This window comes from Ziziphus jujuba, chromosome 5 (genome assembly GCF_031755915.1).
Source record: "Ziziphus jujuba cultivar Dongzao chromosome 5, ASM3175591v1".
In the NCBI taxonomy this organism is placed as follows: Eukaryota; Viridiplantae; Streptophyta; class Magnoliopsida; order Rosales; family Rhamnaceae; genus Ziziphus; species Ziziphus jujuba.
Window position 1 is genome coordinate 18457311 of NC_083383.1, and position 72089 is coordinate 18529399.

The 72089-nt window shown below is 32.6% G+C and overlaps 2 protein-coding genes across 4 annotated transcripts; one reads left to right on the top strand and one right to left on the bottom strand.

Annotated features, from left to right (window-relative positions):
- Positions 1–25585: 25585 nt before the first annotated feature.
- On the bottom strand, positions 25586–29679 carry LOC107421256 (probable protein phosphatase 2C 22). 3 transcript variants are annotated; one of them, XM_048475992.2, is made up of 6 exons: positions 28879–29018; positions 28412–28530; positions 28238–28276; positions 27834–28040; positions 26789–27000; positions 25586–26368 (listed from the first exon to the last, which is right to left on the bottom strand). In XM_048475992.2, the coding sequence occupies exons 4-6, from the start codon at positions 28038–28040 to the stop codon at positions 25804–25806; spliced, it is 984 nt and encodes a 327-aa protein (XP_048331949.1). In that variant the 5' UTR covers positions 28238–28276; positions 28412–28530; positions 28879–29018; the 3' UTR covers positions 25586–25803. The 3 variants fall into 3 exon arrangements, with proteins under 3 accessions (XP_048331949.1, XP_015885945.1, XP_015885943.1); XM_016030459.4 differs by lacking the exon at positions 28412–28530 and having other exon boundaries at positions 28879–29019; XM_016030457.4 differs by lacking the exons at positions 28238–28276; positions 28412–28530 and having other exon boundaries at positions 28879–29679.
- Positions 29680–37541: 7862 nt separating this feature from the next.
- On the top strand, positions 37542–38348 carry LOC107421258 (protein CHLOROPLAST VESICULATION). The gene is made up of 2 exons (XM_016030462.4): positions 37542–37699; positions 37890–38348. Exons 1-2 carry the CDS (start codon positions 37611–37613, stop codon positions 38260–38262), a joined length of 462 nt encoding a protein of 153 aa, XP_015885948.1. The 5' UTR covers positions 37542–37610; the 3' UTR covers positions 38263–38348.
- Positions 38349–72089: the final 33741 nt, after the last annotated feature.

Sequence of the window (72089 nt, forward strand, 5' to 3'; positions counted from 1 at the left end):
ATAAATTGGAAGACTAGACAATGGCTATAGCATTACTATTTGAACATAAAAGATATCAAAGGAAAAAAAAAATAAAAAAGGAAATTAGAGACCTTAAAAATGAAGTATTGAATAATGAACTTTGCCTTTTAGTGCATTTAATACTAAATTTGCCAAATTTATTCATATATATTGTCCAAAAGTACAACAAAATTGAATAAAATAGATCCTAAACGAACATATTAAATTTTTATGTTTGATTTTACGAAATTTATACACACACACACACACACACACATATATATATATATATACGTATGACATTGCTGGAGAAAGTATCGATGCTTTCTTATAGAACATGGAATTGCAAGAGGAAGCATTATAGAACATACCTAAAATAGTTTTAGATGGAATAAACAAAATGGGAACGTTAGTGTAAAAATGCATTTATGCATGTGTTTTTTTAAGTGAAACGGTGGGTTTCACTAAAAGTAAAACATTCATCTTCAACATTAGCCCATCCTACTTGAAATCCCAAAGAGCTTGCAAGTGGAACCTAATACGAACCTAGGTCGACTTGCTCCTAAACCCGTATTATATTAACCCGGATCATAATTAAGTTCATGTTCTAATAATCATCTTAACCCCTAATCAACTTGTGATTAGAAATCTTGGTATATGATAAAGACACCACAACAAGTGATAGATGTCCTATTGATAAGTCAAACTAAAACACTTGATTTTTATTAAGTGTTTAAGTATTCAAAGAGAACAAAGAGAATTCTTTCTTATAAATATTTTTCTGTATGAATAATGTACTATATGTTCATTGAGAAATAAGCCTTAAATAGGTTTGAAAACACAAAAATAAAACCCTAGACAAGTAGGTCAAAAACTGGCCACCATAGTGGTGTCCTTAGTGTGGCTGAATTCTACCTCCTTTCCTATTCTAATTTGGATTAATTAATTAATTTATTTTGAATTAGAAATTAATTAATTTACAATCAAAATAATAAAATTCTAACTTTTATAATGTAATTTATCCAGCAAATAAACAAACAAAAACCAAAATAAAAGATAGTTTCCTAAAACAAAAGGTCAAACTCAAATTAGAAAACTAGTTGACAAAGCTATCTTTATCTAATCTCTAGCTAGTTTAGGCTCCAAATCAGCTCCCATATGCCATTTAGTATTCCTAATAGGTTTAATAATGATTCCCATGCGTTTCCCCTTGATTAGAATAAGTCAAACTTGATTGAACAACAAAAGAAGTCAAAGTCAGCATCTAAATTGATGATTTTAAGCGCTTATGAAGCTTCATGCTCACGTGCCTCATTTGAATGGTTTAGCTTCGGTTTTGACATGATTCCATGGCCTCTTGGTGATATCAATTGAGTTCATGAAGTGTTGGATCCATTCTTTGCTGCCCGAGATCCAAAAATGTACCAAAATTGCTTACCGGGTCCATTTCCGCCTTCATAACTTGGATATATAAGACGGGCTTTGGTTCTTCGGATAATGTCATGCCCTCTTAAGATTGAATCACTCCTTGGATGATGCTAACCAGATTATCTTTGAATTTTGTAGCTTTTGCCTTAGTGATTGGTCCCGCCTTTATTTGTATAGGATCAGCATCGCAGCGGGTAGTCAGTTGTACAGGTATGGATTGATTCTCATCATTCCACTCCACTTGAAAAGGATTTGCCCACAAATCAAAGTCTTCACCTGCAGTAAATGGAGATGAATCAGCAACATTAAAGGTGGCACTCATATTATACTCACCCGGTAAATTAGGTTTATAAGCATTCTCATTGATCCTCTCCAATACTTGAAACAGTCCATCCCCATGAGGCATAAGCTTTGACTTCTTTGTTTGGAATCTCTCCTTTCTTAAATGCAACCAAACTCAATCTCCAGGTTCAAATACAACCTTTATTAGGCCTTGATTAGCATTCTTGGCATATTTTTCCATCCTCCTCTTGATGTTTTCTTTTGTCTTCTCATGAATCTGCTTAACAAAATTAGCTTTTTGTTTTCCATCTAGATTAGCACGTTCACTTCAGGCAAAGGTATTAAATCTAATGGAGTCAAAGGATTAAAACCATCAACCAATTCAAATGGAGTATATTTAGTAGCTTAATGCATAGATTTATTATAAGCAAATTCAACATGTGGTAAACATTCTTCCCATGTTCTTAAATTTCTACTAATTAATCCCCTTAACAATGTAGACAAAGTTCTATTTACTACCTCAGTTTGTCCATCAGTTTATGGATGACAAGTAGTTGAAAACAAAAGCTTAGTCCCCAACTTAGCCCACAAAGTTTTCCAAAAGTAGCTTAAGAACTTAGGATCCCTATCCAAAACAATAGTTCCAGGCATACTATGTAGCCTTACTATTTCCTTAGAATAAGTTAGCAACAAGATGCATATTCAGTTTTATTACATGCAATAAAATATATCATCTTAGAAAATCTATCCACAACAACAAAAATTGAATCCTTACCTATCCTAGACCTAGGTAAACCAAGAACAAAATCCATAGACAAATTTACCCAAGGAAAATATGGAATCGGCAAAGGCATGTAAAGTCCATATGGTTTCAACTTGAACTTTTGGCATTTAAGACACCTTTCACAAATTCTTTCCACATCTCTTCTCATGTTAGGCCAATAAAAATGTTCTTGCAGTAAGGATAAAGTCTTCAAAACACCAAAATCACCCATCAAAACCCCACCATGACCTTCCCGAACTAGTAACTCCTTAATGCTACAATTAGGTACACAAAGTTAATTTTGCATAAACAAATATCCCTCAAAGATGTAAAATTTATTAAAATAATATTTAGTACAGTTCCTAAATATTTCACCAAAGTCACTATCATGCTCATAAAGTTCGTTTAATTGTTCAAATCTAAGCAATCTAGCATCTAAGTTAGAAAACAATACCTACCTTCGTTATAATGCATTGGCAACCATATTTTCCTTACCTTTCTTGTAGCAGATGACATAAGGAAAAGTCTCAATGAACTCAATCCACTTAACATGCCATCCATTAAACTTCCCTTGGCCTTTGATGTGCTTTAATGATTCATGATTCGTGTGAATCTCAAATTCTTTGGCAACAAGTAATGTTGCCATGACTCCAAAGCCCTCACCAATGTGTACCTCTCTTTGTCATAGGTCGAGTACTTCAATGCCACTCCATTTAATATCTCACTAAAGTATCCTATGGGTCTACCTTCTTGCATTAAAACAGCTCCAATACCTACACCCGAAGCTTCATATTTAATTTCAAAAGTTATAGAAAAATTAGGCAAAACTAGTAAATGAGCATTAGTTAATTTTTCTTTCAACAAATTAAAAGATTTCTCTTATGCTTCCCTCCATTTGAATCCAACATTCTTTTTTACAACTTCAGTCAAAGGCATTGCGAAGGTGCTAAAATTCTTGACAAATCTTCGATAGAAACTAGCCAAACCATGAAAGCTCCTCACTTGAATAACAGAGGTAGTTTTCGGCCACTCTTGAATTACTTGGACTTTAGATTGGTTAACTTTAATTCCTGCAACACTTACAACAAATCCTAGGAAAACATGTTTATCTTTATAAAAGTCACACTTTTTCATGTTAGCAAATAACCTTTCCTTCTTAAGAATATTTAAAACTTGCCTAAGATGTCCTACGTGCTCATCAAGATTTCAGCTATATACTAAAATATCATTAAAATATACAACCACAAATTTTCTAATGAATGGACGCATGACATGACTCATTAATCTCATAAAGGTGTTAGGTGCATTAGTTAAACCAAAAGGCATGACTAACCATTCATACAATCTATATTTAGTTTTAAATGCGATCTTCCATTCATCACCCTCTTTCATCCTAATTTGATGATATCCACTCCTAAGGTCAATTTTAGTAAACATACGTGCACTATGTAATTCATCAAGCATATCATCTAACCTAAGAATTGGATGTCTATATTTAATAGTTATATTATTAATAGCCCTACAATCAACACACATGCCCCATGAACCATCTTTCTTAGGCACTAATAAAACAGGAACAGCATATGGACTCATACTTTCACGAATATAACCCTTATCTAACAACTCACTTACCTGCTTTGTAGCTCCTTTGTCTCCTTGGGATTACTCTTATATGCAGGTCTATTAGGAATTGCAGCTCTCGGTATAAAATCAATTTGATGTTCAATCCCTCAGATAAGTGGTAATCTATTAAGAATCTCATCTGGAAAGACATCATCAAAATCATGTAAAAGAGAAAAGATAAAACTTGGCAATTTAAGTTCTTCGGGGTTAGCTTGATCATTTAAATAAACAACTTTATAAATCAGAACCAGCAGTGCTTTATCACTCACAAATGCCTTTTTAATTTCACTCAAGCTAAGATAAAAATTCTTATTTTTTTCCTATTTTCTTTCTTTTTCTTTCTCACTCATGGGTTCCATTCTTTTAGGTCACTCTCAGCTTTGCCTCCTTTTTTCTCTTTCTCGGCCTTTTCTCTTGTTTTCTCCTCACAATTGAGTTTAGAGTACTTACCTTGATGTGGAGGTTCAATCTCTCCCTCTTGGAAGTTATGGGTGCCACATTAGCCCTTTCTTTAAGCTTTTTGGCCTCCCTCCTTTATTGCATTTTAAGTTGATCTCTAAACACCTCCTTTGGAGTTAATTGCTCTAGCTTAATCTTCTTTTCCTTAAATTTAAATACAATGAAATTCTCTCTACCATAATATATAGTATCTTTATCAAATTGCCATGGCCTTCCCAATAATATATGGCCAGCATGCATGGGAACAACATCACATAATACAACATCCACATATTTATCAATGCTGAATTTTACTTTGACTTGTTTGTTTACTTTCATCTCACCACTATCATTAAGCCATCGTAATCTATATGATTTGGGATGTTTAATGGTTGTTAACCCTAATTTCTCAACTACCACATGACTAATTTTATTAGAACAACTTCCACTATCAATTATCATACTACAAATTTTGTCTTAGATTTCACATCGGGTGTGGAAGATATTTTTTCTTTAAACTTGGTCCTCATCTTTATACACGATTAGAGCCTTGTAACCAAACTTAATTCATCCTTTGAAGCTTTGAGAGTCTCAGCTTTTTCATGTTCTTCAACATCAATTTCTTCTTCATCAAGTTTGGCTTCTCCTTCACTCTCTTCATTTTCGGATTCTAGCTCCCCATTGCCTTTTAGTACCATTATTCTTCGATTTAGACATCGATTGGTAACATGTCCTCAACTTTGACACTTAAAACAAATAATGTCATAAGTTCTAAAAGGTTTAGGATCAGAATTACCTTCAAACTTTGTTGCTAGTGCAGGTTTCAGCCTTAACCTCCCTCCATAGCCTATTGGTGCTCTCATCTCCTTGCTTCTATTTTATTCCTACTTCATAGGTGGGATTGCTTCTCCAAACACTTGAATTAGTCCTCCCACTGTTTGAAACACCTCCAAACCATGAGGTTGCACCCCTTCTCTTGAATTGGTTTTCAATCTTGATGGCTACATGTAGTATCTCTTCCAATTGTACATATTGTTGTAGCTCCACTTAGTTGGCTATCTCATGATTTAATCCTTCACGAAACCATGCCATGGTTGCCTCATGATCCTCATTCATGCTCGATCTCATCATGAGCATCTCCATCTCCTTGTAGTAGTCTTCCACAGTCCTACTTGCTTGAGTTAATGATTGGAGTCTTTAATGCACCTATGATAGTGAGTCGGCACGAATCTCTTCCTCATGGCTCCTTTCATTTGTCACCAAGTAGTAATCAATTCATCACCAACTCTCCTTCGGGTACTTTGCTCATCAGTCCACCATTGGAGTGCAAAATGACCAAATTCCAAAGCGACCAATGTCACCTTTTTTTACCTAGGAATAATTATGGCAATCAAATATCATCTCCATACGCTCCTCCCATTCTAGGTAAGCCTCTGGATCACTTTTGCTAAAAAATGGTGGTATGTTGACTTAATGTTTCCAAGGTCATCATCTTGACTTAGAACCTGCCTCCCACAATTTTTCCTTCCTTGGAGAGCAAAAATATCTTCAAACTCCTCATATAGATTGTCTACATAAATACCTCCTTTGAATTCCTCTCTATAACGTCCACGACCTCCACGACTTCCACCTTGGCCTCCATAAAATTCTTGCCTTGGGTTTGGCCCACCTTGTGATCAAAGTGAGCATTCATACTTTGGAGTTGTTCCAAAACCGCCATCATGTCGGTAGGTTCATCTCCATTTCCCGTAGCTTTAGAATCCCCTTTGAATCCCACAAACTCCTCTTCATTAATTCTTAAGGAGCGATCTCCTATTCTCAATCTTGAATCTGCCATGTTAGTATAAATAACACAAAAAATTCTCACCAAAATCACTCCATTACGTGTTTCATTCAAACAAGGTCTCGGCATTCGTGTTTGCACTCTAGTTTCGACTTTTAACCCTCTTTTAAGCTTATACTCTCTTGCATTTTTCCATTCAAAGAATTATCTCAAAGTTCTATTAAAACACACTTAAAACAGAAACTAGATCACAAGTATGCTCTAATTAAGCTTATCAATAAAACAACAACTAAAACAAGCAAATACTGAGTGAATTGATAAAATATAGTCTTGGTCTAACTAACCAAAAAAAAAGGTAAATTAGCAAAGAAAATTTTTGGATTTAACAAGAATAAATTAGAATATTAAGGGCCAATAATTCAAGGATAAAATCTGGAAAAGAGATTTAAACAATGAACAAGAAACAATTCGAACAAAATATGGAAAAGTTGTTAGTTGTAGTTCTTCTAATTTTAAGTTTTTGTTTCAAATTCTTTAGTAATTTTAATCCAAACAATTTTAGCACTCAAAATTAAAATCTCTAGCAGCTATATAGAATGAATAACAGCAATTCCAAATAATCACATTTGAAATTCCACACCAAAACAAACTCAATTTTTTAACCTTTCACAAATCGGTCTATATGCAGTTTTTTTTTTTTTTAAATAGTCGGCTTTTCTCATTTTTTTATTTTTTTAAATCATTCATAGATTGTAAACACAAACTCCAGTAGCAAGAAACAACAATAAAATTGCAATTCCAAATGCCAAAATTTCACCAAACCCGAGACAAACTTTCAACAAAAATAAATTGCAAAATCTTGTAGGTTTTTTGCAAATATGTTCTCAAACTCATTTTCTTTTTTTCCATTTTTTTCTCTTTTTTTTTTTGAATATATGAATGCAACTAATTTAAGATTAAACCGGCAAAGAAAAATCAATAATAACCCAAATTACTAAGAACTAATGTGCAAAACAACCAACAAACTAGGAAGCAAAAATTTAAACAAAACAAGGAACAAATTCGACTATGAATAAAAATCTGTTTTTGTTTTTTTTTTTAATAGGCAAAACATGGATGAGACAGAAAATGACCTTAACCTAATGTTAAAATTGAAGAATAAAAAAACAAAATAAAGCAATTAAGATAGATCAAACCTGAACAAAATTCGACTCTGATACCAAATGTGATGCCAATCCGCCCGTGCCTGCATAGCCGACAACCCATTGGGGTGCTGACCCAATACGGATGAAGACTGGGTCGATCATTAGGGCTCAAGCTAAGAGGTTTAGAGGAAACCTTGGTGCCTTTGTCCAGGGGGTAATTCATTCTCAAGAGGGCTTGTCCATACCCGAAGATCCAAGACCTATTTTGAGCATACAAGTGGTGGAAGCCGATACGAACCCGGGTATAGCAGTTCTGGTGCATTTATGGATTTCGAGCAATGGGAAATGGGTTCAAATATTCTTGAATTCACTTGATGTCACTAAGAAGTCATGGGAACTAGTCAAGACCAAAGCTTTGCTGGTCATTTAAGTGGTGTGCGCATGAGAGAGAAAATGGCCGATTTTTGTCTGAGTTGGCTTTTTCTCTTTCCTCCAAGTAAGGGCAACGTGGTGGACTCCATAATAATCTTATTTGGCATCCTAAAAAGCATATAGAAGCTGATTTGGAGCTCAAATTGATCAAAGATTGGTCATAGCCAACTTAGTCAAAAAGCTAGTAATTTAGTTTTCTAATTTGATTTCTACTTTTTGTTTTAGGAAATTACCTTTACTTTTGGTTTTTATTTATTTATTTGCTGGAAAAATTTATTTAAGTTAATATTTTATTATTTTAATTGTAAATTAATTAATTCCTAATTCCAAAATAAAATAATTAATTAATTACAAACTAGACTTAGGAAAGTAGTGAAATTCGGCCACCATGATGTTTCCTAATGTTAGCCGGTTTTTGCCCTAGATTTTTAGGGTTTTATTTGTGACTTTGTAGCCTATTTAAAGGCCTATTTCTCAATAAGAATACATCTTGAATTTTATATAAAAATTTATTTGTGATATTGAATTCTCTTTGTTCTCTTGGAACACCTAAAACACCATTAGTGAATGAATGTTTTAGTTTTGACTTATCAATAGGATATCCATCACCCATTGTGGCATCTTTAATATATACCAAGGTTTCTAATCACAGGTTGATTAGGGGTCAAGGTGACCAGTAGAACTTGAACTTACTTAGATCTGGGATAATATAATATGGGTTTAGGAGCAGGTCATCCTAGGTTCGTATCATTTGGTATCAGAGTCAAATTTTGTTCAGGTTTGATCTATCTTTATTTGCTTTATTTTTTTTTTTTGTGTTAATCTGAAATTTTGGTATTAGGTTAAGGTTGCTTCTATATTCATACACGTTCTGCATATTTAAAAAAATAAAAAATTCATTCCTAGTTAAATTAGGTTTTCCTATTTTTATAGTATTTTTATTTCCTAGTTTGTTGGTTGCCTTTCATTATTGTTCTTGGTAATTTAGTTTATTGTTGATTTTTATTTGATGTTTTAGTCTTAAATATTTGCATTCATATATTCAAAAAAATAAATAAAATAAAGAGAGAAAAGAAGTCTATTTGCGGCAACATATAAAAAAAAAAGAAAAAGAAAAAATTGCACATTTGTATTTTGATTTGGAGGTCACAGGTTTGGTGATTATTTGGTGTTGGAATTGCAATTTTTCTGTTGATCCTTGCTACTGTAGTTGTCTTCTTTTCTGTGAGTTAAAAAAAAAAAAAAATCGATTTGTTGAAATTTGTTGCTGGAAATTTCTTGGAGCTGCTAATTTGTTAATTATTTATACAATATTTGGAGTTGCTGGAGAATTATTTTTGCTACTGGCTATTTGAGTTTGAGTGCTAAAAATATTGGATTAAAATAAGTTAAAAGGATTTGATACAAAAACTTGAATTTCAAATAACAACAACCAACAACTATTCTTTTGATGTGATTCTTGTTCGTGTTTGAAATTCTTTTTCCTAAATTTTATTCTTGAATTTAATATCTTACCATCTAGTCCAATTCTTACTAATTCCAAAATTTTCCTTGTTAATTTACCAAAATTTTCCTTGTTAATTGGTTAAATTTGTCTAGAAATGCCGAAAATTAGGTGTTTAAAATTTCATTCTGTATTGATTGTTTTTCGCTACTGTTTTATTGATAAGTTTAATTAAAACATACTTGTGATCTAATTGCTATTTTGTGGGTGTTTTAATTAGAATTTTGAGTTAAAAAAGGCAAGAGCGTGTGAGTTCAAAAGAGAGTAAAAAGCCGAAATTAGTGTGTAAACACAAGTGTCGAGACCTTGTTAGAGTAAAACACGTGAGGGAGTGATTTTTGGTGATAATTTAATTTATTTTGCATTATTTATACTAAGATGGCTGATTTAAGTTTGAGGAGAGGGGATCCACTACTAAGAATTAATGAAGAAGAATCTCTAGGATTCCATGGTGATTCCCGAGCTACGGGAAATGGTGAGCAAAGGGACATGAGGGCTTTCTTGGAACAATTATAGTGGATGAATGCTCAATTTGACCACATAAATCAAAGGATAGATAGAATCGAAACATCTCATGGTGGAACAAATTTGAGGCAAGAGTTCCATGAAGGTCGAGATCGAGGTCGAGGAAGCCGTCGATGACCTAGAAAGGAGTTTGATAAAGGAAATTTTGGAGATGATTTCAAGGAAGGAATGGATGAAATGTATGCTATAAAACAGAGGCTAGGCCATGGGAGACATAGGAGAGAGGAGACAGATGATGATCTTGGTAATATCAAGGTAAAAATTCCACATTTCATGGGAAAAAGTGACCCGGAAGCTTACTTGGAATGGGAAGAACGAATGGATCTTTGATTGCCACAACTATTCAGAGGCTAAGAAGGTGAAATTGGCAGTAATGGAGTTTTGACATTATGCACTCCAATGGTGGACTAATGAGAAAAATACCCAAAGGAGAATAGGTGATGAATTGATCACTACATGGCAACAAATGAAGGGAGCGATGAGGAAGCGATTCGTACCATCCCATTATCATAGGTTGTTGGATCAAAGATCTTTATCTCAAGGAAATAGGACCGTGGAGGATTATTACAAGGAGATGGAGATGCTTATGATGAGGTTGAGTATGAATGAAGATAAAAAAGCAACCATGGCAAGGTTCCTTGGTGGTTTGAATCGTGAGATATCCAATTAACTAGAATTGCAACAATGTGTGGAATTGGAGGAGATGTTACATGTGGCTATTAAATTAGAGCATAAATTCAAGAGGAGGGGTGTAAGCTCATGGTTTGGAGGAGTTACAACAAGGGCAACGTGTGGGACTCCATAATAATCTTATTCGGCATCCTAAAAAGCATATAGAAGCTGATTTGGAGCTCAAATTGGTCAAAGTCAACTTAGTCAAAAAGCTAGTATTTTAGTTTCCTAATTTGATTTCTACTTTTTGTTTTACGAAATTACCTTTACTTTTGATTTTTATTTATTTATTTGCTGGACAAATTGATTTAGGAAAGTTAATATTTTATTATTTTAATTGTAAATTAATTAATTTCTAATTCTAAAACAAAAAAATTAATTAATTAGAAACTAGACTTAGGAAGGTAGTGAAATTCGGCCACCATGATGTTTGCTAATGTTGGCCTGTATTTGTCCTAGATTTTTAGGGTTTTATTTGTGACTTTGTAGCCTATTTAAAGGCCTATTTCTCAATATGAATACAGCTTGAATTTTACACAGAAATTCATTTGTGAGATTGAATTCTCTTTATTCTCTTGGAATAATTAAAACACCATTAGTGAATGAGTGGTATGGGCAGATTCTCATCAGGGAAAGAGGGCGTGGGGAGGTCCATTGATATGAACCTAGGACGATCTGTGGCTAAACCCGTATTATATTAGCCCGGATCTAATTATGTTCAAGTTCTAATTGTCACCTTAACCAACCTATGATTAGAAACATTAATATAATGAAGATGCCACAACAGGTGATGGGTGCCATATTGATAAGTCAAACTAAAACACTCATTCACTGATGGTGTTTAAAGTATTCAAAGAGAATAAAGAGAATTCAATCTCACAAATAATATTCTGTATGAATAATATACTGAATATTATTGATAAAATAAACCCTTAAATAGGCTAAAAAAGTTACAAAATAAAACCCTAATTAACTAGGTAAAATCGGCCACATAGAATAGGAAACCTAATGATGGCCGAAAATCACCTCATTTCCTAATCTAATTTGAATTAATCAATTCCTTAATTTTGAAATAGGAATTAATTAATTTACGTGAAAATAATAAAATAATAAATTTTCTAAATTGATTTGTCCATCAAATAAATACATAGAAACTAAATAAAAGACCAATTTCCTAAAACAAAAAGTTAAAATCAAATTAGGAAACAAATTGACTATCTTTCTAAATAAGCTAACTTTGACCAATCTTCAGCTTGTTTGAGCTCCAAATCAGCTTCCATATGCCATATGGGATGTCAAATATGACTAATAATGATTCCCACATGTTACCCCTTGACTGGAATAAGTCAAACTTGATTGAACAAGAAGAACAATCACAGTCAACAGCTAAACAACACATTTTCGGCCAAATTGACTTGCTATCCGTACAAGCCCATTTTAGTTGCTTTTGATTCTGTCTTCGCTAGATTCCATGTCTTCTTAATCAATAAAGTTTTGGAAGCACTTCTTGATGCTCGGAGTTATATTTGCACTAAAACAGCTACTCGGGTCCGTATCGGCCTTCACCACTTGTATGCTTAAAACGAATCTTGTATCTTCGAGTATTGACAAGCCCCTTTGAGAATTAATTATTCCCTGGATAAAAGCAGCCAAGTTATCCTAAAATCTCTTAGCTTGAGCCCTAATGATCGGTCCGGTCTTCATCCGTATCGGGTCAGCACCCCAACGGGTTGTTGGTTGTGCGAGCTTGGACAAATTCTCATCATCCATCTCCTTTTCAAACAACCTATTTTAATTCGTAAAGGGGTTAATTTTAACTTGCAACACAAGGGAATTATTTTTAAGTAGCTAAAATTTTATAAGTACTATAATTTACTGTAAATTTATTTTTAAAAAGTAATAAAACAATAAATTTGTTACAATAAATAAATTAAAAAGTAGAAGAAAAATTTTGGTAAGTGAAACTGTCTTAGCAATAATGTTTTTTAAGAAGCAATTTATATAGATTTATTTTAAAATATTATTTAAAGAAATCAAAGCATTTTATTTCTTATTCCAACCTTATTCCATAATTCTTTGTGAAATATATATATATATATATATATATTATTTCCTATAATTTTTATTTTGTGAAAAATATTGTGATTTGTTATTTTTTCTATTGTTTATCGCATATATGGTCCTTAATCTATATCAAAACATCCTCTTACCGAGTTTAACGAATTTTTGAAAGGAAATTTAGGATAGGACTGTTAATGCAACAAAATTAGAGTTTTATGGGACAAAATTACAAGAAGAAAAAAAAAATTAGAGATCAAAATGCAAAATACGATATAACTTAGGACTTATTTGATAGCTTGGACAGGATTAAACTAGTCCCTATATTTTGACACCCCTTTTAGGGAGACTAAAAAAATCCTTGATTTCCAAAATAGTCCCAAACACATGATGTAAATAGGAGAAAATCTTCAATGTTCTAGTTGTTTGGGGCGCCTTACTCGTATTCATGATGGGATCCACAAGTACCTTTTCTTTTCTTTTTTTCATTTGTACATTGGTGGGTTGAAGTTATCATTTACAGACAACTTAAAAAAACACCACTTTTTTTTCCCCATTTTTTATAACTTTATTTTCTATCTTCTAACTAAAAACAATTATTTGTCTTCTTTTTTCTAAATTATCCGTTTTCTTTTCCATTATCTTTTCTTTTTTTTATAATTTTGTCAGGACCCAGTCTTACTCAGGTCCTAAGACAATGCCGCCAAACTATTTTAACGCTATAAAGCAGTCAAACTTCTTCCCTAAGGAAACTCGCTTCACATCAAATCATCGTTTCCTTCATTTGAGGGAGGACTTAGTACAACTAACAATCCCAAATATATTAACAATTTCAAAAACCATTTAAATTCCCTATACAAGTAATTAGAAACAGTAACCATATCAAACTTTATTCTCAAACATGTATAACATAAAAATCCAATCAAATTATCAGTACAAGTCCTTAATAACATCACAAAATCTTAAACTGAACTACAAAAACCACAAAATCTTAAACTGAACTACAAAATCCAAGTACAGAAATAAAGTTCCAAAAAAAAAAAACACAAAACTATTAACATTTTCCAAACTTAACACACAAACTCAACCTCCTCAACTCCAAAGCTAGTCCATAACTCCAAGAACTAGCACTCGCTACACCTTACTAGAAACCTATGAAAGTTGAAAACAGATGGTAGAGTTGAGTACGTATACTCAGTGAGTGTATTTTAAGCACTCACACCAAAAATAGCAACAATCTCAATATATTAAAAATGATATACATATATATATATATATATATAACATGAGATGCAATGTAATTGCCATTATCCCACAAATCCTTTAAATCTATGGAAAATCATGTCAAATTATAATAAAAACCATAATGGAATGGCATTAACACCTGCAAAGAATGAATCTGAGTATACTGGCAAGGATAATTATTATACTAACATATTGCCAAGAACAAATCAAGGTATGTTAACAAAGTCATTATGCCACCAACACATATTAAGAACACGTCAGAGCATATACGGCGCCAATACTATTAATTTCATTTCCCATGAGAGGAATAACCATAATCATCAACGTCGTAAACTAGCCATAATCAAAAAAACATCATCCTCATCATTACTAAATCCTCTTGTGATATGAGGAAATACCACCTTGCCATATAGGTGATAAAGTGTTTTATTGAATCCAGTATCCAAATCAGACAAATATCTCTTACCAAATCTTCAAGAGTTAAATCTAACAATATTTTACTTTAAAAACTAATTACACAGTTCACAAAATAAGTTATAGGTCCAAATGTCATTTAGATTAGGAAAATCCATTTCTCAACCTCATAGTTTAGCAATAAAAGTCTTCTAAAGGTTAAAGATAAATTTAAGTTTAACCTTATAAATTAAATTAATTTCAACTATCCAAAATTCTTCTAACTATTTAGAAAAATTGTAGTTAACCGCCATTTATAAAATGATAGCTTTCAAATTTAAGTAGACCAAAAACCAATTGAGACAGATTTCTTTAAAGACAATTGCCCAAGCTTAGAACCAAGAATCAAAAATTCATTTCCACAAAATAAGAGTTCTAAAATCTAATTTCCACTTCACAAAATCTAAACTCATAAAAAATTCAACTTAATCTTAACACTAAGCATCAAGCATCCAAAACCAAAATTGGTCTCCAATAAGTCCAAGTCATGCAGCCATCATCAACATAATTTAAATTTACAAAATTCCAAACTTCATAAAATATTAAGGATCACGGCAACCAGAGAGTAAACTACCAAATTACTTTCTAACATGCTCAAATCATTCTTAAAATCATCATACAAGTCTTATATTTCGAGATTAGCATCAAATTCCACACACATTAACCAAAGTTCCACAAATTTCATTATCCAACCTATATATATCCATCCAACATAAAAATCAAAACTTACTCACCTTTGATCTCCAAGATTCTCTACATGCAAAACCACAAATCTTTTTAATACTCAAATACCGAAATCAAAATCCTAGTCAAAATTTTCACAAAACTTAAAAGAAAAACTCTATGGTGCTTTCAGTTTTAGAAGAACAAAAGGCCAATAATTTTGCTTGAAAACTCAATAATTTCGCTTGAAAACTCAATAATTTCCACCATGCAACCATCAAAGTCAAACTAAAATTTATGAATTCAACATATGCATCAAGATTAAAAGAAAAATCCAAGTAAAACAAGAAAAAAAAATCATCAAGAAATTAGACCATCTTCTTGGTTTGATAGAACAAGGACATTTTTTTTTCTCATAGACCCAACAAAATTTACATGCAACGCAAGATCCAACGTTTAAATAAAAACACTCAAAACATAGAACAAATTTAGGCTTATACTCTAAATAAAATCAAAAGAAAAACCATTGAATAACACAAGACAACGCTCTCAGTTTTTTAGGCTTACAAAGGACCGAATTTTATTTTGAAAACTTCACAAATTTCAACATAAAACTCAAAATTTTTGACTAAAAACTAAACTATCTAGAGCAAATTGTTGGGAAAATATCATAGATGAATATGTGTAAATACATGTGGACAATTTAATACAAAATAAATAAAAATAAATACAAAATAAATAAAGCATTTTAGAACCTGTAGGTCCTTGAAATTGATCTACTTTCTAGAAAAGTTGACCGAGGCCTGTGTGATACCACAGTATCCTTAAGACGTTTTACGCCCACCGGTGCAGGAGTTTTGTAGCGAACGTCCCCCAGGATACAACGGCTGCAAAAGCTTTCAGATTCAGCACCTCTGAAGCTTTTCTCTTCAAACTCTCTGTGTACCTTCACTTTACCACTATTTTTTTTTCTGTATTTCCTTCCAAAAATTAAAATTGAAAAGAACGTTGCAGTTCGTGCAACCTTCAAACTCTCCCCAAAGAGTTATTCTCCCGTAAAACTCTCTCCCACTATTATCAAAAATATTATTTGATTTAAATAAAAAAATATTATAACAAAACTAAACCACCGAAAACCCAAATCATTCACACTTGTGGGCCTAGGCCCAACTCTAACAATCCCCCACATGAATGATTTGATTTAAAAATACAAACATGACTCTAGTGGTAAAGCTTTACAGTCGGAACCTGCATAGGATAGGTAGATGTTACTCTTTGAACCTTCCCTTGAGAGACTACATTTTCTTTTATGACTTATGGTAGAAACGATATCTTTGAACCATTTCGTCTTTTGTGTAAATGACAACATAGCCCACACATGATTCCTTCCTGATACACTTCAGTTTTCACTGTTGTGTTCATTTTGGCCCTGAACACCTCCCTGGTTCTGCGAGAGTTTCTACAGAATTGTGCCCTAAACAATTCTCCTTTGAAGCGGCCACTCTTCTCTCTCATATAGGTGATTCATATTTCTTATATAATCAGCATACCTATGCATAGATTACTAAACACACACTTATAGGAATCATTAAAAGCATACTTTTATGCTTAATCTCTTTTTATCACTATTTCATCATAGGAATGGGCAGAGGATTAACCCCCCACAGTGATTCATACTAGTCTTTACAATTGAGTTGTCCCATTGAATCTAGATCTTGGGATCTCCAATCAACTAGGTTGGGTTTCCATCGTATTGAATTTATTCACGGGCTTCACTCCCATTCCCCTCGATGACTTTTCAACTAGTTCTCTATTTAACCCTTTGGTTAGCGGATCCGCAATGTTATCTTTTGACTTTACATAGTCTATTGAGATAACTCCAGTTGAGATTAATTGTCTAATGGAATTGTGTCTACGACGAATGTGTCTAGACTTTCCATTATATATAATATTCTATGCCCTGCCAATCCCAGATTGACTATCACAATGTAAACTTATTGCTGGCACAGGTTTAGGCCACCTCGGAATGTCCTCTAAAAATTGGCGTAGCCATTCTGCCTCTTCGCCACATTTATCTAGAGCAATAAACTCGGATTCCATAGTGGATCGAGCTATCACAGTTTGTTTCGAGGACTTCCATGTCACAGCTGCACCTACTAATGTGAATACATAGCCACTAGTGGATTTTGAATCCTTTATTTCAGATATCCAATTTGCATCACTGTATCCTTCTAATACAGCAGGATATCTTGTATAGTGTAGTCCGTATTCACGAGTATATCGTAGATATCTTAGTACTCTAACGATCCCTTTCCAATGATCTTCATTTGGATTACTCGTGTATCTACTTAGTCTACTTATTGCGTAGGCTAAGTCTGGTCTGGTACAACTCATCAAGTACATCAGACTTCCAATCACCCTAGCATATTCTACTTGAGATACACCTTCTCCTTTATTTTTGGATAAGTGTAAACTCATATCTATGGGTGTTTTGGCTATACTAGTATCATCATTACTAAACTTAGCCAGTATTTTATCTACATAATGAGTTTGACTAAGAATGATTCCATTCGAAGTTCTCGAGATTTTCATACCTAAAATCACATCTGCAAGCCCCATATCTTTCATGTCAAATTTAGAATTTAATATGGCTTTTGTAGTTCGGACCATATTGTCGTCACTACCTACTATGATTATGTCATCTACATACAAACATAGAATAACATATCCATTCTCTGTATCTTTTACATAGATACACTTGTCACATTCATTTATTTTGAACCCATCTTTTAGCATGGCATTATCAAATTTTTGATGCCATTGCTTTGAAGCTTGTTTAAGTCCATATAAGGACTTTACCAATCTACAAACTTTCCTTTCTTGTCCTGGAGCAGTAAAACCCTTAGGTTGCTCCATGTAGATCTCTTCCTCTAGATCTCCATTCAGAAATGTTGTTTTCACATCCATTTGATGTACTGCAAGATCCCGCAATGCTGCAATTGCCAGTACCATCCTTATGGAATTTATCCTCGTTACTGGAGAATAAGTGTCAAAATAATCAAGGCCTTCTTTTTGCTTGTATCCCTTAATTACAAGTCTTGCCTTGTATTTATCTATTGTTCCATCTGCTTTCATCTTCCTTTTAAAAATCCATTTGTAACCCAAAGGTTTATAACCTGGAGGAAGATCTACCAACTCCTAAGTGTGATTCTGTAGGATGGAATCAATTTCACTTTTAACAGCTTCTTTCCATAAATTCCCTTCAGGAGAATTTATGGCCTCTTGGAAGCTTTGAGGTTCACTTTCTAGCATATAAGTAAAAAAATCCAGACCGTAGGAATTTTCAGTTCTTACTTTCTTGCTACGTCTAAGCTCAACTTCAGTTTCTTGTTCTTGATCACTATCATGATTATCATCATAAATAGTATCATAAGTTCGTTCAGACGTACTCGGTCCTTCTTCCACTTTATATGGAAAAATGTGTTCGAAAAATGATGCATTTCTCGATTCCATTACTGTGTTCTTGTGTATATCAGAAATTTCTGACCTATACATGAGAAACCGATATGCACTACTATTATGTGCATATCCTATGAAGATGCAATCAACAGTTTTGGAACCTATCTTCACCTTCTTAGGTGTAGGTACTACTACTTTAGCTAGACACCCCCACACTCGTAAATAACAGTTTTGGAACCTATCTTCACCTTCTTAGGTGTCTTTACCTTATCTTTCCGGGGCACCTTATTTAAAAGGTCATTTGCTGACAAAATGGCTTCCCCCCACAAGTTCTGAGGTACTCCAAAACTTATCAACATTGCATTCATCATTTCTTTCAAGGTTCTATTTTTCCGTTCAGCCACACCATTTGATTGTGGCGAATATGGTGGAGTAACTTCATGTTGAGCACAATACTCTCCGAAAGGAGTTACATACTCTCCACCACGATCACTTCTGGTCACTTTAACTTTCCTGTTGAGTTAATTCTCAACTTCCGTTTTATAGAGAATAAATTTCTCTATAGCCTCATCCTTGCTTTTAAGCAAGTATACATAGCAATATTTCATGCTATCATCAATAAAGGTGATAAAATACTTATTACCACCTCTAGTCGATGCGAATTTTAAATCACATATATCACTATGTATTAAATCCAAAGGTTTGTTATTTCTATCAATTGTTTGATATGATGACCTCGTTAATTTTGCTTCCACACAAGTTTCACACTTATGATTGGAATCAATTTCAAATGTGGAAATATGATTTAAGTTAATTGATCACCGCAGAGAATTAAAATTAACATGTCCTAGTCTACCATGCCATAAAATGGAAGACTCAAGCAAGTAAACAGAAGAACTACTAGCTTTATTCATTTTTTTAGGCTTTACAGTCATTACATTCAGTTTAAATAAACCATTGACTACATAGCCCTTTCCCACAAACATCCCAAATTTAGACAAAATAACCTTGTCTGACTCAAACACTAAGCAAAAACCATGTTTGCTCAGCAGCGATCCAGATACCAGATTCTTGCGAATGTCTGGAACATACAATATATTATTCAGAGTCAGCTCTTTCCCCGAGGTCATCTTCAGGATTACTTTGCCCTCACCTTAGATTTCTGAGGTAGCGGAGTTAACCCATAAATAACTTCTCCCCATTCTTCTTTAGTTCGAAGGAAGTGAACATACTCCTATCCGAACACACGTGGCGGGTCGCACCAGTATTTATCCACCACTCTCTAGGATTAGATCCCACCAAGTTCACCTTAGATATCACAGCACTTAGGTCAATATCGTCAACCTCTTTAGTGATGTCCTCCATCACTTGTGCCTGGTTCCTCTTTCTTTTTGGCAGCCTACATTCAGTAGCTCTGTGACCCATCTTGTCACAGTTGAAGCACCTGCCTTGAAATTTGGCCTTCTTGGAGATTCCTCCTTTTGGCCCTAGCTTAGAAGCTTTTCCAATTTGCTTCTTATTCTTGGAGCCCTGACCATGCTCCACAACATTAGCCTTCAACACGGCCTTTGAAGTTCTCTTATCAGACTTCCTGTTGTCATCTTCTATGCGAAGCTTGCTAATAAGAGCCTCCATATCCATCTCCTTTCTCTTGTGCTTCAGATAATTCCTAAAGTCACTCCAACTCGGAGGTAGTTTCTCAATCATACAAGCCACTTGCAATGCTTCATTCATTATCATCCCTTCAGCAAGCATTTCCTGAATCAACACTTGCAACTCATGTACTTGATTCATTATTGGCTTTGCATCCACCATCATGTAGTCCAAGAATCGGCCTGTAATAAACTTTCCTGAACCCGCATTCTCGATCTTGTACTTTCGGTCCAGTGTTTCCCACAGCATCTTTGCTGATTTCGTGCCACAGTATACACCATACAGGGCATCAGACAGGCCATTCAGGACATAATTCCAACATAAGTAATCGGAATTATTCCATGCATCCACCGCCATGAGAGTCTCCCTATCACTCTCTTCATTACTGGGTGGCACATCTTCAGTCAAGTACCGCGCAAGTCCCAAGGTGGTCAAATAAAATAGTATCTTCTGCTGCCACCTTTTGAAGTTTGCTCCATTAAACTTCTCAGGTTTCTCTGCATGACTAGCAGAAGGAGGCATCTGAATTCCAGAAGTCTGAGTGGGCACAGTCCTGTTGTCTCCACTTGCCATTTCTGTAACATCACAAAACAGAAATCAATTAGTTGTTATTTTCTATATTAACAAACTAATTATACACAATTTCCATAAGGAAAACACACAAAAAAGTGATTTTTAGGGTTTCTGAAGACACCACAAAAAATTACTGTATACACCCAAAACACTATTCATAGCCACTATTCACGGTACTATTTATCGTTACTGTTCACATGTCACCATGCTGACGTGGCATCAACGGCTGCATGTCTATTTCCATGTGGCAACCAGAGCTGACGTGGCACCATGCCACGTCATCATGCCGCTGATGTGGCAATCGCCACATAATCGCAGTACTGACGTGGCACCACGCCATGTGATCATCCTGGTGATGTGTCACCGCCACATCATCACCATGCTGATGTGGCACCATGCCACATCATCACTTTGATGATGTGGATATGCCACGTGGCGATCTTGTTGGTACTATTTACGACACGTGTCGATGCTAGAGACAGATACGTGTCACATGTGGCAGGTCGACATGTGGACTGTCCAGAGCATGAAACGTGGCCGTCCGAGAAGAAGACACGTGTCATCTGTGTCAGGTCGACACGTGTTCTACCCGTTGGGCGACACGTGGCTCATTGCTCGAAACAAACTGTGATAGCTCGATCCACTATGGAATCCGAGTTTATTGCTCTAGATAAATGTGGTGAAGAGGCAGAATGGCTACGCCAATTTTTAGAGGACATTCCGAGGTGGCCTAAACCTGTGCCAGCAATAAGTTTACATTGTGATAGTCAATATGCGATTGGCAGGGCACAGAATATTATGTATAATGAAAAGTCTAGACACATTCGTTGTAGACACAATTCCATTAGACAATTAATCTCAACTGGAGTTATCTCAATAGACTATGTAAAGTCAAAAGATAACATTGCGGATCCGCTAACCAAAGGGTTAAATAGAGAACTAGTTGAAAAGTCATCGAGGGGAATGGGATTGAAGCCCATGAATAAATTCAATACGATGGAAACCCAACCTAGTTAACTGGAGATCCCAAGATCTAGGTTCAATGGGACAACTCAATTGTAAAGACTAGTATGGATCACTGTGGGGGGTTAATCCTTTGCCCATTCCTATGATGAAACAGTGATAAAAAGAGGTTAAGCATAAAAGTATGCTTTTAATGATTCCTATAAATGTGTGTTTAGTAATCTATGCATAGGTATGCTGATTATATAAGAAATAGGAATCACCTATGTGAGAGAAAAGAGTGGCCGCTTTAAAGGAGAATTGTTTAGGGCACAATTCTTTAGAAACTCTCGCAGAACCAGGGAGGTGTTCAGGGCCCAAATGAACACAACAGTGAGAATTGAAGTATATCAGGAAGGAATCATGTGTGGGCTATGTTATCATTTACACAAAAGACGAAATGGTTCAAAGATATCGCTTCTACCATAAGTCAGTAAAGAAAATGTAGTCTCTCAAGGGAAGGTTCAAAGAGTAACATCTACCTATCCTATGCAGGTTCCGACTGTAAAGCTTTACTACTAGTCTCATGTTTGTATTTTTAAATCAAATCATTCATGTGGGGGATTGTTAGAGTTGGGCCTAGGCCCACAAGTGTGAATGATTTAGGTTTTCGGTTGTTGAGTTTTGTTATAATATTTTTTTTATTTAAATCAAATAATATTTTTGATAATAGTAGGAGAGAGTTTTACGGGAGAATAACTCCTTGGGGAGAGTTTGAAGGTTGCACGAACTGCAATGTTCTTTTCAATTTTAATTTTTGGAAGGAAATACAGAAAGGAAAAAAAAAATAGTGGTAAAGTGAAGGTACACAGAGAGTTCGAAGAAAAAAGCTTCAGAGGTGCTGAATCTGAAAGCTTTTGCAGCCGTTGTATACTGGGAGACGTTCACTACAAAACTCCTGCACCGGTGGGCGTAAAACGTCTTAAAGACACTATGGTATCACACAGGCCTCGGTCAACTTTTCTAGAAAGTAGATCAATTTCAAGGACCTACAGGTTCTAAAATGCTTTATTTATTTTGTATTAAATTGTCCACATGTATTTACATATATTCATCTATGATATTTTCCCAACATAAAACAAATCCAAACATCAAATGTCAAGTGTTTACTGACAAAAAATTTGAAGATCAAAGCAAGTAATTTTCAGTTCTGAAGAGAACCAAGGGCTGAGCTCTTTTTGTTTGCAAAACTAATGGATCCTTCACATGCAACAAGAGATTTCACTAAAACATTTAAAGACCAAAAGCAAGAATTCCCAAACCGAGTAAAATGTCAAAAGATACAACAAAATTTGAAGATAAAACCAAGGGAAGCTTTTGGTTTTGCAAGGAGAGAAAAACAAGTGTTCAAACATGCAACAGCTAGAAGAAATCACACCGTGCATGCTAGCGAGGGCCACAGTTTGAACAAAAGAAAAGAAAACAATGAAAGAAAGATCAAAGTGTGTGTGCGTGTGCGTGTGTGCGTGTGTGTGTGTGTGTGTGTGTGCGTGTGTGTGTGTGTGTGTGTGTTTGTGTTTGTGTATGTGTGTGTGTGTGATTCTGGTTTGCAGAGGAAAAAGATGAAGAAGAAGAACTGTAATTTCCGGTATGAGAAGGAAATGAATATAAAAAACGGGTGTTGAGGTTTATATAGATACGATGTTGGAGGGCATCTTGATAATTGCAAAACTTTACAAGGGAAAAGTCAAAAATGACCTTTCAACCCCTAAAATTTACAACCATATTCCAAAATGAATATCCAAAAAAATAAACTTTAGTTAAAAACAAAATTTTCAAATCTTACTAAGATACAAAAATACAAATTACCATTAAATAATAAGTGCTTAAGGTTTTAAATAAATAAATTTTGTAGTTCACAAGATAAATAAATTGACATATACACATAATTTAATACAAGAAGATATTTCTCAAATAAAATTTGTAAATTCCATTTATTTAAGGGTTTCCATCTATTTCTACTATTTTCTGAATTACAAAAATAAAATAAATGATGCTATTAGCTATTGAAAATATCCAGCTCTTATCTTATAGGAGTAACACTTAATATCCAAAAATAAATAAACAAAAAATAAAAATAGATGGAAAATATAGATACTTGCTCATTAAGAAATCAAGCTGCCAGGCCTTAATTCTCATAATAGGTATGGCCTTAAACTTGGCAATCAAACTCATCTAGGCTCGGCATTTTAGCCGCACTTTACATGGTCTACAGCCCATTAGATTTTTCACTTGAGACTTTAATAAAATAAAGCTTCAAATCCTCAAGTTTGTGCAGATGTGCCGACTTCAAATAAATGGTAACATTGATCCCTTGATCCTACTTCTGTGAAATTTTACAAAGACATTCTTTTGTTTCCAAAAAATAATCTGACAAGAAGCATTGAAAAATTCCTTTAGTAGCTCAAGATATAATTAAAACAGTGATTACTGTACAGAAAATCAACATATCTAATACAATAATTAAATCTTCAAATTTTTAAAATAAATCACCAAGACTTCTGAAAATCACATTTTGTATAGCTTATGAGCAACTTAGCTCCATTAAAACTCGATGACAATGCATATCTTCATATTCGTTCTAAAAATAATCCAAATAGTGTTAAAATATGATCTTTTAATTTCTTTTTTTTTACCTAAAAATTATAAAATTGTGAAATTAATAGATATTTATCCCAATAAAGTATAATTCACAAAAAAAAAAAAAAGAAAAAACCTAATAATAAGCATAAAAATAAGGGCTATAAAATAGTAATATTCAATACTCATCAAGTTCAAAAGAGATTAAATTTTGCAAAAAAAATTCCCACCATTTTCCATGAGAAGATTAACAGAAAATTTAAAAAACACAATCATAAGCGCCATAAAAGTTTTTGAAAATTAAGAAATAGAAAAAAAAAATTATTAAATAAAGACTTATTTAATTTAAATTATTTTGTTTAATTAAAAATCAATATATCATACGATAAATTATATTTATTTAATTACTATAAAAAAAAATTTAATCTAGCACGGTTGTCACCAAACAAAATATTTAAAAATAATAGTTCTTTTCTCTCCAGGTTACCAAACAGACTAGGCACTGCACATTTGCACATGCCAGTCGTTTTTTTTATTTAATTTATTGATTGATTTCTTTTTTTCTTTATACAATATTTACGTCTAAGAAAATTATAATTAGTATTTGAAAACTAGTATAATATATATAGTAATATAGAAATAATAAATTTGATTATTTATATATTTATAAGTACAAAAGTGAAATCGAGTCTGTTAATCAACATTAAGGAAGATTTATTTTTAATTTTCGTAGAAAGTGGTAATTTGAGTCAAAACAATGGCGTTTAGTCATAATCAGGCCATACTTGATACGAGATATAACAGGGATGATAACCATCACAAAAGAAATTTTTATCACAAAAAATCAAAAAAAAATCAAAAAAAAAAAAAATCAAAAATCACAAAATCACAAAATAAATGGATTTCATAAAAAATAGTAAGACAAATGGAAAGAGAAATAGGGAAGTACAAGAATACTAACTTCATTTTTGGGAATTTTAGTCAATGAAAACGATTATAGAATAAAAGATAGTTGTTCGCAGAGTAAAAGGAGAGATGAAAAAGACTGCCTTCATCTAAAAACATTCAAACAACCATACACAGACAAATTACAAGAAATAAGAAATTTATTGCAAATAAAGAAATATCAGCATAAAATATGTCTATTTTTTGCTGAAACAAACTCTATAAGCAGCCATTTATGCAAACCAGCTGCATTAATTTCAAATATTTTGGAGATGTACCCCATTAATCAATATCATAAATAGGTAAACTAGGAAACTATTAAAAGCGTATGAAAAATAAACCAAAACCAGGAAACTGCCTAAAAAGAAATGAACAAATTTTAAGTTTGATCAAACTCCTATGGACTAGTTGTCGAAAAGAAAACAACTACGGATTATCAATTGTTTCACCGACTTTGCGCCGCATATTTTACAGTTATAACTCAAGATTCTCTCTCAAAATGTTGCGAACTACAAAATGAAAATCTAAATAAGGCAAAAATACATAATTGGGGGAAGATCAAGCATTCATCATCTTCTCATTTTTCCAAGCTATCCAAGAAGCTTTGGATCTCCCTTAAACCTTCAGCAGAAAAACTACGGTGCACTCTTGGGCGTGGGGCAACCAAATTAGGTGGAGGCTGCTGTTGGAAGCAAACTACCACAGCAGCTAAATTATCCCCACTCTTCCTCTTCAAAGCCTCATCAACCAAATCCCTGCTACAAATAGCCGGGTCATTGTGCTCCTGAAGCCTCCGCCGAGCAAAATCCACAGCATTTTGGCTCCTAAACACATCCCAGATCCCATCACAGCCGATGATGAGGAATTCATCTTCCTCTGTCAGTTTTGTAGTCATTAGTTCTGGCTCTGCACTGAGTGGACCACCATCCCTGCCCTTCATTCCTTCCATATGCCAGTCTCCTAAAGCACGCGCAACATTAAGCTGCCCATTAAGATAACCATCATAAACATAACCACCTGATGCCTCAATGCGCGTCTTCTCTCTGCTACACATTGGTTTGTGATCCCTTGACATTTCAATGGCTTTGCCTCGGCGGCACAGCACCGCTCGACAATCTCCAGCATTTGCTATCACCAACAGTCTGCCATCCCAAAAATACAATCAACATACAACTAAAAAATCTTTTAACTAAATTAAAGAGTGATTATTTTATTTATCTTTACCATCAATAAAAACGAACAACAGTAGACAACTTTTCTTCAGTTCCTGATTAACCCTTAGTTTACTTCATACATCAAAAGAAAGCAGCAGTACATTCATGTAAGTCGCCGCTAATCTATATTGAGTAAAGTGCAACAATTTCCTTAAAGAAACTTAGTTGATTGAGCAGACTTAGCTTGACCCACACAGACCAAAATGACCACCACAAGGCAAGGAAAGTACAACCATAAACCCATATAAATATCAAGTACTACACCCCACAGATAATGAATGAAGTGTTATGAGATAAACATGTATAGTATGAAATGCATATAAATGTTTCACAGGTAGAAAATGCTACCTTCCAATAACAAGGGCCGCTAAAGCAGTGGTTCCTGAAGAAAGGGCAGCATCCAAAGAGCAAGCTTCTGCAAAGGCAGAATCAGTTTGCAGAAATGCTGATATAACAATCCTCTCAATATCCCTTGGGAAGTCTTCGTCCTCACAAATGAACTTTGGCAAATGATGGCAAGCAAAGTCAGCAGCATGCTTACCTCCATGTCCATCAAAAACCTGGACCACCAACAGCATTAAAATTTTGATTACCGAAAAATAGCTATAAAATGCAAAACGAAGCTAATTATTGTTCAGAACTTTGGTTGCAAAGGATGGTCAATCTACAGCACAATGAGAGAAAGTGTAGAAAAAGAAAATTTATGCTCATTGCCCAGCATTAAGAAAAGAACCAACAGTAGTAACATCATTATCACTACCTACATATCCAATATCACAACATTCCTTGGTCAAAGTAAAGCATAACAAACACCCTCTCAAGAGCTAAGAATTTATATTCTATCTTAAAAAAGCAGGCCTATTAAATGGACCATAGCATGACCAAGATTGGCTATAGTTTAACCTAGCTAGACAAACAGATATCGTTTAAGACAATACTCAACCATGAAATCATAGCCCATTTGCCTAGTTATCACATTAGTAGTTTACATTTGGCAAGAAGTTCTCTAAGAAATAATGTATGTTTGGCAAACACCAGCACTAGGGATAATGTTTGGCAAACACCAGCACTAGGGATAATGTTTAACCATTTCCATTAATCACCACCGGACCACATAGCCAGGAACTGCATCATTATGCACCAATTCCTATATCATATAATGTTTTTGATTAATCAGGAAATAAAAATATCCAAATAACTGGTAAATTTGGCAAGAAAGTTCATCTCTCTCATAAAAAACAGGGAAATAAGCACCAGATAAAATGCATTGTCATAATCCAAAGATATGGACCATACACCAATAGAAACGGACTACTTTAAATCTAAAATACAATTTCCCACTAGTAAGGAAAATGGCATAAACAAAGATTGAAAAAAATAAATAAATAAATACCCCATAAAAAGCATTGGGCCCATCAATATAACTTTTAAGCCCATAATCTTCCATAAAATTGTCAACACAAACATATACATCTTCCATGCTCGTACGAAACCCGATATCAGTCGATCCTCCTGATCGGAGAATGGGAATGTATTCAGACCCACAATCTTCTAAACAATGTCCAGACTCTACGGAGACATCTGGCATCTTCATCTTCATCTGCCACAAGTGCAATCAAATCTTAAATACATGCATGACAAAACCATAAATTTCACAAAAGAAAAACATTTTCATCTTTCGAAAAAACGAAAGTCCTATACTCCAAAAAACATTTAAGTTCATAACTTGATTATATTGAAACAAGTACAGGATATGGATGTAGGAAAAAAACAAAAGTACTCAGTATCAGTAAGTACTCATATGATATCTCCATCTGCAGGCTGCAGCTTTACAATCTGTCAACAGAATTACATCAGACTCTACAAATTTCTTTAACTTTAAATAAGAAAACTAACCTACCATAAAAGTATGAAAACTATTGATGGGAGATTTTTAATATTGTCTAGACAAGAGAAACCTCTATGCAATACCTGCTAATGCATTCATTTGCAGTTCACGAACTTTAATAACTTACAAGATGCTAGATTTTATAATATTTTGACAAATTAATGGTGTGCCTTCGTTAGAAGAACACTCCAAAACTATTTCCCTACAACAACCAGAAGAAACGATGATAAACAATCAGTCATATAACCTTAGCCTCAGTGGAATATTAAAGTCAACGCCAAGTTAGATAAAAGTGCAAAGTACTGAAAACAAATTCCTTGATAATAGCTCGTTAAGAAACCATTAACACAGAAATACACTTTTCAAATCTTTACTTCCATTCATTTCTTAGAGAAACTAAATACCACATTGACCAAAAAAGAAAAAATTACACACTCATCAGAATTCTAATTCTATAAATACCAAAAATTCACCGTCATACATTGTCGAAGTGAACACAAATCGTAGCCCAGATAGCAAAAAATTGCAAAAAGCAGAAAATGGAACTTACCAGAGACGGGTGGCGAACGAGTGACTTCTTACAAGGTACAGCCACGTGATCGTTGCTAAAGCTTTGCTTGTACGCCGCAGCTAAAGGGTTCGGGGGCCGACCTTCGCTGGAGCTCCCATTTTCCACACTACTCACTTTACCTTCCTCCATAGTTATCCACCATCACATCCTCCGCCACAAAAAGAACCAACACTGAATCTGAAAGCTCATGGGGCTTTTCAGGTTGACTCGCTGGGCCAATTGCCGAGTCCGTTGAGCTCAAATTTGAAGGGAACAAAGGAAAATTTTGGGTTTCTTTTTTTTTGGGTACTTTCTATGGATTCGGCTGGATTGAACTGTAAATATAATACATTAGGGATTGGAAGTAGACTGGCTAACCGAGTCGGAGCCGTATTTGAAAAATGGATCTAAAAATAAAAATAAAATTAGGGTTTGAGTGAGTTAAAGTTTATGGGGATACAACAGGAAATGACTCGGTGAGTTGTGAGTGACTTGACCCAGCTGGGAAATTGAAGGCAATTTTTGGTTTTTATGGTAAATCAGGAGAATAAACTTAGGATTTGGGATTTTAGGGCTTGCAGATGCAGAAATTGGGAAAGGTGGCAGTTGATTTGAATTCAGAAGTGTAGGGTTTAGAGTAAACAGAGAGAGATCAAGAATTAGGGTTTTAGAGAGAGAGAGAGAGAGAGAGAGAGAGAGGGATATTTTAGGGATTCAAACGTGATCTAAGCAGAGGGAGAGAGATTTTGGGCGATCTACCCGAGGGCACTGGTTTTCGGTGAAAGCTGATCTCCAACTGGTCGGTTTCTTAGGGATGAGGGGAGCTATGAAACGACGTCGGTTAGAAAATCAGAATTACTTATTGAGTCGGTTACGTCACGTATTCGCGCTTTTCCGACTTTCCGACAAGATTTTGTTTTTAGTCAAATTAAATATAAAATTAAATTTTGGATTACAGTAAAATTGGAAGATCACGTTTTATTAAACAATTGTTATAATAAAAAAAAATTATGATTTAAAGATATGCTGTTTATATGAGCAATCAATTTTAAAATAGTTAGTTCTGTCAAAGGTTAATTAAAAAAAAATTAAGATTGAAACAAACATTATAATATATATATATATATATATTATGGATGGAAACGTTATACTATTTGTTTATGAGTTTTTTTTTTTTTTCTCTCAAAATAGTTTTATGAGAGGGAAATTGATCGAGCAAAGTTTCACAAGCAAATTGACGAATAAATAAAAGTTTAAGAAAGTATATACATTCAATTTTATTAAACGTATTTAGTCCAAAAAAAAATTATTAAATGTTAAAAAAGAAATATAAAGACATAAGTTAATCTTATGCCAAAATTGAAGGAGAAATCGTTTTAAAAAAAAAGAGAAGGAAAAGAAAAAGGTTTAAACCATATTGAAACATTAATGAAAATTTAAATATGTTTTTTATAAAAAAAATTTTAACTTTAAACCATATTGAAACATTAATGAAAATTTAAATATGTTTTTTATAAATTTTTTTTAAAAAAAATTATAGTACCAAAGCGTCTTTCTTTTGGTGATCAATTAAGTAACAAATCAATGTTATTACAAGAATAAATTTTTAAGTCATTCCATGTTAAATCAAACTCTTACATTTAAAATTGCCAACACTAGAACTTATAATAATAAAATGGTATTGTTAATGTTATAATTGATTTAAAAAAATTATTAAATATTATTATAAGAAGAATGATTTTTCTAAAAGACTAAGTCTAAGTTGTTTTTTAATGTTGTAAATTAGTTTTTACAAGATAGTATCTTTTACTGTATATATATTTAGTCATTTAGTAAAAGTCAGTTTCTTATTTTATCTACTGTTTCAACATGTATATTAGTTTATTAACATTAATTTTGGTTTCTAAAGTTTACTTTTGTTATTATTTTTATTCCTAAAAATCATTCATATCCATAAGTATCTCTTGCTCCAACCTCTATGAATAGGAGTTTTCTTTGCCATTTGAAACCACACAACATAGAAAGTTATTTATTCTCTCTTTTTCTCTTTAAATACTTGTCTCAAATCCTCCATATTTTCTTATTATTATTATAAAATTATTTTATTACTATCAAATATAGTTTAGTATATACATATATATTGAGCATTCTAAGGAGTTCGTGGGAATTTTTAGCTATACGTAAGATTCCTAAAGGATTGTTGTATCTTGGAAGAAAAACGTTAAACAACCCAGTGCAGAAAAGGTGTATCTTCTTTAATGATAGCGCTATTGCGTGCCTCGATCCAACTAAATAGGTCATTCTAAACTCTGAATAATTGTTTATTATTTTGTTATTGTTGTTTGGTATTTGGAATTTGTAATTATAAAATCAGTTTTGTTATTTGTTTTAATTTCCAACATTCTTAGAGAAGACATTCTGTTACGATTTTTGTTTTCACAGCATCTTATTTTACTATGGTATCTGTTGATTCAGTTTCTTGCAAACCTGAAAATTTTTCTGGTCAAAATATCAAATATTGGCAACAAAAAATGAAATTTTGGCTCACTACTTTGGATCTTTATTATGTTATTCTTAAATCTTCAAAAGCAAAAGAAAATGTCTCTAAAACTATTGATTCTTCTAAATCTGTTGTATCTTTAGATTCTGGTAAAGATCTTAAACTGTTTCTACTGATGATGATTTTGATGAAAAAGATATGCTATGCCATGGTAGAATTTTGAGTGCTTTGTTTGAAAATATTTATTGTATTTTTTGTACTACTAAATCTGTTTTTGAATTGTGGGATGCTTTAGAACAAAAATATGGGCCTGAGGAACTTGGTTTTAAAAGATATTTTCTTAAAAAATGGCTTGATTTTCATATGATTGATGGTAAATATATTTCTGATCAAATTCATGATTTTGAAAATATTGTTTTTGATATGAAAATAAAAGGTATTGTTTTGGATAATACTTTACTTGTTGCTTCTTTGGTTAAAAAATTGCCTCCTTCTTGATCTGATTTTAAAAGAATTCTGAAACAAAAATCCGAAGATTTTTCTTTTGATGAATTACTAGTTTGTCTTAGGATAGAAGACAAACACCGTAAGACATTAAAATCTTCTAAAAATTATTTTCAAGTCAAAGCTCATATTGTTGAAAATTTGCATAAACCAAAAACCAAAGGCTTTAAGAAAATTAGTTTAAAAAAAAAAAACCCAAATGCCAACAATTTTGATAAAAAAAAAATAAACTTATTATTCAGAAAAAGATGGGTTCTTGTTGGGTTTGTGGAAAAACGAATCATAAGGCCAAAGATTATTTTTTCAAAAAAAGAGTTACTCAGAATGCTCGTGGATCTTTTGGCACAAAACCACAAGCAAACATCCTAAACACAAATTCCTACTCTCGTGCTAACGGGCATTATATTTCTAGCCCACAAAAAAATTTTATTTTTGAATCAAATGAATAGTGGATTGATTCAGGGACTAATGTTCATGTTTGTTCTGATAAAAAATTATTTTCTTCATATCAGGAATCAAACAAAAAAACTGTAAGCCTGGAAAATTGAAATTTGGCTCAAATAATAGGAGAAGAATAAGTGAAACTTTTCTTCTGGCAATTCTATTATTTTAGATAGTGTTAAGCATGTCACAGATATAAGGAAAATTTATTTAGTACTTCTTTATTGGTTCAAAATGGTTATAAATTTGCTTTTGTGTCAAATAGAGTTGTACTTATGAAGAATGGTTGTTTTATTGGCAAAAGTTATTTGTATGATGATTTATTTAAACTTAATATTATAAATTGCAATATTAATGATTTGACTACTTGTTACACTTCTATTACAAATGTTGAGTGTTTTAATTACTAGTATGGTAGGCTTGGGCATATTAATTTCAATTCTATTAAGAGAATGATGAATTTAGATGTTATTCCAAAATCTTCTTTTATTTATGAAAAATGTGATGTTTTTGTTCAAGCAAAACAACCTAGAAAAGCTTTTAAATATGTTGAAAAAGAAACCACTTTGTTACAATTAATTCATAGTGATATATGTGATTATCATAATATTTTGGCCCGTGATGGTAAACGTCATTTTATTACTTTTATTGATGATTTCTATAAATATTGTTATGTTTATTTAATTCATTCTAAAAATGAATTATTTGATATGTTCAAGGTTTATAAGGCTGAAGTAGAAAATCAACTTGAAAAGAAAATAAAGATTTTGATCTAGAGGTGGTGAGTATACTCTAATGAGATGAATGATTTTTGTAAATCACATGGCATTGTTCATTAGGTAATTGCGCTATATTCACCACAATCAAATGGTGTAGCTGAAAGGAAAAATAGAACACTAATTGATACGGTAAATTCTATGCGTAATCTATGGAGAGAAGCTTTATATTCTGCATGTTTAATACTTAATAGAATTCCCTATAAAAATTTTGATAAAACTTCTTATGAGCTTTGGAAAAATAGAAAACCTAATTTGAAATTTCTCAAAGTGTGGGGGTGTTTTGCAAAGGTAAGTATTCTTGTAAACAAAAAGAGAAAATTGGGATCTAAAACCATTGATTGTGTTTTTATTGGTTATTCTTTAAATAGTATACTTATAGATTTTTTATATTAAAATATGATGTTTTTGATTTTTCTATGAATACTATTAGAATCTTGTGATGCGACTTTCTTTGAAAATATTTTTCCATTGAAAGATAAAATTTCAAAACAAATTAGTGAAAACTCAACTTCTAATTTTATTCCTTTCGAAGATCAAATTGAACTTAATAGGAGTAAAAGAAATAAAGTTAGAGAAAAATTATGGAAATGTTTTTTTAACTTTTTTGATCGAAAATGACCTTAAAACTTTTAATGAAGCTATGAGTTCTTTTGATGCTCATTTTTTGAAAGAGGCTATTAACAGTGAGATGGATTCAATAATAAGCAATAATGCATGGGTTTTAATTGATCTTTCTCCTGGTTATAAAATAATTAGGTGCAAACGGATTTTTAGGAAAAAATTAAGAATTGATGGCTCCATTGAAAAATTTAAAGCCAGACCTGTGGCAAAATGTTTTAAACAAAAAGAAGGTATTGATTTCTTTGATACTTATTCTTCTGTTACTAAAATCACTACTATTAGAATTTTAGTTGCTTTGACTGCCATTTATAATATAGAAATTCACCAAATGAATGTAAAAACTGCTTTTTAAATAGTAAATCAGATGAAAAGATTTACATGGACCAATCTGAAAGTTTTATTAGTCTTGGTCAAGAAAAGAAAATTTGTAAATTAGTCAAATCTCGTTATGGTTTAAAACAAGCACCAAAACAATGGCATGAAAAGTTTGATAGTATAATTCTTGTTAATGGTTTTGTTATTAGTGATGCTGATAAATGTATTTATATTAAATTGTTAGAAAATACATATGTAATTCTTTGTTTATATGTAGATGATATTATTATTTTTGGTACAAATTTGAATGTCATTAATGATACAAAGTTGTTTTTATCTAAGCATTTTGATATGAAAGATCTTGGCATTGCTAATGTTATATTAGGCATGAAATTAATAAAGTGTGATGTAGGTATTACTTTGACACAAGGACATTATGTTGAGAATTTATTAAAAAAGTTTAACTTTTTTTATGTGAAGCTTGTGTTTACACCTTTTGATCCCAATTGAAAGTTAACAAAAAATAAAGGTGATGCAGTATCATAGCTTTTATATTCTCAAATTATTGGTTCCTTTATATATTTATTTAACTGAACCAAACCTGATATATCTTATGTTGTTAATAGATTAAGCAAGTATACTAGTAATCCTAGTAGTAATCATTGGATTGTTATAGAAAGAATCTTTAAATATTTTTAAGGTACGATTGATTATTGTATTAACTATACTGGTTTTCCTACAGTCTTGGAAGGTTTTTATTATGCTAACTCGATTTCAGATTCAGATGAAACTAAATCCACAAGTGGTTATGTTTTTACTTTGGGTGGTGGTGCAATAGCATGGAAGTCAAGAAAGCAAACTATAATTTCTAGCTCAACCGTGGAAGCTGAATTTATTGCTCTAGACCTTGCCAGTAATGAAGTTGAATGATTGAGAAGTCTTTTGGCAGACATACAAATTCTATCTCATCCAATTCCCGCTGCACCTTTGCATTGTGATAGTCAAGTAATTATTGCAATGGCACAGAGTAAAACTAATAATGAGAAGAGGAGACATATAAGGATTAAACATAAAACTATCAAACAATTACTAACAGATGGTGTTATTTCTCTTGATTTTGTCAGATCTGAAGAGAATCTTGCGAACCCACTTACAAAAGGCCTAGCGCGAGGGCGAGTAATTAAATTATCGAGCAGAATAGGACTGAAGCCTATAAATATAGTCACCACAGTGGACACTCAACTTTTGTGATTGGAGATCCCATGAAGATCGTTCAATGGCTAAAAACAAAACAGAAGTGTTACTATGAAACACTATTTTATAATTGAAGAGAATTTCCTGGTTCCATTCCTATGGTGATAGTGCTTAAAATTGTGATGGTATAGGATGAGTATAATTCTGAATGAAACCAAGGTATGTATATTTGCAAGGAGTTAATCACAAACAACCCTTGGAGATTTCACCTAAATGAGTATCATAATATGATCGCTACCATGGGAAATCAGGCTACTCCCTAAAAATACTCATAATACAAGATACATGCGCATGATCATTAAAGGGCAAACCAAAATAGAACTAAAGAAGAATTACCTATACTGTGTGTATTGTAAGTGAAAATCTGGTTCAAAGAGCCTAGTTCAAGACTTAGTTCACTATAGTTCTTTCGTATGGAAACTTTTAAATTTAGTTTTTACTTCATTAATTTATTATAACAATTTTTTTTCTTATTCAACAAAAGATTATAACATTTTAAAGATTTTTAAATTTAGTTTTTAATTTATATTCTCTTAAAATAAAATCAAGCCTTTCAAATCTAATTCAAATTTTTGAACATGGTTTTGTATGGAAAAATATAATTTATTTTCTTTTTGCTTCTTTTCATTTATTTATTGTAAAAAAAAATTATTTTTTATTTCAAAAAAAAAATGTAACATTTTCTATCTATTTTTTTTTAGAAAAGTTTTAGTTGCACTATCAAAAGAATTTTATACAGTTCTATTATAAATTTATATTTTTATCCCTATTTAAAATTACTATTAAAGATATTTACTAATTAAATATATTTGTGTTCGGAAATATAAAATTGAACATTTCAAATGTGTTTAGAATTATATGATTGAACAGCTTAAATATATTTAAAAGTATATGATCAAACATTTTTAGATTTGAATATCTTAGAGGTATATAGAAGTATGTGATTGAATATTTCAAATATATTCAGAAATATACAACTGAATATGTTTAAAAATGAACATCTCAAATATGTTTAGAAATATACAGTTGAACATCTCAAATATGTTCAAAAGTATACAACTGAACGTCTCTAGAGATGTTCATAATTTCAAAACTGAATACTCCTATGTATATATTTTTCCATTGCCCAAAAGTGTTCTAACATGAAAATTTTTTTTTGTAAAATTTCCGTGATTATCAGTTTCATCCAAAAATATTGTAAAGAGTTTTCATTTAGCGGTATTTGATTTGTAAACAATTTGTGAACAAAAAAAATATTTTTTGAGCCTAATTAAGACTGTATAAATGATGAATATTTTAAGTATTAGAAATATTGTATAAAGTTATTTTATATATTTTTATATTTAAATGGTAGTGTGTAAAAAATAATACTGTGTAAAATTCTTTTAAAATTATGAAATGAACTTCTGTTTTTTAATTTATATTCTCTTAAATAAATTTTTAAATTTTAATATTCAATTCAATTTCTTTAAACGTATGAGAAATATAATTTTTAAATTTCATAAGTTGTAAAATATTTAAAATTTTAAATTAATTTTGAAAAAAATCTTTCCACATTTTTAATTATTTTTATTAAGTTTTTAAAATTTATAGAATATTTTTTTGCATATGAAGTTCTATAACCATGTCAAACTTTCAATCTAGTCCCTCCTATTTAATGGAATTTTGGATGGAAAATAGACAAAGACTAATAGTACCAAAAAAAAAAAAAAAGAATTTATGGGAGAAAAATACCAAAAAAAAAAAAAAAAACGAATTATACGGAACACGTTAAAGATAATGATCCACTAATGTAAAAATCTTAAATATTTTTTTTGAAATTAAAAAAAAAATCAAAAAAATTTTTTTAGATAATTTATCTAAATTAAAATTTATCCAAAATTTTTTCATTTCCATAATTCAAACTTGTTATAACGACGAAATATTAGATGCAGTGGGAAAAAATTAGAACAAGAAATTCATTCAATGTTCACCAAAAAAACAAAATGAAAAATCGAAATCCGAGAGGGAGTCGTATCATTGAGGTGCTACTGTGGAGGCGTGTCGGCCGAGAACGACAGTGTACAAGAAGAAACTCTTTCCAACACGCGTCCCCCAACACAGAAAAATCATAGCGCCTTGCGAGACGGGAAGGAACCGAACGACTCTTCCTTGATTGGCGGCTTCAACCCACGTGGCAGACTCGCAACTCAACCAACAATCCCCACCTATTTTGGCGGCAACTGTTTTCCTCTATATATATATATATATAGATATATAAAAGTATAATATAAGCCTCTTTACATATTTTTTTGGGGCTAAACTTGGACAGAAATAAAATGGCAATCAGAACCAGTTGCTGCTTCAATTTAGCCCCTCCAACACCAACCCGTCCTCCTTTCCCTCCTAGGACATCTCAAATCCCAAGGTAATGAAATTTTAGTCAATTAGTTTTTGTTAGAAATACGGGGCTCAACTTTTTTATTTTATTTATTTATTTTTGTGTGTTTGTTGTACGGTTCGATTTAATATCTCTACTATACATTAAAAGACCAAAAAAAAAAAAAAAAAAAAAAATCTCTAACACACGTGTCAATGCTTTTACTTCCAATATGCAGGAATAAACAAGAGGAAATACCAAATGGAAGTAGAAGTAGAATTAGTGCGTGCGCAATAGGGCTGAGTTGCATAATAATTGGATTGGAAACGGGAAGTTTAGCAAGTAGCGAAACCCAGTATGCAATTGCAAAAGAAGAAATGTTGCCAATTGGAGTTGGAGTAGAAATGGACGGATCGAGTTCAAATAAGGTTGCAAAATGGAGTGACAAAAGAATGTGTTCGCCTTGGCGACTCAATTCGCTCGAAACCATCGTGCCGGAGAACCTTCCCAGGCCATCAGCTCACCGGAGATGGGAAGCCGTTGGATATTCAAAGAATGCTCCACCTCTAAAATTGGTCATTAGAACAACCTCCAACTGCTTTTCTATGTAATTAGTTTTCTTCTTCTGAGCTGCTTTGTATCATATTATCGAATTATTGATGTCTATATCAATGAAAAGAAAAACATGGCTTTCTCATCCAGTTTTGTCATCTTATTATTATTATTATTATTTTGACCAAATTGTTAAACTAATGTCCATATGGAGCTTGTTTTTCTTTAGGTTTCCCACTTTTTTGGAACATAACTTTTTGTGATTCAGTTTTCCTGTGGAGTCCAATGGGTGTAGTACAGTATTGGCTTTATCAAAAAAGTATTTGTAGTACATGTAGTACGTTCCGAGATAGTAGCTGCTAATACTCATTTTCTTGGGCTAAAGGTCGTAGTTAGTTCTTTTCTTTTGTCTTTTTTTTTTTTTTTTTGAATAATAATTGAGAATATTAACAAGAAAGACCAATATACATCAGGACAATCCGTCTATAGTGCGTACAGTCCTCATACGAATCACAGTATTGGTGATGATTTTTCATAGTATTAGTGACGATTTTCTAAGAAACCGTCGTTAATACTATAAAAAACTATCACTAATACTGTGATCCTCATACAGACTGTTCTCACCATATAATTTTCGTACATCAGGATCCAAATAAGGTTTCAACCAGAAAGGACCTCCTCTGACCAGGAAACAAAATCAAAGTAATCCATAACAATATAAGATCGCAGTTGGTCGAGTACCATTATATACCGATATGGAATCCGTAACTATACAAATTATTTGTACGGTATAATTTCGAAAAATAGAAAAGAAAATATTGGTATCTTTAAAAAGTACATGTATCTCATAAAAATAGGAAAGTATAATTTAATATGTTACTAAAGTATAATTTAATATGTTACTATATGTTCATATATATTTTTTTCTATATATAATTATAAATAAATAAAATCATTTGTATTAGTTACAATTTAATACTCTTTTTAACTTATGTAAGTTGCAATTTTATCTTCAAAATATAAAAAAAAAAGAGCTTAAATTTTGGCCTTTAGGTATTTTAGTTTGAATTTATTAAATAACAATGATTAATGGTTTTATCATATTTAATCAATATCAAAATATAATTTACTGTAATTAAGATATTTTAGTTTTAATTTATTGCCATATAAGCCCTTTACGTTAACAAAATTATCTTTTAATACCCTTAATTCATTTTCGGCTATTTGCCAAAAATTCCATTTAGATCAAAGTGAAATAAAATGAAACATAAAGGTTTAAATTAGAATGTTTTAAATTTTAGAGTGATAGTGTAATTTCTCAAACTATAATGTGCTAAACATGCAATTAATCCTAGCCGATTTCAACACTCTCTCTCTCACAAATCACAGCGGGTCTTACTTTTCTTTCTCTTCACCTTCTTTAGAACAAGTTACAAGAAACCCTCCATCGTTTCTTCTTCTGGAAAAAATAAAAATAATAATAAATGAATAAATAAATAAGTCGACAACCAAATTTTCTTCAATCCTTCAATAATGGGAAAATGGAACTGCAAGTCCAAATTTGTTTTTTAACGGCAAAATACTGGAAGAATAAGATAAACCATAAATCTCCAAACCGATAAATATTTGGTCTTGAACCTTGGTTTTACTGATCATGAAATTTAAGGTTTTATTTTTTCCTATATAATAATCAGACTCAATCACCATAGCAAAGACAGATCAACTCTCCCAAAATTTTAATTGATTTCAAATTTCTAATTGTTTTTTTATAATAGAGAAAAAAATCACTTGCAGGTGAAAGATTTTTACGAAGTGGAAGAGAAAAATAATCAAAGCTTTGTCTGTGAGAAACAAGGAGAAGAAAAGGAGAGAGAAAGAGGCCTGGTTGGAGAATTAAACTTCGATGGTGAGGGAGAAGGTGAAGAGAGAAAGGGGAGAAAGGTTATTTTAGTAATTTTAAATTAAATGCAGTGTAGGTAGAATATGATGTGGTGTGAAACGAACGACCCTTAGCCCATTACTTTGGCATCAAGATTGTTTGTTAGTTTTTTAAGTGCTTGTTTATGCTTAGTTTTTAATCACAACCATTTGCTTGAAATCTATGTAACCCAATAACCCAAATAGAGCGAATCATGTTAGCACATGAGAAACACATGTGCCATACACAAGAGGTTTGTTTGTTTGTTCGTTTTTCATTTTATTTTTTGGTTTTCATTTTATTTATTTATTTATTTTTTGGTGTCTTGATTGGAAGAAGAAGAAAGCAACTTCTGCACAAAAATAGGGAGAAGGAAGAATTTAATTGCTTTAATTGCATTTTACAATAATTTACTTATTTTGATAAAATTTCTGTGCAAGGGCACACTTTGGTGGGTTTGAGAAGCTTTGACTCCTAATTTCATCTCCTTCTCTCCATGGTGTTCGTTGGTGGCATCCTACCAAACCTGATGGAAATCATGATGTTCTTGAATCCCTTACCTAATGGGAATTTGATAAAAATTTGACTAGAGCTTAAATAATTGTTCAATTAACCAATTCTTTTTCTTAATCAGTAACCCAATTGGAATCAACGGGTCATCTATCTCCCAAACAAGCTGTGGAAATAATGGCTGCTATTATAAATATTGTAATTGATCCTTTCAACATTGCCAAAGCAAAAGCAAAGGAGGTCAGCTTCATCATGTCATGTTTTTATTTTATTGATACATATATATATATATATATATACACATACCTATATTTGGATATTCCTTTCTCACATGGACCTAATTGCTTACAAGGGACTTCTTGCCGGTTGTCACACCTTAAATTTTTTGAACTTGTGTCATGAATAAGCATGCAAACAAAAAGCAAAACAAAAAAAAAAAAAAAATAAAAAAAAATTCATAACAGAATTCAAAAATTAACAGAGGGCAAAAAGATATATTCAAAACATAACAATAGCAAAATACCTTAACAATAGGTGAAAACGTATTAATCAATATTTAAAAATAAATTAATAAAAGACCTACTTTAAAAATTTAATCCTAAACCATAAATAATACAGAGATATCCAGACAAAGTCCGAAGCTATGTCAAATCCTTATCAGCTTGCCACATAACTAATGGGTACTTGAAACTATAGCAAAACTAAGTGAGTGATAATTTAGTAAGCCACTAGGATTTGTTTTTATAACATAACAAATAAAAAAAATAATACTTATACAAACCAAACATTTAAACACATTTTGAACATATATTAATACATATCCAATTAGTCCAATACACATGGCAAATAATTTTTGCACACAAAACAATTCATAGATCAAATATTTCCAAAATAGTCATGCATATTTATTTTTCAAAAGCTTGAGATCTCATACTTTCATATTTATCTTTTATCAGATTCTTAGTAGGACTTCCCATACGAATAGTTACCCATTGGTGATCCAAAACAAAATCAACGTATGTGAGACAAACATAAGTAGGGAAATCATAGATTTTAAAATAGATGAACACTCATGCCCAAAGGTAAGAGCTGAACCCTTAGTGTGATCATTAATAGGTCCTCTCACATGTAACAATATATCTACACCTGAAGGTGAAGAATCTGTAATTCACTTGGAAAGACCTTAATGTGACTCATTTCATCATATGGATATTTATATGCTTAAAAATATGAATTACTAGGGAAGACTCCAACACAATCCACCAATTTGTCTACTAAGCACCAAATAGAACAAACTATTAAAGCTATACAAAATTCATATCAAAAGTTTCAAAAATCCATAACATATAAAAGACTTAAAAACTCTTTCATAACAATAAAATCTAGTGAACTTACCTTGAACGCAATCCAAGAGCAAAACCGTAAATTCAATCAACTTCAATATAGATTCTCAACCTATAACACAAGTTAAAGAATATCATATAAGCATGATATATCCAACAAAACCTACAATAGTAAGGCTACCCAAATAACCCTTTAACTCTGTTTTCCAAGCTAAGACAAAACTATAAATAATCAAAACATAAATTCACTAGTCAAAATAATTAGAAACCTTTCGAACTCCTTTTAAGATCTATATAAAAATTCTAAATCACTAAATATAAAATCATAAATCTATAACATATTATCATATCCTAAAAACTCAATTATAACTAGGAATATTACGTCTGAACTCTTTGAAATTTGCATTAATTACAATTTAATTATTTAAGTTATGAAAATTACAACTGGTACTTCTAAAGGGATGTAGATAATAATATTTTAAGTGGTGTAATACTATTGAGGAAAAGATGATAATTTTTTGGAACCTAAGGGAAGGTTGATATTTTTTAAAGTAGGACTAATGTGTATTTAAATCAAACCTTAAGAAAGGTGCATGAAATTAACCCTTATAAAACTAATTATTGTAAACCAGCCCCTAAACAAGAATTAATTTCTTAATCAAACGACACCATCTAAATCTGAAAATTTATAGAGTTATTGTACATATAAATAAGTGAAAAATTAATAATGAAAACTGCTTCAAAACTCATTGCAAAGTTGACACAAAAATACTAAAAATATTAGTTTTTATATATATATATATATATATTTATAAACATATATTTAATATCCAATCTGTAACTCATTCATAAAATTTCTTTTTCTTTTGAAATTTTACAGAATAATATTAGACATACATATGTAACCATGTAAATGTTTATAGCTCAAAGAAATGCCAAAACATGGTCAAAATGAATTTAATAATTTATTGGATAAGTTGAAAAACGGTGTTTTACAGGGAGCTTAGTCTAAAAAAAAGTTCACTATGATTAAACACAAGACCAAAAAAGTCAAATTTACCGAGCTGCACTAAATATAGAAGAAATACTATAATCCACCGTAAGCTAAACTTCAATTTAACCCTAGAAAGTTATCTAATAATCCAAATAAATCTTTAAAAAACATACAATAAGCACATAAACATTAAAAATACTAATTTGGAAAACCTGCAAAACTTCTGAATCATCTTCTCTATGCTCTAAGACACTGAAAAAATGAATGATAACATCCAATACCAAAGGAAAAACTTAATTAGTTTAAACATTAATGAGAAAAGTTATTGGTCCATGTTTTCATGGCATAGAGCATGTCGACACTACTTTTTAAATTGGTGACATGCAAAATTTTGAGTTATAGTTGAAAAGTTATTGTTCTAGAAAATTTTGAGTATCAGTATTATATCAGTGTCTAAATCGATACTGGATTTTTGTTTATTAGTGACCCAAGGTCTTATATATACATGGGGAACATGCCTTTATAAAATAATTGCAAAAATATCCAAAAGGTCAAAACTCAATAAACCATAGAGAGACTCAAACCGGGTTAGCCAATACCCGAGTTAAGCCAATTTTAATCATTTTCTTACCACCATAACATCACATGCACTGGTCATCATGGATGCCCAACTTGAGGTGACCTTAGTTGTAATTTTTCTAGCCCGTTGACTAGCGAACGCATTGGGATTGGCGACTTAAAGCCGACGACTGTGAGTTATGGGTTTTTTGATGGATTGGCCATTTTTTGACCATTCTAGGAACAATGATATGCGCCCATTCATTGGAAAATTTGTGGTTTTTTATTTTGAAGATATTCTTGTATATAGTAGGCATTTAGATGAGCATGTATAACATGTTGGGTTAGTTTTAGGAGTATTTAGGAAGGAAAGATTATTTGCTAACCTCAAAAAGTGTGATTTTTGTAAAGATGAATTGACTTTTCTAGGATTTGTTGTACGTGCTGCAAGGATCAACTAAGTTGAAAGCAATCCAAGAGTGGCCGAAACCTACATTTATTACCCAAGTGAGGAGCTTTCATGGTTTGGCTAATTTCTACCGAAGATTTGTTAAGGATTTTAGCACCATCGTAGCACTTTTGACCGAAGTTGTAAAGAAGAATGTTGGCTTCAAATGGGGAGAAGCACAAGAAAAATCTTTTAATTTGTTGAAATAAAAATTAACTAATGCTCCTTTACTAATTTACCTAATTTTTATAAAAACTTTTAAAATTGAATGTGATGGTTCGGGTGTAGGTATTGGAGCTATTTTAATGCAAGAAGGAAGACCCATAGCATACTTTAGTAAGAAGCTAAATGGAGTTGCATTGTAGTACCCGACTTATGACCAAGAGATGTATGCATTGGTGAGCACTTTGGAGACGTGCCAACATTACTTAATGCAGAAGGAGTTTGTGATTCACACGGATCATGTCATTGAAGCATATCAAAGGTCAAGGGAAGCTTAATCAATGGCATGCTAAGTGGATTGAGTTTATTGATACTTTTCTTTACGTCATCCTCTTCAAGAAAGGTAAGGAAAATATGGTTGCCGATGTATTATCCTGAAGGTATGTATTGTTTTCTACCTTAGATGCTAGATTGCTTAGATTTGAACAATTGAAAGAACTTTGTGAGCATGATAGTGACTTTGGAGAAATATTTATGAATTGTACAAAACATGGTTTTAATAAATTTTACATTTTTGAATGATATTTGTTTAGGGAAAATCAACTTTGTATGCCTAATTGTAGCATTTGGGAATTGTTAGTGAGCGAAGGTCATAGTGGTGGTTTAATGGGTCATTTTGGTGTCTTGAAAACTTTATCCTTGCTGCAAGAATATTTTTATTGGCCTAATATGAAGAGACATGTGGAAAAAATATGTGAAAGATGCTTGAAATGCCGAAAATCTAGGTCAAAGTTTAAGCTGCACAGTTTGTACCTCCCATTGTCGATCCATCCTTTCCTTAGGTCAATTTGTCTATGGATTTTGTTCTTGGTTTACCTTGGTATGAAACAAGTAAGAATTCAATTTTTGTTGTTGTGGATAGATTTTGTAAGATGGCATATTTTATTGCATGTAATAAAACTGATGATGCATCTAATCTTGCTAACTTATTCTTTAAGGAAATTGTTAGGTTGCATGGTAATCCTAGAACTATTGTGTCAGATAGGGATGCCAAGTTCTTAAGTTATTTTTAGAAAATTTTGTGAGTTAAGTTAGGAACTAAACTTTTATTTTCAGCTACTTGTCTTCCACAAATTGTTGGACAAATTGAAATAGTAAATATGACTTTGTCTACATTGTTAAGGGCTTTAATTGTAGAAATTTAAGAATAGGGGAAGAATGTTTGCCACATGTTGAATTTTCTTATGATAGATCTTTGCATTCAACTACAAAATATACATCATTTGAGATTATTTATGGTTTTAATCCTTTGACTCTATTAGATTTGACACTTTTACCTTTAAGTGAACATGCTAATCTAGATGGAAATCAAAAATCTGATTTTGTGAAGCAGGTTTATGAGAAGACAAAAGCAAACATTGAGAGAAGGATGGAACAGTATGAAAAGAATGCTAATCAAGGCCGAATAAAGGTTGTATTTGAACCTGGAGATTGAGTTTGGTTGCATTTGAGAAAGAAGAGGTTTCTTGAACAAAGAAAGTTGAAGCTTATGCCATGTGGAGATGAAATTTTTCAAATTTTGGAGCGGATTAATGATAATGCTTATAAACTTGATTTATCGGGTGAGTATAATGATACGAATCTAGGACGATCTGCTATTAAACTCGTATTATATTAGTCCGGATCTAATTATGTTCAAGTTCTAATGGTCACCTTGACTTCTAACCAACCTGTGATTAGAAACCTTGGTATATAATGAAGATGCCACAATAGGTGGAAGGCCTATTGATAAGTCCAACTAAAATAATTCACTAATGGTATTTTAGGTGTTCAAAAGAACAAAGAGAATTCAATCTCACAAATAATTTTCTGTATAAAATTCAAGCTTGATTTCTCATTAAAAATAAGCCTTTAAATATGCTTTGAATGAACAAAATAAAACCTTAAAAGGATTAGAAAATTTCGGGCAATACAGAATCCAATTAGGAAATTGCCTAATTTCACACTCTTTCCTAATCTAGTTTGGATTAATGAATTCCCTTATTTTGAATTAGGAATTAATTAATTTACAATGAAAATAATAAAATAATAACTTTCCTAAACTTATTTTTCCAGCAAATAAATAAATAAAAACCAAAAGTAAAGGTAATTTCCTATAACAAAAAGTAGAAATCAAATTAGGAAACTAGAATACTAACTTTTTTTATTAAGTTGACTTTGACCAATCTTTGACCAATTTGAGCTCCAAATAAGCTTCTATATGCTTTTTAGGATGCCAAATAAGATTATTATGGAGTCCCACACATTTCCCTTGCTTGGAGGAAAGAGAAAAAACCAACTCAACAAATACAGTAAAGCCAACGGAAAATATAGCAAAACCCGGCCAATTTCTCTCTCATCCGCACACCACTCAAATGACCAGCTTAGTTTTGGCCTTGACTAGTTCCCATGACTTCTTAGTGATATCAAGTGAATTTAAGAAGATTTGAACCATTTTCAGCTGCCCGGAATCCATAAATGCACCAAAACCGCTATCCGGGTCCGTATTGGCTTTCACTTATTGTATGCTCAAAATAGGCCTTGTATCTTCGGGAATGGATAAGCCCTTCTAAGAATGAATTACCCCCTGGATAAAGGTAGTAAGGTTGTCCTTAAACCTCTTAGCTTGAGCCCTAGTGATCGGCCTGGTCTTCATCTGTATCGAGTCAGCACCCTAGTGGGTTGTCGGTTGTGCGGATTCGGGCAAATTCGCATCATATAATGTTAGTGCTACATTCAATATTGTTGATTTATCTCATTTTGCTATAATGTTAGTGCTACATTCAATGTTGTTGATTTATCTCCTTTTACTACTTGTGATGATTTTGATTTGAGGGCAAATCCTTTTTAAGAGGAGGGGAATGATGAGGATCCATCCATACCCACACAATCGACAACTCGTTGAGGTGCAAATCCTATACAATTGAAGACCAAGCCAATCACTGGGATCAAGCTAAGAGATTTAAGGACAACCTCGCTGGCTTTATACAAGGAGTTATCAATTCTCAAAAGGGTTTGTTGATATGAATGTAGGTCAACTCGAGCTTAAACCTGTATTATATTAGCGCGAAATTAAGTTCAAGTTGTTATGGAAACCTTAATCCCTAACCAACGTATGATTAGAAACCTTGGTATAATGAAGATGCCACAATAGGTTATGGAAGTCCTATTGATAAGTCGAAACTAAAACATTCACTCTCTAATGGTATTTTAGGTATTCAAAGAGAGCAAAAAGAATTCTATCTCACAATTAATTTTTTGAATATTATTAAAGTTGTGGAACAAAAAGAATTATATCTCACAACTAATTTTCTGAATATTATTAAAGTTGTATTCTCATTGAAAAATAATCCTTAAATAGATTAAAGTCACAAAGTAATAAACCCTAAAAATCTAAGAGAAAACCGGCCATACAATGTCAATTTCCTAATGTGGCCGAAATTCCAATCCTTTCCTAATTCTAATTTTGATTAATTAATTTTTTTATTATGAATTAGGAATTAATTAATTTACAATGAAAGTAATAAAATAATAACTTTCATAAGTTTATTTGTCCAGCAAATAAATAAATAGAAACCAAATTAACGACTAATTTCCTAAAACAAAAAGTCAAAATCAAACTAGGAAACTAGTTGACTAGTTTGACCACTAAGCTATCTTTGACAAAATTTCAGCTTGGTAGGGCTCCAAATTAGCTCAAATATGCCATGTAGGATGGAAACTAGGATTATTTATGAGTCCCACATGTTACCCTTGCTTGGAATAAAGCAAAAATGTCAAATCAACAAAATACAGTAAAGCAGCAACAAATACAGCAAAACCGGCCAACTATTCCCTCTATGTGCAAATGCCCATTCTGGTTGCTTTTGATTCTACCTAGGCTTGATTCCATGGCCTATTAAGGATAATAATTGAATCCAAGAAGTGTTGGATCCATTCTATGTTGCCCGGAGTCCATATTTGCACGAAAACAGCTATCCGGGTTCGTATTGGCCTCCACCACTTTTTGTATCTTCGGGTATGGACAAGCCCTTTTGAGGTTGTCCTTAAATCTCTTGGCTTAAGCCCTAGTGATTGGCTCGGTCTTTACCTGATGAGAATCCGCCTGAACCCGCACAACCGACTACCGCTGGGTGCTAACCCGATACGGATGAAGACTGGGCCAATCTAATACGAACCTAAGATGACCTGCTCCTAAACCTGTATTATATTAGCCCAGATCTAATTATCTTCAAGTTCTAATGGTCATCTTGACCCCTAACCAACCTGTAATTAGAAACTTTGGTATATAATGAAAACACCACAATAGGTGATGGAAGGCCTATTGATAAGTCAAACTAAAACACTCATTCACTAATAGTGTTTTAGGTGTTCAAAAGAATAAAGAGAATTCAATCTCACAAATAAATTTCTGTATATTATTAATGATAATTTTCTAAAACAAAAAGTAGAATCAAATTAGGAAACTCAAATACTAGCTTTTGACTAAGTTGACTTTGACCAATCTTTGACCAATTTGAGCTCCAAATAAGCTTATTATGGAGTCCCACATGTTTCCCTTGCTTGGAAGAAAGAGAAAAAACCAACTCAGCAAAATACAGTAAAGCTAGCGGAAAATACAGCAAAACCTGCCAATTCTTCAATCCATGCGCACAACCCCTTTTTGGATGGTTTTGAATCTGCCTGAGAGATGTTATCTTGAAGGTAGATAGGCAGACCACAATGCACAGGTTTAAGTACCGATCAGATAATGGCATGTCTTTGGATAATCATAGCTAGTGATCATCTAAAAGGAGCAGCTTTAGCTCAAAATCATTGGATGGTGGAGGATTTAGAGGAGGCACACATAGCCTCTAGGACAGTGGATTCCAAATAAGTGATACACTCAAGCTTTAGGACAGTGGAAGGTGAGCAATCGTAGTGGCCATTCCCAGAGATCCATAGGCTGAGACAGTCAGAACACTGTTAAAATGATTGTCCTTATCGAGGACATAGCCAGACTAGAGCTGTAAGACAGGGTGCATAATTTCAGCAAATTGGTGGGTATAAAGTACAAGATACATAGATAAGTCAGACTTTAGAAGGTTCTACCAACAGTGAACAATGGTCTGCATTCACAGCCAGAGGCAAAGGTCAGAGGAGACAACAATTTATAGAGGCAAGGAATATGGTATGATCAGTTAGCAAGCATAAGCCACCCCGATATTATGACAGATACATTATCTATGCTTGGTAGTGATAGATATATTTTATTGGGTCAAGCACCACACACTCTTTTGTTTTATGTGTATATGTTGCACAAGTTGGGATGACTCCAGTTCCTTTGGGATTTCACTTGGAAATTTTGGCATCCATATAAGGGTTCATTTGGCCTAGTTAGATGTTCGAGAGTAGTTATTTTCATTTCATGAAATTTAAGATTTTAATATTAGAATCTGGTATAGACAAAGTTTGGTTAATGCATTTTGGTGATCTTGTGCGGGACAACTTGTTGAGAATTAAGCTGTAAATTTCATAAGTTGGTTTTGTAGCATCTGCTTTTGTGTGATGATTTTAGATGTTGGTTTTGATACTTTGTTTTCTTGGAGATTGAGGGTTTTATGTCATCAATGTTTTATGGATCTAAGGTTGTTGATATTCTTGATGATAATTTGACCTTATAAGGAATATGGTTTTTAGGGGCGTAGATAGAACATAAGAAAGTGATGAATGGTTTCCTATGGTTTAAGGATCTAGTAAATAGCTCTTAGCATTTGGTTATGACATTAGAACTAAGATTTAAATTTTTTTATTGTTTGAGGTATGAATTCTTGGAGTCTATTTGAAATTGAAAGAATATAGGATTTCTCAAGAATGATATTTTGGATGTTGAGAAAATTTGGACTTGATCTTTGGATTCTTACTCTTTTGTGCTAAAAGTCTTGAGGATTATGTTAGGCTCTATATGCAATCTAAAGCCTTCCATTAAAAGTAAGTATGAGAAATTTTATTTTATGACTTTGATAAATTTGGTTAAAAGAAAGATGTTTGTTGAGGTTAAGAAAATTGGATAATTAATGGTCAACATGGATCTTATAATTGCAAGTACTACGAGTGTAATCAGAGGGAAAAAGAACAATCTCAGTTTTAATCTTGTAACATCGGTATTTGTTTTAAGGAAATTAGATTTAAGTTCTAAAGTTTCTTTTTGATTTGATGGATGGATTTGTTTTTGAGAGAATTATGAGTTTTTGTTTATGCTTCTAGATAGTTGAAGAAGCATGAGCTAAATTTTCCAACTTATAATTTAGAGCTTGCTATAGTGACCTTTGTATTGAAGACTTGGATGCACTACTTGTATGGAGCTACTTGTTGGATCTTTACCAATCATAAGAGCTTTAAGTATTTGTTTACCCAAAAGAAGTTGAACTTAAGGCAGAAGAGATGGATGGAATAGCTCAAAGATTATGATTGCATTATTGATTATAATTCAAACAAGGTAAATATGGTGGCTGATGCATTAAATAGGAAGTCTACAGGCTCATTCTCTTATGTGCAGATAGTACAACCTTCTTTGATGGTTGAGTTGCGACAATTGGGTGCTAATTTATGGATGCATACTTCGGAGCACTTTTTGCTAGCTTTTGACTATGACCAATACTTATGGATTGTGTTCTTGAGGCTCAATTTAAAAACCCTTACTTCATAAGCATGAGAAGGAAAGTCAAACAAGGGGGAAAGTCAAATTTCGCTATTAGAGGTGATGGAGCATTGGTAATTGGTTCTAGGTACTGTTTTCCAACTAATGAAAAGCTAAAAAGGCAAATACTGGAAGAAGTTCATAATTCTGCTTATGCTATGTACCTTGGTAGTACCAGGATGTACTGTACCCTAAAAGAGTATTATTGATGGGAAGGATGAAAAGAGAAATTGCTGAATAAGTATCTAAGTGTTTCATTTGCCAACAAGTGAAGCCAGAGAGACAAAAGCCTTTTGGACTTCTATAGCCTTTACTTATTCCAGAATGGAAATGGGAATGCATTACAATGGATTTTATATTCAAGCTTCCTCCTACAAAATCAGAGAATGATGGTATTTGGGTCATAGTGTATCGACTCACCAAGTCTGTGCATTTCCTATCCATTTATGAGAGGTTTTCTCCTCAGAAGTTAGCGGACCTCTTTATGAACCATATAGTAAATTTGCATGGGATGCCAATATCGATTATATCCTATAGAGATCCACGGTTCACTTTGAGATTTTGGCGAAGATTAATGAATAAACTAGGTGTCAAGCTGAATATGAGTATAACTTTTCACCCTCAGACCGATGGACAGTCTGAAAAGACTATTCAGACATCTGGGGACATGTTGAGGTCATGTGTACTACAGTTTAAGGGAAATTGGAATGAGTATCTAACTTTGGCAGAGTTCACCTACAGCAATAGTTATCACTCAAGCATTCAGATGTCACCTTATGAGGCATTATATGGGAATCAATGTCGGACTTCATTATTATGGAGTGAGATAGGTGAAAGAAAAATTCTAGGCCCTGAGGTTGTACAAGAAACTGTGGACAAGGTCAATATTATATGGGCCAGGTTGAAAGCAGCACAGGACAGGCAAAAGAGCTATGTGGACGTGCATAGGAAGGATCTCAAGTTCGAGGTTGGTGATTGGGTATTCTTGAAACTCTCTCCTTGGAAGGGCATAGTACGCTTTGGAAAATGAGGGAAGCTAAGTCCTCGCTACATTGGATCATATGAGATAGTTGAGAGGATAGGTCTAATGACTTATAGGTTAGACTTGCTGAAGGAGCTTCTCGAGTCCATGATGTATTTCACATCTCCATGCTCCACAAGTATATCTCGGATCTATTATGTGTTGGAGACACTGGAGATTGAGTTGAGGGACAACTTGTCATATGAGGAGTAGCCAGGGTAGATTCTAAGTAGGGAAGAGAAAAAGCTTCGCAACAAAATCATACCCTCATTAAAGGATCTTTAGAGAAATCACCTAGTCGAGGAGGTGACTTGGGAGCGAGAGGATCAAATGCGAAGTTAGTATCCTCATCTGTTCCAAAATTAAGGTACGATTTTCGTGGAGAAATTTCTTTAAGGGGTTAGGTTTTAACAACCCGTATCAAAATACCCCTATTGTATAGGTTTGACTAGCTTTGACCAAGTGGACTATATGCGGGTTCAAGGTTGACTTTTTCTATGGTCAATATTTTTGGTTTGACTGAGGTACCATTGTGTGGAGCTCGTCGATATGAGTTCATAGACTAGTGGCATGCCAAATTTCGAGTTATGAATAAACATTTATGGTTCTGAGAAGTTTTAAGCATCGGTTTTTTATCAGTATCCAAACCAGTCCTAAATTTTTGTCTGTTAGTGACACAAGGCTCTATATAAGCCTTGGGAAGTGTGTCAAATAGGAAACAAATCCTAAAATATCCTTTTTGTCCCTTAAACCCCAAGAAATTCCTCTCCAAACCTATGGGTTTGAACCAGGTTGTTTATCGTCCAACTGGGTCATCGCCGTTTTTTACTATTCCGACCATCAACACCTTACACATGCCACACCAGAGGGAAGCCCACATGGCGACGATCTAGGTCGTTAAATTTCATGGTGAACTGCCAGCCGACACACCCAGATTGAGCCGGTGAAGTCCAGGACGACCGATGAGGTGGGTCACTAGATTTTCATGTTTTTCAACCACTCTAGGCCAACCCATACACCCTCCCCCCATTTCTGGACCCTTTAACTCATTTTCATGCTCTTTTTGCTCAGATTCTTCACCTTTTGAGAGATACATCAACGGAGAGTTCAACCGAGATTTCCATCAAATTTTTGGCCACTGGAGACATTTTTGGACTAAGGTGAGCACACCATTGTGTTTCTTATCTCTTGGGCTCTTTGTAGATATAAAGTTTGTGATTTTTGGAGGTCGTTTGCTAATTTTTCCATTTTTAGGTCAATTAGTTAAATACTGGATAAATTCGGACTGTGTTTAGACAAAATTGATCAAAGTGGACAAAATTGAAGTTAGATTAGTGAAATTAGACATTATTAGGACCCATTAGAAGGATCAATTTTGAAAGATTAGCCTTTGGGTGAAAAGTCCCAATTTTTGGTATCGAATCCTAAGGGTACGCAATATAATTGGATCAGTCAATGTCCAGTATATGAAATTTTATAGTTGTACAAATCATTTTTAAGACATTTGGTGTACAAGAATATCTTTGGTTTAGTTGTTGGAGCCTGAGAAATATTTTTATTATATTATAGACACTCGTGTTGAGTCTGAAGATGGTTCAACCACCAACAGGAGTTAGCATCTACAGTACTATGAGTGGTTATATTTTTAAAATGTTTTGGGCATGCAGTATAATATATATGGTTCAGTTATTTTATGTATATATCATTTGATTAAAATGATTACCTTATGCATATATGAATATCAGCATTTACATATATGTGTTATTATTTTATGTGGATTTTGATAAGATTTTAAATGGTTTCTAACTCTGATGAGTTTATAGTGAACTTGTAGATCATGTTATTTAAATATCCTAGTATTTGAATTGAGGTTTTAAAATATTTTTGAAATTAATTGATTTGAGAAAGCAGATTGAAAGTTATATAATTTTAAGCATATTCAAGTATTTTACAAGTTTATGTGCTTAAAATTGGTGTATGGCAATATTTATTTCACTATGGTATTTATACTTTTAGCATGAAATGACGATTTGAAAATTTTAAAATATTTAAACAAGCAATTGAGTTTGAATATTAAATTATGATTTATGATACAGTATCATTTGGAAAAGTATGATCTCATAAGATTATTTTACAGATACTGTATTGTTTATTTTTAATTGATGTACCATATAGTACTAGTGCTTCAGATTAGTATTATGTTATAGCACGTGGGTTTGCCATGGTGCTGTGAGGTTGGGTTCATCTCAACGGTTTATTATTACTACGGGCCATGAGGTTGAGTTCACCTGACGATTTATTGTTGCCACAGACTATGAGGTTGCATTCATTCCAATGGTTTATTATTGCCACGGACCATGAAGTTTGGTATATCCCAACGGTTTATTATTTCCATGATAGCTTTTGATATGAATCCGTCCTTGCCTGCACAACCGACAACCCACTGGGTTGCTGACCCGATACGGATAAAGACCGGGCCGATCACTAGGGTTCAAGCTAAGAGGTTTAGGGACAAATTTGCTGCCTTTATCGATGGGGTAATTCATTCTCAGGAGCACTTGTCCATACCTGAAGATCCAAGATCTGTTTTGGGCATATAAGTGGTGAAAGTCGATATGGACCTGGATAGCAGTATTGGTGCATTTATGGAGTCTGGGCAGCAAGAAATGGTTCCAATTTATAGATTCAATAAATATCACTAAGAGGTCATAGAAAAAAGTCAAAGTAGAAGTAAAACCAACTTTTACAAACTTGTACAGGCAGCTTCAAATTTTGGTCGAAAATTACTGTATTACTTGCTGGCTTTATTGTATTTTGCTGAGTTGGATTGTTCTCTTTCTTCCAAGCAAGGGCAACGTGTGGGACTCCATAATCAGCTTATTTTTCATCCTAAAAAGCATATTAAAACTGATTTGGAGCTTAAATTGGTCAAATATTAGTCAAAGTCAACTTAGTCAAAAGCTAGTAATTTAGTTTCCTAATTTGATTCTATTTTTTGTTTTAGGAAATTACCATTACTTTTTGGATTTTATTTATTTATTTGCTGGAAGAAAGATGACCAGGGGCCGGGAGTCAAACTATTAAATGAAAATAAGGACCGATGATCATCAACAGACCTTTTAAATATTATTACTTACTAGTTCGATTATTTGCACAGATCCGCAAAAATAAGGCCTATATTCGCATTTGAATTGACCTCTCATACTGAGGACGGCCTATGAGATGGTTTTTTTCGAGCTTTCGTTAGGAAATTTATTATTTTAATATTTTTATTGGAAATTAATTAATTTCTAATTCAAAAATAGAGGAATTAATTAATCTAAATTAGATTAGGAAACGAAGAGACTTTCGGCCATATTAGGATTCTTCATTGCATGGCCGGTTTTTCCTTTTTGGTTTAGGGTTTTATTTTCTTTTCTTTTAGCCGATAAAAGGGCTTGTTTTTTTAAGAAGAACACACCATTAATAATATTTAGAATTTATTTTGTGAGATTGAATTTCTATTTGTTCTTTTGAACACCTAAAACACCATTAAAGAGTGAGTGTTTTAGTTTGACTTATCAATAGGACCTCCATCACCTATTGTGGCGTCTTCATTATATACCACGGTTTCTAATCACAGGTGGGTTAGGGGTCAAGGTGACCATTAGAACTTGAACATAATTATATCTGGGCTAATATAATACGGGTTTAGGAGCAGGTCGTCCTAGGTTTGTATCAGATACCAAATGATATGAACCCAGGATGACCTGCTCCTAAACCCGTATTACATTAGCTCAGATCTATTTATGTTCAAGTTCTAATGGTCACCTTGACCCCTAACCCACCTGTGATTAGAAACCGTGGTATATAATGAAGACGCCACAATAGGTGATGGAGGTCCTATTGATAAGTCAAACTAAAACACTCACTCTTTAGTGGTGTTTTAGGTGTTCAAAAGAACAAATAATTTTTTGTATAAAATTCAAGCTTTTTTCGTATTGAAAAATAAGCCTTTAAATAGGCTAAAATTCACGAAATAAAACCCTAAAAACAAAGGGAAAATTGGCTATACAAAGTAGTTTCCTATGGTGACCGAAATTCTCACTCTTTTTCTAATCTAATTTGGATTAATTAATTCCTTTATTTTCAATTAGGAATTAATTAATTTACAATGAAAATAATAAAATAATAACTTTCCTAAACTTATTGTTCCAGAAAATAAGTAAATAAAAGCTAAAAAGTAATGGTAATTTTCTCAAACAAAAAGTAGAATCAAATTAGGAAACCAAAATACTAGCTTTTTGACTAAGTTGATTTTGACCAATCTTTTGAAAAATTTGAACTCCAAATCAGCTTCAATATGCTTTTTAGGATGCCAAATAAGCTGAATATGAAGTCCCACATGTTGCCCATGCTTGGAAGAGGAAGAACAAGCCAACTCAGCAAAATACAGTAAAGCCAGCACAAAATATAGTAAAAAACAGGCCAAATTTGAAGCTGTCCGTACAACCCCTTTTTGAATGCCTTTGAAGCTGCCTTGACTTGATTCCATATCCTCTTAGAAATATTTATTGAATCCACAAAGAGGTGGAACCATTTCATGCTGCCCGTTGTCCATATTTGCACCAAAACTGCTATCCGGGTCCGTATCGGCTTCCACCACTTGTATGGTTAGGATAGGTCTTGGCTCTTCGGATATGGAAAAGCCCTTTTGAGTATGAATTATTTCTGGATAAAAGCAACAATGTTGTCCTTAAACATATTAACTTAAGCCCTAGTGATCGGCCCGGTCTTCATCTGTATCAGATCGGCACCCCAGTAGGTTGTCGGTTGAGCAGGTTCGGGCGGAATCACATCAGTATCAGAGCTGAATTTTATTCAGGTTTCATCTATCTTTATTTGCTTTATTTGTTTTTGTGTTAATCTACAATTTTAGCATTAGGTTATGGTTGCTTCTATCATCATACACATTCTGAATATTTTAAAAAAAAAAATTTCATTCTTAGTTGAATTAGGATTTCCTAGTTTTATTTTTGCTTCCTAGTTTGTTGGTTGTTTTTCATCATTGTTCTTGTTAATTTTGGTTTTTGTTGATTTTTATTTACTGTTTTATTCTTAAATATTTGCATTCATATATTCAAAAAAAAAAAAAAGAAAAGAAAGAAAAGCCGAACAGATATTAAAAAAAAAAAAATTGCATAGTTTGTATTTTGTTTGGGAGGTCACGGGCTTGGTGATTATTTGGTGTTGAAATTGCAAATTTTGGTGTTGATTCTTACTACTGCAGTTGTTTTTTGATCTGTGAGTGAAAAAAAAAAGGGAAGAAGAAAAGCAGAATAAAAAAAAATTTTGGTTTGTTGAAGTTTGATTTGTTTGCTAGGAATTATTGGAGCTGCTGTTTTGTTGATTATTTATTGAATATTTAGAGTTTCTGGAGAATTATTTTTGTTGAAGGATATTTGAATTTTGGGTATTAAATTATTTGAATTAAAATTAGTTGAAGGATTTGATACAAAACTTGGATTACAAGGACAACAACCAACACTATCCTATATTTTTATTCGATTTGATTCTTGTTGGTGTTTGAAATTCTTTTTTCTAAATTTTATTCTTGAATATTTAATCTCTTACCATTTCGTCCAGTTCTTGCTAATTCCAAATTTTCCTTATTATTTTGCTTTATTTTGCCTAGAAAGCCGAAAACTAGGTTTTGTTAATTCATTCGGTATTGCTTTCTTTTTGCTATTGTTTTGTTGATAAGTTTAATTAAAACATACTTGTGATCTAATTGTTGTTTTGTGGGTGTTTTAATTAGAACTTTGAGATAATTCATTAAAAGAGGGTAAAACCCGAAACTAGTGCGAAAATACGAGTATCGAGACCTTGATTGAGTGAAACATGTAAGGGAGTGATTTTTTGTGAGAATTTATTTTAGTTTGCATTATTTATACTAACATGGCAGATTCAAGGTTGAGGAGAGGAGATCCACCACTGAGAATTAATGAAGAAGAATCCGTAGGATTCCATGGTGATTCAGGAGCTACGGGGAGTGGTGAGCAAACGGACATGAGGGCTGTCTTGGAACAATTACAGCAGATGAATGCTCAATTTGACCACATAAATCAAAGGATGGATAGAATAGAAACATCTCATAGTGGACCGAATTTAAGGTAAGAATTCCATGCAGGTTAAGGTCAAGGAGGTCGTGGAGGACCTTGAGAGGATATTGAAGAGGGAAATTTTGGAGATGGTTTTGAGGAAGGAATGGATGAAACATTTGTTGTCCAAGAGAGCCTAGGTCATGGAAGACACAGGAGAAAGGAGGTAGATGATAATCTTTTAAATATCAAGGTAAAAATTCCACCTTTCATGGGAAAAAGTGACCCAGAAGCTTACTTGGAATGGAAGAAGCATATGGAGATTATTTTTTATTGTCACAACTATTCAGAGACCAAAAAAAGTTAAATTGGCAGCAATGGAGTTTGGACATTATGCACTCTAATGGTGGACTAATGAGCAAAACACCTGAAGGAGAGTAGGTGATGAATTGATTACTATGACAAATGAAAGGAGCCATGAGGAAGCAATTTGTACCGACTCATTATCATAGGTTGTTGTATCAAAGGTTACAATCATCACAAGGTAATACGTCCGTAGAGGATTATTACAAAGAGATGGAGATGCTTATGATGAGATTAAGCATGAATAAAGACAAAGAAGCAACCATGGCAAGATTTTTGGGTGGTTTGAATAGTGATATAGCCAACCAAGTGGAGCTTCAAAAATATGTAGAATTGGAGGAAATGCTTCATGTGGCCATCAAAATTGAAAATCAATTCAAAAGGAGGGAAAACTCATGGTTTGGAAGTGTTTCACCCAGCGGGAGGTCAAATCCAAGTGTTTGGAGAAGCAATCCCACATATGATACAAAGCCAAAACCGAAGCTAGGTGAAGAGAGCTCCAATCGGCCAAGGAAGGATGTTAAAACCGAATATGTCCAAGCACCAAAGAATGAGGTAAAATCTGATCCTAAACCTTCAAGATTTTGAGAAATTATTTGTTTTAAGAATCAAGGACGAGGACACATCGCTAGCTAATGCCCGAATAGAAGAATCATGGTGTTAAAAGGCAATGGTGAGCTAGAATAAAAAAGTGAAGAAAGTGAGGTGAGAAGGGGAGAGAAACCTGAGAGTGTGAGAGAAGTGAGAAAAGCCGAGAGTGAGAGCCAAACCGAGGGAAATAAAAAAAAAGAAAGAGAAGAGAGGACAAACAAAAATTTTTACTTAAGTTTTGGGGAAGTTGATAAAGCTATCTTGAGTAAGAAACCATTGCTGGTCATGAATTATAAAGATGCTTATTTAAAAATATTTTTGTTGTATAGAACTTTATCTGCTTTGTTGAGAGCTTTACTTTGTGAAAATTTGAAAATTTGGAAGAGATTATTTGCTAACTTTAAAAAGTGTAATTTTTGTCATAATGAGCATGTATTTTTAGATTTTTCTATGTTAGTGTTTGACCTAGGAGATTGAATTTAGTTGCACTTAAGAAAGGAAAGTTTTTCGAAGCAACAAAAGTCAAAGCTTATGCTTCGAGGGGATGGACTAAATTACCTCCTTTAACTTACTAGGTAAGTACAATGTTAGTGCCATATTTAATGTTGCTAAATTACCTCCTTTTTCTATAGGTGATGATGTTGATTTGAGGACAAATCCTTTTCAAGAGGAGGGGAATGATGCAAATTCGTCCATGCATGCACAACCGATAACCTACTGGGTTGCTGACCCGATACGGATGAAGACCAAGCCGATCACTAGGGCTCAAGCTAAGAGGTTTAGGGACAAATTGGCTGCCTTTATCGATGGGGTAATTCATTCTTATGGGCACTTGTCCATACACGAAGATTCAAGACCTGTTTTGGGCATACAAGTGGTGGAAGCTGATATGGACCCGAGTAGCAGTTTTGGTGCATTTACGGAGTCCGGGCAGCAAGAAATGGTTCCAACTCTTTATAGATTCAATAAATATCACTAAGAGGTCATGGAAACAAGTCAAGGCAGAAGTAAAACCAACTTGTACGGACATGTACGGACAGCTTCAAAATTTGGCTGAAAATTGTTGTATTACTTGTTGGCTATACTGTATTTTGCTGAGTTGGATTTTTCTCTTTCTTCCAAGCAAGGAAAACGTGTGGGACTCCATAATCAGCTTATTTGGCATCCTAAAAAGCATATTGAAACCTTTTTGGGGCTCAAATTGGTCAAAGATTGGTCAAAGTCAACTTAGTCAAAAAGCTAGTATTTTAGTTTCCTAATTTGATTCTACTTTTTGTTTTAGGAAATTAACATTACTTTTTGGATTTTATTTATTTATTTGCTGGAAAACTAATTTTAGGAAATTTATTATTTTAATATTTTCATTGTAAATTAATTAATTCCTAATTCAAAAATAGAAGAATTAATTAATCCAAATTAGATTAAGAACGGAGGAGACTTTCGACCATATTAGGATTCTTCATTGCATGGCCAGTTTCTCCTTTTTGTTTTAGGGTTTTATTTTGTTTTCTCTTAGCCTATAAAATGGCTTTTTTTTTAGGAAGAACACACCATTAATAATATTCAGAATTTATTTTATAAGATTGAATTTCTTTTTGTTCTTTTGAACACCTAAAATACCATTAGAGAGTGAGTGTTTTAATTTGACTTATTAATAGGACTTCCATCACCTATTGTGGTGTCTTCATTATATACCAAGGTTTCTAATCATAGGTTAATTAGGGGTCAAGGTGACTATTAGAATTTGAACATAATTAGATCCGACTAATATAATACGGGTTTAGGAGCAGGTCATCCTAAATTCGTATTACCTTTCATACATTAAGGGTCATAAGGTGGGTGTATTCTACGATTTACGATTCGGTATATCGTATGGTACATTGTATATGTTTAGAGTATATTGCTGGCTTTCCAATTTTGTGGTTATTACTACACTTTCATAATTATTTTGTGAAATTGTGATTATAATATTTTACGCTAAATATTTACATCTTGATTAAAACATTTTCCAACATTATAATGATCATTCACTTTATACCTTTTTGAGCATCGGTTTTATGATATTGAATTGGGGCATAAGTTTGGTTTTTGTGAAATAATTTTAAAAAAGGGAACCTTTCAAAAGAGTGGAATGCGAGGTCTTAATCGGAAGTTTTACAAAAATAAATTTTTTACTTTCTTATTTATTCTATGTCACTTACTGAAATTTCTTTATCTCACGTTTTATTTGTTTTAAATTCCTCCCCCTAAGTCCAGGTAGTTAGTGGTAGTCTACCTCGCGTACCATTTGTCACTTCTTTCTTTATTTATCCTTATTTTTCTAGACTTATTTATTATTTATTTGTTATTCTAAATCTTACAAATACTCTTAGAATATTCTGGTCTAAATATTGGATATAGTGTAGTCCATATTATATATATATATATATATATATATGTAGTTATCGCCTATAGTACGATAGGCTGGTTGGAGACCATAGATGTGGACTTTTATGTTGTTGTGGTTTTATATTTATATATTGAGGTATTATTGATAATGCTGGTGTTCGTTTGTCCACGTTTTAGGTGATGGACCATTGAATATCCTCTAAGTAGTACTCAGTGGAACTTCACTCGGCGGGACCACTCGAGAGATCCTGAGAGGGTTCCCAGGTTGGGTCCTGTCAGAATGGCAAATGAAAGGTTAAAACCCAAAAACCTAACTTTTCAACTCTACTTAGATTGCACACAAAGCTAAATTTAATTTTGTTTGTACTTGATGTTGTTTTTCAAAAGAAAGAGGGTTGAAAAGCGCGGTTAAATTTGGAAGGAACCTAATGCGTGAAAAAAAAAATTTCATACAATAGGCAGTGCTTTTTTGGCTTACTAGAAATACATGCTCATTATGGTAAAAATTACACTTTTTAAAGTTAGCAAACAATATTTCCCAAATTTTGAAATTCCCACTAAGTAAAGCTCTCAACAATGCAGATAAAGTTCTATGCAATAAAGACATCTTTAAATAAGTATCTTTAAAGTTCATGGTCAATAATGATTTCTTATTCATAATTACTTTATTAACATCACCAAAGCTAAGATAAAAATTTATATTTTTCCATTCTTGTCTTCCTTTTCCTTTCCCACTCACGACCATCTCACCTTCCTCACTCTCGGCTTTTGCACCAAATTTCTCACTCTTGGTTTTAATAAAATTTTTCCACACAACCTGAGTATTAGAAGACTTACCTCGGACAGCAAGCTCACCTTTTCCCTCTTGATTGGATGGTAGTCCAATTGGAATTTCATTTGGGAAGACATCTCCAAATTCTTTCAAAAGAGAAATCATTGAACTTGGCAATTCAAGTTCTTCAAAGTTAGTTTGATCATTAAAATAATTTTCTTTATAAATGATGACCAGCAAAGGTTTCGTACACTCAATAACCTTATTAATATCCCCTAAACTCAAATAAAAGTTGCTACTTAACCTTTCTTTTCTTTATTTTTCGTTTTTCCCCTTGGATTGGCGCAAACCTTCAGATTTCTCTTCCTTCTCCAAGCTCTCGGGTTTTCCACTTTCTTCCCCCTCTCTTTCAGCTTTTCCTTGATCTTTCCACTCAATATGAGTCTTAGAAACCTTACCTTGATCAGCAACCTCATTCTTACCTTCTTGAAAGGATGGTGAAGCTGTTGGTGCCATACTTGCTTTTTCCTTAAGCTTTTTGGCTTCTCTCCTTTGTTGCATTTGTAATTGGTCTTTGTAAACCTCTTTAGGAGATAATGGTTCCAGCTTGACCTTCTTCCCTTTAAACCTGAAAACAATACTATTTTCTCGACCAAAATGAGTAGCATCTTTATCAAATTGCCATGGTCTACCTAATAGTATATGTCCAGCAATCATGGGTATAATATCACATAAAACTACATCCTCATATCTACCTATATTAAATTTTACTTTGGCTTGTTTATTCACTTTTATTTCACCACCATCATTAAGCCATTGTAATCTATAAGGTTCTGGATGTTTAATAGTTACTAAGCCTAATTTATCAACTACAATGTTACTAATTACATTTGTACAACTTCCACTATCAATAATCATACTACAAATCTTACCTTCAATTTCACATCGGGTGTGGAAGATGTTCTCTCTTTGAATTTCATCCTCATCTTTGTATGCAGCAAGTACTCTCCTTGAAAGCAAGTTTAATTCAGCATTGGATGCTTTCAAGGTTTCGGGTTCATCCTCCAAGTCCTCCCCCTCTTGCTTGGCTTCATCCTCACTTTCTTCACTTTTCGGTTCTAGCTTGTCATTGCCCTTTAACACATGATTCTTCTATTTGGGCATTGGCTAGCGATGTGTCCTCCTCCCTGGCACTTAAAACACACAACATCATGAGTTCTAGAAGGTTTAGGATCTAATTTTACCTCATTCTTTGGTGCTTGGACAGATTTGGTTCTAGTCTCCTTCCTTGGCAAGTTTGAACTTTCTTCTTTGACTTTCGGCTTTAGCTTGCTTTCATAGATGGGATTGTTCCTCCAGCCACTTGAATTGGACCTTCCAGTGTTGGAAACACCTTCAAACCATGATCTTACACCCCTCCTCTTGAATTGATGCTCTAATTTAATAGCCACATGCAGCATCTCCTCCAATTCCACATATTGTTGCAATTCTAGTTGATTGGCTATTTCACGATTCAAATCACCAAGAAACCTTGCCATGGTTGCTTCCCTATCTTCATTCAAGTTCAATCTCATCATAAGCATCTCCATCTCCTTGTAATAATCCTCCACGGATCCATGTCCTTGAGATAAAGATTGAAGTCTTTGATGCAGTAACCTATGATAGTGTGATGGTAGGAATCGCTTCCGCATGGCTCCTTTCATTTGTCGCCATGTAGTAATCAAGTCATCACCAACTCTCCTTCGAGTGTTTTGCTCATTGGTCCACCATTGGAGTGCATAATGGCCAAACTCCATTGCTGCCAAATTTCACCTTCTTAGCCTCCGAATAATTATGGCGGTCAAATATCATCTCCATTTTTTCTTCCCACTCCAAATATGCTTCGGGGTCACTTTTTCCCATGAATGGTGGGATGTTGATCTTGATATTGCTAAGATTGTCATCTGTTTCTTCCATCCTATATCTTCCATGGCCAGCTCTATCTTGGACAGCAAAAGTTTTGTTCATACCTTCCTCAAAGTCTCCACCGAATGGCTCCTCATTAAATTCCTCTCTCGGTCTCGTCCTCTATGGAATTCTTGCCTATTTCTTGTGTTCGGAATTCCTTGGGAAACTTCCAGCCTTCCCATCCTTTGATTCACATGCTCAACTTGAGCACTAACCCGCTGTATTGACTCCAAAACAGCTCTCATGTCCACTTGATCTCCACTCCCGGTAGCTCGGGCATCGCCATGGAATGCTACGGACTCTTCCTCATTGATCCTCAAGGGTGGATCTCCTCTTCTTATTCTAGAATCTGCCATGTTAGTAAAATACTGCAAAAATAAAATAAATCCTCACAATATTCACTCCCTCACGTGTTTCACTCAAACAAGGTCTCGACACTCGTGCTTGCACACTAGTTTCGGCTTTTACCCTCTTTTAAGCTCACACACTCTTGCCTTTTTCCACTCAATGAATTATCTCAAAGTTCTAATTAAAACACCCACAAAACAGCAATTAGATCACTAGTATGTTTTAATTAAACTTATCAACAAAGCAGTAGCAAAAAGTAGGCAATACCGAAAGAATCCAACAAATCCTAATTTTTCGGCTTTCTAGACAAGAAAACACAAAATAATGGGAAAACGTTGGAATTTTTGAAAACTGCACCAGATGGTAGTAGATTATGAGTTCAAGAATAAAATTCTAGAAAAAGAAATTCAAATACGAACAAGAATCAAAGAGAACAAAATTATAGAAAAGTGTTGGTTGTTGTTCTTGTAATTCAAGTTTTGTATCAATTCCTTTATCTAATTTTAATCCAAAAAATTTGAGCACCCAAAATCCAAATATCCAGCAGGAAAAATAATTTCCCAGAAACTCAAATAAATAATCAAAAAAACCCAGCAGCTCCAACAAATTTCCAGCAAACAATTCAAACTCCAACAAACCGAAATATTTTTCTTTTTTTTTTTTTTATTCGACTTTACCTCTTCTCTTTTCTTTTTTTTTTTTTTTTTGTTTCACTCACAGAACATAAACAACTGCAGTAGCAAGAATAATTACCAAAATTGCAATTCAAACTCCAAAACAAACACCAAACTCGTGACCTCCAAATAAACACAAATATGCAGTTTTTTTTTTTTTTAATGTTGCCGCAAACTCTTTTTTTTTTTTTTTTTGTGAATATATGAATGCAAATATTTAAGACTAAAACAGCAAAGAAAAATTAACATAAACCAAATTAACAAGAACAATGATAAAAGACAACCAACAAACTAGGAAACAAAAATACGATAAAACTAGGAAATCCTAATTCAACTAGGAATGAATTTTTTTTTTTTTTTTTAAAGATGCTGAATGTGTATAGGATGGATGCAACCTTAACCTAATGCTAAAATTGCAGAATAACACAAAAACAAATAAAGCAAATAAAGATAGATCAAACCTGAACAAAACTTAGCTCTGATACCAAATGATACGAACCTAGGACGACCTGATCCTAAACCCGTATTATATTAGCCCGGATCTTAATTAAGTTCAAGTTCTAATGGAATTGACCTCAACCCCTAACCAACCTGTGGTTAGAAACCTTGGTATAATGTAGACGCCACAATAAGGGATGGAAAACCTATTGATAAGTCAAGCTAAAACAACCAATTCTCCAATGGTGTTTTAGGTGTTCTCAAAGAACAAAGAGATAATTAATCTCACAAGTATTTTCTCAATCAAATCAAAGCTGTATTCTTATTGAAAAATAAGCCTTTAAATAGGCTACAAAGCCACGAAATAAAACCCTAAAAATAAAGAAAAATCAGCCACCACACATAAAGAAACCTAGTTGGCTGAAACTATACTTCCTTTCCTAATCTAAGTTTGATTAATTAATTCCTTTATATTAAATTAGGAATTAATTAATTTACAATGGAAAGAATAAAATAAAAACCTTCCTAAAGTTATTTTTCCAGAAAATAAATAAATAAAAGACAAAAAGTAATGGTAGTTTCCTAAAACAAAAAGTAAAAACAAATTAGGAAACTAAAAATGCTAGCCTTTTTTATCAAGTTGAGTTTGATCAATCTTTGACCTCTTTGAGCTTCAAATCAGCTTCTAGATTCTTTTTAGGATGCCAAATAAGCTGAATATGAAATCCCACACGTTGCCCATGCTTGGAAAAATAAGAAAGGGCTAATACAGTAAAATACAGTAAAGCCAGCAAGCAATACAGCAAATTCGGCCAAATTGTTGAAGCTGTCCGTACAAGCCCTTTTTGATTGCATTTGAGGCTGCTTTAACTTGATTCTATGACCTCTTAGGCATATGTATTGAACCCATAAAGAATTGGAACCATTTCATGCTTCCCGAACTCCAAAAATGTACCAAAACCGTCACCCGGGTCCGTATCGGCTTCCACCACTTGGATGCTTAGAATAGGCTTTGTATCTTCAAGTATGGACAAGCTCTGTTGAGATTGATTACCCCTTGTATAAATACTCCCAGGTTGTTCTTAAATCTCTTAATATGAGCTCTTGTGATTGGCCTAGTCTTCATCCGTGTCGAGTCAGCACCACAACGGGTTATCGGTTGAGCGGGCTCAGGCGGAATCACATCAAAAATTCCAATTTTGTCAAAGTTTAAACAACATAGTAAGCAAAAAAATAATAAGAAAAGGGCAAAGCCGACACTCTTAAGGTTAAAAATATCGGCTCTACCCTTCTTAATTTAAAGGTAAAAAACATTTCGATCTTTTACGTGGAGTTGCTAATTAGTATGCATGAATGAGTACCAAGATATTGAAGCATTATATTTAACTTTTTAAATTCAACATTGAAGCAATATACATATATTAAATCAATATGTAGCTTTTAGACAATCAATTTTGGCAAAATATAAACATCGTACGAATAAAAAATATTTAAAAATATCAAAGCTGAAGCTTTTAGGGGTAAAAGCATCGGCTTTGGCTTAAACTTATATTTTTTTATTTTTTCTTAATATTGCTTAAAAACTGTCTTTTAATTCTTTTACATGTTGTTTGCTTTTAAAAAGTCCAATTTTGAAAAAAAAGAATAAACAACATAGTAAGCATTAAAAAAAAAAAAAAGGCAAAGTCGACACTTTTGAGGTTAAAAACATTGGCTTTGCCCTTCTTAATTCAAAAAAATAAACAAAAAACATTTCGGTATTTTACTTGGAGTTGCTAATTAGTATGCTTAAATGAGTACCAAGATATTTAAGCATTATATTCAACTTTGTAAATGTACCATTGAATCAATATACATTGCAACATTAAACATACATTGAATAATCTAGCTTTTAAACAATCAATTTTGATTAAATTTAAACACCATATAAATAAAAAAAATTAAAAAAATCAAAGCATTAAATGCGTCAGCTTTATCTAAAAATTTTATTTTTTAATTTTTTCTTAGTGTTGCTTAAAAACTATCTTTTAATTCTTTTGCATGTTGTTACTTTTAAAAAATCCAATTTTGACAAAGCTTAAACAACATAGTAAGCAAAAAAAAAAAAAAAAAAAAAAAAAAAAAAAAAAAAAAAAAAACGAAAAAAAAAGGGCAAAGTTGATGCTATTGATGTTTAAAACATCGACTTTGTCCTTCCTAATTTAAAAAAAAAAAAAAAACATTTCAATCTTTTACTTGGAGATGCTAATTAGTATGCTTGAATAATTACCAAGATGTTCAAACATTATATTTAACTTTTTAAATGCAACATTGAATGAATATACGTTGTGATAAATATACATTGAATCACTATCTAGATTTTAAACAGTCTGTTTTGACAAAATTTAAACACCATATGAATAAAAAAAAATAAAAATCAAAGCCGATACTTTGAGGGGTAAAAGCATCGGCTTTACCTAAATATTTTTTTTTTCTTAGTTTTGCTTCAAAACTATGTTTTAATTCTTTTGCATGTTGTTAGATTTTAAAAAGTCCAATTATGACAAAGTTTAAACAACATAGTAAGTAAAAAAAAAAAAAAAGTGCAATGTTGATGCTTTCGAGGTTAAAAAGGGTAGCATTGTCGTTCTTAATTTAAAAATAAAAAAATTTTGATCTTTTACTTGGAATTGCTAATTAGTATACTTGAAGGAGTACCAAGATGTTCAAGCATTATATTTAACTTTTTAAACGCAACATTGAATCAATATAGATTGCAATATTAACTATATATTGAATCAATATCTAACTTTTAAACAATAAATTTTTAACAAAATTTAAACACCATACAAATAAAAAAAATTAAAAAAATATTAAAGTCGAAACTTTTAGGGATAAAAGCATCGCCTTTATTTAAATATTATTTCTTTTCCCCTTAGTTTTGCTTAAAAACTATCTTTTAATTCTTTTGCATGTTGTTAGCTTTTAAGAAGTCCAATTTTGATAAAGTTTAAACAACATAGTAAGCAAAATAAATAAGGGAAAAGCCGATGCTTTTGACATTAAAAACGTCGACTTTTCCCTTCTTAATTAAAAAACAAATTCGATCTTTTAATTGGAGTTACTAATTAGTAAACTTGAATGAGTATCAGGATATTCAAGCATTATATTTAACTTTTCAAATGCAATATTGAATGATATATATTGCAACATTAAATATACATTGAATCAATATCTGGCTTTTAAACAATCAATTTTGACAAAATTTAAACACCATACAAATCCAAAAAAAAAGAAAATTTAAAAATATCAAAGCCGACGCTTTTAAGGAAAAGTGTCGCCTAATCTTTTAATTCATAAGTAAAACAAAAGAATTTTATATACTTCTTTAATATAGTTATACTGTAAAATTAATTAAAATAAGTGTAACTTACAAAATAAAATTTTAATAGACGACACTTTCATTACAAAAGTGTCATTCAATATTGAAAATTTTTACCAATGCCCTGTTTTCAAAAATATCGGCTAATGTTTTTAATCTTTTATCAAGCGATACCGAAGAAATACGTCGCTTATTTTTGTTACTAAGCAACGCTTTCTCTTCAGCATTTTCTTAAAGCATCTTATATTTTGGATTTTACCAGACGCTTTATCTTCTACTTCACAGCTTTCTTTTTGTAGATGCTGTTTTTCTTAGTGTCACGTAATTTGTGTCATTAGATCTCTATTTTCACATAATGATAAAAATATTGTCTACATATAAGCAAAGAATTACACATGCATTTTCTAACAATTTAATATAAACACATTTATTTGCATCACTAATAACAAAACCATTAGAAAGAATCATACTATCAAACTTTCTGTTGTTACTTTGGTGCTTGTTTTAAACCATAAAGAGATTTAACTAATTTACAAATTTTCTTTTCTTGACCAGGCTAGTCCATGTAAATCTCTTCATCTAATTCATCATTCAAAAAAGTAGTTTTCACACCCATTTGGTAAATTTCTTATTTATAAATGGCAGCCAAAGCAATTAAAGCTCTAATAGTAGAGATTTTAGTAACGGTAGAATAAGTATCAAAGAAATCAATACCTTCTTTTTGTCTAAAACCTTTTGCAACAAGTCTAGCTTTAAAAATTCATTTGCACCCAATTGTTATATAATCAAGAAGAAGGTCAGCTAAAATCCATGTATTATTGCTCATTATTGAATCCATTTCACTATTAGTAGCTTCTTTCCAAAAAATGGCCATCTCGGGAACTCATGGCTTCATTAAAAGTTTTAGGGTCACTTTCGATTAAAAAGGTTAAAAAATTATTTTCAAATTTTTTCTCAATTTTATTTCTTTTACTCCTTCCAAGTTCAATTTGATCTTTGAAAGGAATAAAATTAGAAGTTGAGTTTTTATTAACTTGTTTTGAAATTTCATCTTTCATTGGAAATATATTTTCAAAAAAAAGTAGCATCATGAGATTATATAATAGTATTCACAGAAATATCAGATTTTGATATAAAAAATCTATAAGTAATACTATTTAAAGAATAATCAATAAAAACACAGTCAATGGTTTTAATACCCAATATTCTCTTTTTGTTTATAGGAATACTTACCTTTCCAAAACACCCACACACTTTGAGAAATTTCAAAATAGGTTTCCTATTTTTCCAAAGCTCATGAGTTTTATCAAAAATTTTATAGGGAATTTTATTAAGTATTAAACATGCAGAATCACTACGTGAAAATTGAGATCTAGCGACACTAACTTAGCGACGCTACAAAACAAATACATTTAAAAAAACAAAACCGCAACCCTGAGGCTAATGCATCGTTAAAATTTCATAAATATACGATGCATTAAAAAAATATCGAAGTCAAATGGTCGCTAAAAACAACAATACGCTACGCTTCCTTTAAGCGTTACTGAATATGTGGCTGAACAGAGTCGCCTTTAATACTATGCACATATTTTTTCTGAATTGTATTATTTAAATGCTCGAGTCATGCAAATTAACCAACCACTTATCTATGTTTACATAATAACAAAATTTAATTATATGAATACTAAAAGAATAGATGAAAATAGGCGACCTTTAAACAACATAACTGAGGTTGTTGTTCAATTATTTCATTTTTCATGTACAGTTTATTTTCTATTAATTAAAGTTGCACATCTCTTGTATTTTTTATTTCTTTTCTTAAGATAAAGTAAATAGGCGATGCAACGGACTCATTCCACATCGCCTGTTCCCTTTTTTTTTTTTTTTTAATCAATTTGATTTTCTTTCAATTTCAAATAACCAGTGAAAATATTTAAGCAATATAACTGAGATGGTTTTTTGTTTTTGTTTTTTTTTTTAAGATAAAGGGAACATGCGATGCAATTGACTCATTTCGCATCGCCTGTTCCTTTTTTTTTAATCAATATAATTTTCTTTTAACTTCAAATAACCAGTGAAAATATTTAAGCAATATAACTAAGATGGTTTTTTGTTTTTGTTATTTTTTAAGATAAAGGGAACATGCAATGCAACTGACTCATTCCGCGTCGCTTGCTCCTTTTTTTTTAATCAATATAATTTTCTTTTAACTTCAAATAACCAGTGAAAATATTTAAGTAATATAACTGAGGTGGTTGTACAATGATTTTGTACTTACAAATCTCTTAAATTGTAATTTTTTTATTTTTAAAGATAAAGGGAACAAGCGATGCATTTTTTTAAAAAAGAGTCGCCAAATAGAGGAATAGGCGATGCATTCTTCAACAACTGCATCGACTTTTCTTTTTTTTTTTTCAATTTTTTTATTCACACATGTACAAACCCATAAAAAAAAAATCAGATAAGATCATGCCAAGAATTGAACCCAGGACCTCTTACACTATCAAGGATCACCACACCACCAGACTAAATGACTTGGATGTAATAATACAACACGAACTATTTAATATAGTTTTAGGCGACGCATTATTTTAACAAAGAGTTGCCAAATAGATGAAAAGGCGACGCTGTGTCGCCTTTTCTTTCTTTCTTTTTTCAATTTTTTTATTTACACATGTATAAATCCATACAAAAATAAAATCAAATAGGGCATCGCCTTTTCTTTTCTTTTTTTCATTTTTTTTATTTGCACATGTATAAACCCATAAAAAAATAAAATTAAATAGGGCCATGCCAAGAATTGAACCCAGGAATTCTTAAACTCTTAAGAATCAGCACACCACCAGACTAAATAACTTAGATATAATCATACAACAAGAATTACCTAATATAGTTTTAGGCAATGCATTATTTTAACAAAGAGTCGCCAAATAGATGAAAAGGCAACGCATTTCCCAACTTCTGCGTCGCCTTTTCTTTTTCTTTTTTTTTAATTTTTTTATTTGCACGTATACAAACACATAATAAAAAGAAAATCAGGTAGGGCCATACCAAGAATTGAACTCAGGACCTCTTATACTTTTAAAAATCACTACATCACCAGACCAAATGACTTGAATGTAATAATAAGACAAGAACTAGCTAATATAGTCTTAGGCGATGTATTGTTTTAACAAAGAGTTGTCAAATAGATGAAAAGGCGCATTCCTCAACATCTATATCGCCTTTTCTTTTCTTTTTTTTTTCAATTTT

Bases quoted from the DNA above. Each gene is read 5' to 3' on its own strand.
- LOC107421258 (XM_016030462.4), top strand. From the start codon at position 37,611: ATGGCAATCAGAACCAGTTGCTGCTTCAATTTAGCCCCTCCAACACCA. The intron at 37,700-37,889 runs GTAATGAAATTT...TCCAATATGCAG, and splicing joins AGGACATCTCAAATCCCAAG to GAATAAACAAGAGGAAATAC.
- LOC107421256 (XM_016030457.4), bottom strand. From the start codon at position 29,028: ATGGAGGAAGGTAAAGTGAGTAGTGTGGAAAATGGGAGCTCCAGCGAA. The intron at 28,041-28,878 runs GTAAGTTCCATT...CACTTGTGGCAG, and splicing joins TCGTTCGCCACCCGTCTCTG to ATGAAGATGAAGATGCCAGA. The intron at 27,001-27,833 runs GTATTTATTTAT...TTGGTGGTCCAG, and splicing joins GGCCCAATGCTTTTTATGGG to GTTTTTGATGGACATGGAGG.